Source organism: Podarcis liolepis (assembly GCF_965112155.1).
Source record: "Podarcis liolepis genome assembly, chromosome: W".
Lineage (NCBI taxonomy): Eukaryota > Metazoa > Chordata > Lepidosauria > Squamata > Lacertidae > Podarcis > Podarcis liolepis.
Window position 1 is genome coordinate 18,885,192 of NC_139568.1, and position 71,885 is coordinate 18,957,076.

The 71,885-nt window shown below is 44.7% G+C and overlaps 1 protein-coding gene across 1 annotated transcript; it reads left to right on the forward strand.

Moving 5' to 3' along the window:
- Nucleotides 1-3,693: 3,693 nt before the first annotated feature.
- Nucleotides 3,694-57,909, forward strand: LOC310697708 (U3 small nucleolar RNA-associated protein 14 homolog A-like). The gene is made up of 14 exons (XM_083484419.1): nucleotides 3,694-3,887; nucleotides 4,766-4,839; nucleotides 6,478-6,542; nucleotides 11,295-11,437; nucleotides 14,058-14,213; nucleotides 39,872-39,991; nucleotides 40,113-40,207; nucleotides 41,366-41,489; nucleotides 42,032-42,109; nucleotides 43,629-43,926; nucleotides 52,816-53,168; nucleotides 55,392-55,582; nucleotides 55,671-55,770; nucleotides 56,582-57,909. Exons 1-14 carry the CDS (start codon nucleotides 3,819-3,821, stop codon nucleotides 56,870-56,872), a joined length of 2,157 nt encoding a protein of 718 aa, XP_083340545.1. The 5' UTR covers nucleotides 3,694-3,818; the 3' UTR covers nucleotides 56,873-57,909.
- Nucleotides 57,910-71,885: the final 13,976 nt, after the last annotated feature.

Here is a 71,885-nt window from a genome sequence, read left to right on the forward strand (position 1 = left end):
CAGCTACACAACCCGCAAACATGAACTGTCGGCCCACAAGGGGTGCCTGTTATGGGGAAGCAGAGTCGTTCCGCAGCCCCTCCGCAAAAGGGTCCTCACAGCCCTACACGAGACACATCCAGGGGTAGTAAGAATGAAGGCCCTGGCCAGGAGTTATGTGTGGTGGCCGGGGATCGATGGAGAGATAGAGGCCTGGGTCAAACACTGCCAGGCCTGCCAAGAATCCCGCCCAGATCCCCCAAGGGCCCCAGTCCAGTCCTGGGAGTCCACCCGAGCACCATGGTCACGCCTGCATGTGGATTTCGCTGGCCCCTTCCAGGGGAAAACATTCTTCATAGTGGTGGACTCCTACACCAAATGGCTGGAAGTCGCACTGGTACCGTCCACTTCCACGTCCGCAGCCATCCGGGTACTACGCAGGCTGTTTGCAACCCACGGGCTCCCTGACACTCTTGTCTCAGACAACGGGACTGCGTTTACGTCAGGAGAATTCCAAACCTTCACAGCGCAGAACGCCATCTGCCACATCCGTTCGGCGCCGTTCCACCCTGCCACCAATGGCCAAGCAGAACGCATGGTGCGGACTACCAAGGAAACCCTTCGCCGCATGACGCAAGGGGACTGGGAGTACCGCCTTGCCACATTCCTTCTAGCACAGCACAGCACCCCCAGCTCAACGACTGGCCGGAGCCCCGCTGAACTACTAATGGGTCGGCGCCTTGCAATCAGATTGGACTGCCTTCACCCCGATAGAGCTCAGGATGAGGTAGTGGTGGGGGAAGGCAGGAACCCCCGCACTTCGAGGCCCAGGACCCAGTGTACGCAAAGAATTTTGGGGCAGGCCCAGCATGGGTACCCGCCACAGTCACCAGAGTCACTGGCCCCGTGTCGTACGAGGTGCTAACGGATGGGGGGCAATGCTGGCGCCGCCACTGCGACCAGATACGGCGACGATTCCCGGGAGAAAACCAGGAGGAGGAAAGGTCAGAGGAGTCCCAAGGGAACAGTGGGGCAGTGAGGCCCATAGAGCAGGAGGGGCCAGCAGGAGAGGCAGAATCAGTAAATACAGAGAGGACCCGTGAGGCCGAAAGGACACCGGAACCAGAACCACGACTGAGCGAGCCGGTTGCACCAGACCAAACAGCCCCATCACAGCCAGCATCCTTGGAACACGAGCCAGAACCTGGAGCCCGGACCAGGGAACACCCCAGGCCGCAACGCACACGTAGGCCGCCGGCGTACCTCGAGGATTATGAATGCGACCTCCCGGGCAGGACTGGAACTTAGAGGGGAGGGGTGTTATGTACTGAGTTCAATAGGATCCAAACTGCAGCAGGCTGATTGGTCCTAGAACAATAGGATCCAAAAGGCAGCAGTCTGATTGGTCCTAGAACAATAGGATTCAGAATGCAGCAGTCTGATTGGTCCTAGAACAATGCAGCAGTATGATTGGTTGGCAGGAACCACCCAATCCTGCTCCAGATAGAAGTGAATCCACAACCTGATTGGCTTACAGTAGAATGCCAATCATGGGCAGCCTATTGTGTAAATAATGTATATAAAGCAGATACTGTGAGGGGACATTCATTCATTCCTCCTCACCACTATGAGCTGAATAAAGAGCATGAAATCACTTCGCGACTCAAGATGAAACGGTGAAATCAGCTATGATAAAGTGGGCACAAGATATTGGTCATAACATTATGTTTGCTGACTGGGAACAGTTGTGGATCACCGGTATGAAATTTACGGCATGTAATGCCTTAAAGGAAAATATTATGAAAATGATTTATAGGTGGTACATGACCCCAGTCAAGCTTGCAAAAATTTACCACTTGCCTGATAATAAATGCTGGAAATGTAAAGAAACTGAAGGTACTTTTTTTCACCTTTGGTGGACGTGCCCAAAGATTAAGGCTTTCTGGGAAATGATATATAATGCAGTGAAAAAGGTACTTAAATGTACTTTCCTTAAGAAACCAGAAGCCTTTCTCTTGGGCATTGTCGGCCAATTGGTGCCAAAGAAAGATAGAACTTTTTTTATGTATGCTACAACAGCAGCAAGAATACTCATCGCAAAGTATTGGAAGACACAAGATCTACCGACTCTGGAAGAATGGCAGATGAAGGTGATTGACTACATGGGACTGGCTGAAATGACTGGCAGAATCCGAGATCAGGGGAAAGAGACGGCAGAAGAAGATTGGAAGAAATTTAAGATCTATTTTAAGAGACATTGTAAAATTGTAAAATCTGGCTCCTGTTGCGGCTATAGAAGTAAGCGGATTACAGCTGTAAAGATTAGGTTAAAGAAAAAGAAAGGATTATAATTAGATTAAAATTAAGGGTGAGGATTTGCGGAACTAAATATTTGAAATTGGAATGCAGAAAGGGGAGGTATGAGGAGGTCGGTGAAGTAAGTTTTAAGAGAATAAGGATTTGAAATTATATTTGTTTGTCTTTGTGTGTGTTTGTTTGTATTGTATGTGATTTTATAATTTGTGAAAACTTAATAAATATCTTTAAAAAAAAAAAGACTGATGGACATTTGTTGGGGATTGAAACCGGGAAAGGGGATGGGGTGGGGTTTGGCGATCCAAAGGGTGTATAATTATAATTTGTCCTTTTCCTTTTATTCTGTTTCGTTATCAGTATGAAAAGTGGGGAATTCGTGGAAGGGAATTTGGGTCGACTTTAGAAAAAAGGATTTAAGAATGAGTGCTGAGGTACAAATTTTGAGGTTTATAAGGTAAAATTGGTTTTTTTAAAATGAATTAAGTATAAAAAGGTTAAAAATTGGGGATAAGAACTTGTTGAATTTACAATTTGAATTGGAATATAAGAAGGGGAGGTGCGGGGAAGTCAGGGAAATATGTTATAGAAAATAAGGATTGCAAACTGTATATGTTTTTAATTTTTCTTTTTGTTTTTTCTTTTTGGTTTTTTAAAAATGGAAAATTCTCAATAAATTTTTATTAAAAAAAAAAGGATCCTGAGTGGGGGACAAGCACTGGTGCGCTTGGCTCAGAGGCCGCTTCCTAAGACCAAGAAAGCGGCATACCAGCAGCGGGGCGGCAGCTTGTTTACTTCAGGATCGTAGTAAAAAAGGGGAGGAGGTTCCCCCGCCTGCTGAGGAGAGGAACTAGGCTTTCCGTTGGGCATCTCGTTCTCAAGTACCGCCTGCTATCCCTGGTTCCGCATTTTCACTGGCCGAACCGCACGTCATTCAAAAAAAAACAAAAACAAGCCACGAGGGGGCCGGAACGGCCTGATGAGCAGGGATGAAGGGCAGGAGCCGACCAGAGTTTTTTTTGCGTCAATGGATCGAAGGAGTGGTTGCTGTTTCCGGCACGTCATTGGCACTTGCTAAGCCCCACCCTCTGGTCTTGTCCAGATTCCAAATGAGGCGTGGTCATGAGCTGGTCACGCCCCCTTATTAAAATAGCCAGTAGTCTCCGGGAATAAGCCTTTGTACCCTTCTTGCTCGCTTCCCTTTTAGATTGCAAGGTACGGGTGTCGTTGCACGTATTTGCATGTATTTTGAATAATTAATTGGCATATTTAAATAAGGGCGTGTCACGTGCGACATGTCCTTGCCCTCCCAGAGCAGCGCAATAGCGGCCCCTGTGGCCTCACCAGTGGGGGAGAGATGGGAAGTACTGCAAAAATTTAGGTTCACAGCCGGAAGTGCTGCTGTGTTTGACGGTGCGCAGGGTGCTATTTGTTCTCTGCCGGGGCTTGGCCATCCACGTGGTCAACCTCCCTTCCTGGACTGAAGAAAAAGGGAAGGGGATTATTGGGGTGTCTGAGCTCCCCCCATGGCGGCTGCAGAAGAGGAACATCCCTTGAGGAACGAGCTGGTCATGAGTGAGGACGAGGAGAAGGAGGTGAACTTTGAAGCCCAACCGTATTTATTTCCAAAGCTGTACTCTGTGTGATCCCATGTGTGTGGGAGGGGATGGTTTAGAGCCATCCGCGCGTGGGGGAAGTGCTCTGTAAGCTCGGGGGGTACCTTTGTTCCCTTCTCGGGGTGCTGCGGTATTCCTGTTGAGACGCTTTAATGCAATTAGCTTTATGGATTTCTTTGCCCCGTGAACGATGCCCAGGACAGCATGCTGTAGGCGTAGCCGAGGGTGAAGGGGGACAATCACGCCGGTTCTGCCGCCCCCAAACAAAAGTCCTGCTCCCCAACTACGTCCTGACCCACCCCCCGCAAAAATTCTAGCTACGCTCATGCAATAAGGAATGAATATATTAAAGTTCTGCGAGATTAAACAGCAGAACTGGATTGATGCCTCCTTGCAAAGGCTTGAATGGCTTTTGAAAACTCTACTCCTAATCCTGAGTTTTGATCCCTACATCTGTGTCTCCCCTTGTCCTTTTCTTTTTGCGTTTTTCCTTACAGCCACTCTTCAAAGCTATAAGCAGTGCTTTTTTCTATTAAAAGATGTGCTGGAACTCACCATGAACTGCTCCCTTGTAATGGCAATGGCAGCCACCTGAGAGGTGCAGGAACTTAGTTCCGGCAAGTTCCAACTGGGGAAAAAAGCCCTGGCTATTTAAGGCAGTAAGTGCAGTGAGCAGGTCAGTCTGATTAGCTGGCAGCTGCATCTCATCACAGGTTAGCACTGCCATGCTAGAGGCTAGGTATGCTCAGTGGTACCCTTTGAAGTTATTATTCATTTTGTTGCAAGGATGAGTCTGGGTTCAGCCCTCTGTGAGATGGTCCTTGGCCCTTATTCATTGGTAACCTTTTGTTCCCCAGGCAGACAATGAAGAAGCAACAATGAAGCACCATCAGCTTGTGGATTCACTCACTGCCTTGGCTGGAGCGAAGCGGTATGAAGGAAGGGAGATAATAATATAATAATAATTTATTATTTATACCCCGCCCATCTGGCTGACTTTCCCCAGCCACTCTGGGCGGCTCCCAATCGAGTGTTAAAAACAATACAGCATTAAGTATTACAAACTTCCCTAAACAGGGTTGCCTTCAGATGTCTTTTAAAGATAGGATAACTGCTTATTTCCTTCACATCTGAAGGGAGGGCGTTCCACAGGGTGGGCACCACTACCGAAAAGGCCCTCTGTCTGGTTCCCTGTAACCTTACTTCTCGCAATGAGGGAACCGCCAGAAGGCCCTCGGCACTAGATCTCAGTGTCCGGGCTGAACGATGGGGGTGGAGACGCTCCTTCAGGTATACAGGACCGAGGCCATTTAGGGCTTTAAAGGTCAGCACCAACACTTTGAATTGTGCTCGGAAACGTGCTGGGAGCCAATGCAGACCTCTCAGGACCGGTGTTATGTGGTCCCGGTGGCCACTTCCAGTCACCAGTCTAGCTGCCGCATTCTGGATTAATTGCAGTTTCCAGGTCACCTTCAAAGGTAGCCCCACGTAGAGAGCATTGCAGTAGTCTAAGCGGGAGATAACTAGAGCATGCACCACTCTGGCAAGACAGTCTGCAGGCAGGTAGGGTCTTAGCCTGTGTACCAGGTGGAGCTGGTAGACAGCCGCCCTGGACACAGAATTAACCTGCGCCTCCATGGACAGCTGTGAGTCCAAAATGACTCCCAGGCTGCGCACCTGGTCCTTCAGGGGCACAGTTACCCCATTCAGGACCAGGGAATCCCCCACACCTGCCCGCCCCCTGTCCCCCAAAAACAGTACTTCTGTCTTGTCAGGATTCAACTTCAATCTGTTAGTCGCCATCCATCCTCTAACCGCCTCCAGTCACTCACATAGGACCTTCACCGCCTTTACTGGTTCTGGTTTAAAAGAGAAGTAGAGCTGGGTGTCATCTGCATACTGATGAATACCCACCTCAAACCCCCTGATGATCTTTCCCAGCGGCTTCATATAGATATTAAAAAGCATGCGGGAGAGGACAGAACCCTGAGGTACCCCACAAGTGAGAGCCCAGGGGTCTGAACACTCACCCCCCAACACCACTTTCTGGACACGGCCCAGGAGAAAGGAGCGGAACCACCGTATAACAGTGCCCCCAGCTCCCAGCCCCTCTAGACGGTCCAGAAGGATGTTATGGTCGATGGTGTCAAAGGCCGCTGAGAGATCCAGCAGAACTAGGAAACAGCTCTCACCTTTGTCCCTAGCCCGCCGGAGATCATCAACCAGCGTGACCAAGGCAGTTTCAGTCCCATGGTGAGGCGTGAATCCCGATTGGAAGGGATCCAAATGGTCCGCATCCTCCAGGTGTGCTTGGAGTTGTTCAGCAACCACCCGCTCAATCACCTTTTGCCCAAGAATGGAAGATTTGAGACTGGGCGATAGTTGGCCATGTCGGCCGGGTTTAAAGATGTTTTTTTAAGAAGTGGTTTAATGACCGATGGAATTGGCTGGAGAGGGAGCGGTCTTCCCAAACACAAGCTGTTTCATGGCCCTGGTGATGGAGACAAAGAATGATTAGCTTGATTTTCCATTCCTAACTAGGTCAATGTCCTTTTTTTTTTTTTTGCAGATGGAGGACAGTTGAACGCACTGAGGCGAGCAGACAGATATCGGAATTTGATCTTTGTGGTGGAGGTGAGAGCTTTCCCCTCAAGCTCTCGCAGCATAGCAATCGCTGGCACAGATGAATCCTCTGTTACCGATGGGTCATGGCTAAGAGGGAGCATGTGACCAGATCCATGTACCATTTCTCAATCTCTAGCAGAGAGGCATGGCTATACAAGTTTGGCCTTCTAGATGTTACTGGACAACAACTCCCATGATCCCTAGAAGAAGAGTTTGGATTTGATATCCCGCTTTATCACTACCCGAAGGAATCTCAAAGTGGCTAACATTCTCCTTTCTCTTCCTCCCCCACAACAGACACTCTGTGAGGTGAGTGGGGCTGAGCGACTTCAAAGAAGTGTGACTAGCCCAAGGTCACCCAGCAGCTGCATGTGGAGGAGCGGAGACACGAACCTGGTTCCCCAGATTACGAGACTACCGCTCTTAACCACTACACCACACTAGCTATTGACCATGCTTGCGGGGCTGATGGGAGTTGTAGTTCAGCAACATCTGAAGATGCCAGAAGTTCTCCACACTTGCTATAGAACATGGGTAGGCAAACTAAGGCCCGGGGGCTGGATCTGGCCCAATCACCTTCTAAATCCAGGAATCAGCATGTTTTTACATGAGTAGAATGTGTCCTTTTATTTAAAATGCATCTCTGGGTTATTTGTGGGGCATAGGAATTCATTCATTCCCGCCCCCCCCCCAATATAGTCTGGTCCTCCACAAGGTCTGAGGGACAGTGGACCGGCCCCCTGCTAAAAAAGTTTGCTGACCCCTGCTATAGAACATATGCTTTGCATGCAGAAGAAAGTCCCTGGTTTGGTACCTCCAGGTTAAATGGTCACAAATCAGGTGATGGGGTAGGTCTCTGTCTGAGACTCTGAAGAGCTGCTGCTAATCAGAGTGATGATACTGGACAAGACGATGTTGATACCAAAACAAGGACAAGACCTGACGCTAATTAAAAACTATAGGCCCATATCACTGCTGAACAGTGATTACAAAATATTCGCTGACATTCTAGCCAACAGATTGAAAAAAATATTAAATGAAAGTATACACAAAGATCAAGCTGGCTTTCTGCCAGGTAGATACATACACAGCAGCATGAGGAATGTAATAGATTTACTAGAATACCTATAAGAAAGATAAGACAAAAAGGCTGCTTTAATATCAATAGATGCGGAAAAGACATTTGACCAGGTGTCGTGGGACTTCATGAAAAGGGTCATAAAGGAGATGAAACTGGGGGAAGATTATATTAAAGCTATAGAGGCAATACAGTGGTACCCCGCAAGACGAACGCCTCGCGAGACGAAAAACTCGCAAAACGAAAGGTTTTTTCGTTTTCGAGTTGCCTCGCAAGACGAATTTCCCTATGGGCTTGCTTCGCAAAACGAAGCTTGCCCCGGGGACAGTGGGTCTTCTCTTCGCGCTGCCCCCGGACCTCTTTTGAAGCAAGGGTTTGCGGGGAGATCGCTTCTCCCTGCAGCCCCTTGCTTCAAAAGAGGTCGGGGGCAGCGGGAAGCGCTTCGCGCTGCCCCCGGGCCTCCTTTGAAGCAAGGGTTTGCGGGGAGATCGCTTCTCCCTGCAGCCCCTTGCTTCAAAAGAGGTCCGGGGGCAGGGGGAAGCGCTTCCCGCTGCCCCCGGACCTCTTTTGAAGCAAGGGGCTGCGGGGAGATCGCTTCTCCCGGTGCTCCGAAGCGGGGCGGGGGGGCGGGAAAACCTTCCCCCACCACCCCGCTTCGGAACGGTGCTCCGAAGCGGGGCGGGGGGGTGGGAACACCTTCCCCCACCGCCCCGCTTCGGAACGGTGCTCCGAAGCGGGGCGGGGGGCGGGAACACCTTCTGAAGGCTGGCGGGGGGCAAAAGTCTTTGTCCCCCCTGCCTGCCTTCCCAGGGGCTTTTAAATCGCCCCGGACAGCGGAGAAGTCCTCCGCTGTCCGGGGCGATTTTAAAATGCCGCCCGCCAGCATTTTAAGATTGCCCGGACAGCGGAGAAGTCCTCCGCTGTCCCGGGGTTTTTTAAAATGCTGGGGGTGGGAAGAAAAGCCCTTATCCCCCCCCCCCAGCCTTCAGAAGAGGTCCGGGGACAGACTGTCCCCAGACCTGGTCTGAAGGCGGTTTCCCTAGGAATGCATTAATTGATTTTCAATGCATTCCTATGGGAAACCGTGCATCGCAAGACGAAAAACCCGCAAGACGAAGAGACTTGCGGAACGAATTAATTTCGTCTTGCGAGGCACCACTGTATATAGGAAACAAGCAGCCAAACTTATTCTTAATAATGAAATGACAGAAGAATTTTGTATAGAGAGGGGGACAAGACAAGGTTGCCCCTTGTCACCACTACTATTTATTATGGTACTGGAATTATTGATGAATGTCATAAGAAATGATAATAAAATAAAAGGTATCTCATTAGGGAAAAAGGAATATAAGATAAAAGCATTTGCAGATGACCTGATTCTGACTGTTGAAAACCCCAAAGAAAGTATAATACAGATACAGTGGTGCCTCGCAAGATGGAATTAATCCGTTCCGCGAGTCTCTTTGTCTTGCGGTTTATTCGTCTTGCGAAGCACGGCTATTAGCGGCTTAGCGGCTATTAACGGCTTAGCGGCTTTAAGAAAAAGGAAACAAGCTTGCAAGAACCCGCAAGACGTTTCGTCTTGCGAAGCAAGCCCATAGGGAAATTCGTCTTGCGGAACGACTCAAAAAACAGAAAACTCTTTCGTCTTGCGCATTTTTCGTCTTGTGAGGTACCACTGTAATTGAAAGAATATTAGAATTTTGGAAAGTAGCCGACTTTAAGTTAAACAAGAATAAAACTAACATGATAGTAAAAAATATGACCAAGCAAGAAAAGGAGGAACTACAGGAGATATTAGGATTAACAATAGTAAATAAGACCAAGTATTTAGGAATCTGGCTGACCAATAATAATAGTAATCTATTCAAAGATAATTACATAAAAACCTGGAAAGGAATCAAAAGAGATTTAGAAATCTGGAATAAGTTAAGATTATCGCTTGTTGACAGAATATCGGTGGTTAAAATGAATGTATTGCCGAAAATGATGTATCTATTCCAAATGATACCGATAATTGGAGGAATGGGAAGTCTTAGATTATGGCAAAAAGAGATATCCAAATTCATATGGCAGTATAAAAAACCAAGAATTAAACACAAGCTTCTAATAGATAAAAAACATAGAAGTGGACTGGCGCTACCTGACCTAAATTTATATTATGACGCTGTCTGTTTAAATTGGCTAAAAGAGTGCATTATATTAAAAAATAGTGATTTGTTAGATCTAGAAGGATATAACAATCGTTATGGTTGGCATGCGTATTTAGCTTATGAAAAAGGGAAAGTACACGGGGGATTTATGAACCATGTCATTAGGAAATCATTATATAAAACATGGACAAAATATAAGGATCTCCTAGAACTGAAAACACCATGGTGGGCATCACCTCTAGAAGCAATTACAATAAAAAAGAAAAATATGGAAGTAGAATGAGCAACATATAAAGATCTGATTAAGGAAAAAAATAATAAATTGGTAATTAAAGATTATGAGGAAATTAAACAACACCTTACGGGTTGGATCCAATACCATCAATTGCATGAAGTGTTCAGGACAGATAAGAAAAACAGTTTCTCAAACGAACCTTCATTATTAGAAAAAGTGTTATTACAAAACTAAGGTAATATAAAAAATGTATGATACATTATTGGAGTGGGAGGTCAAAGACTAACAGGTCAAGGAGGTAATGATCAAGTGGGCTTTAGATATTGGGAAAACCATTAACTTAACAGCATGGGAAGAATTATGGAGAAAGAACTAGAAATTTACAGCCTGTGATGTATTGAGGGAAAATCTAATCAAGATGTTTTATAGATGGTACTTAACACTTACCAAAATAGCTAAAATGTACAGTGGTACCTCGGGTTACATACGCTTCAGGTTACAGACTCCGCTAACCCAGAAATAGTACCTCGGGTTAAGAACTTTGCTTCAGGATGAGAACAGAAATCGTGCGCAGCGCTCCCTCTACCTGTTCTAGCTTCGCGTGAAGCCTCCGTAGGGCATGGGGAGCGTTCATCCCGCTGCCCTGCGGAGGCTTTGAGCGGCTATCCCTGGCTTTTGTGGGAGGTGGGGAAAGGGACAGAGCTGGCAGCTCTGTCCCTTCCCCCACCTCCCACAAAAGCCAGGGATAGCCATGCTCCCTTTAAAGAGCGCTCGGCTCTTGCAGGAGGTGGGGGAAGTGACAGAGCCACGCGCTCTGTCACTTCCCCCACCTCCCACAAAAGCCAGGGATAGCCGCGCTCCCTTTAAAGAGCCACCCGGAGTGTGTGTGCGGCTCTTGGGGAAAAGCCTGCAAGCGCTGCACACACGCTCCATGCGGCTCATGAAAGGGAATGCTGAGCAGAGCCTGGGATGCATACAGGCTCTGATCAGCGCTCCCTTTAAAGAATAATTTTTTTTCTTGCATTCCCCCTCTAAAAACTAGGTGCGCCTTATGGTCAGGTGTGTCTTATGGAGTGAAAAATACGGTAAGTAAGGAGGCCAGTAGTACAGGATAAAGGAAGTCTTTTATTTGGTTGTTTGTATTGTTTTATGTTATGTTTATTGTATTTCTGGGGTGGGGTGGGGGGGTTTATGTTATGTTGTAAATAAAATTTCCAATAAAAAGTTTTTTAGAAAAAGACAATGCGCCCAGATCTGGCCTATCATCCAGTGTTACCATGTGTTGTGCATTGCAGGTGCTAGAGAAAAAGTTCTCCTCTCAGAACTGTTGCAATCAGCTTCCAGCTCACCAGCTCTGGGTTCCATTCAAAAGCAGCTGAAGAAAGCCCAGCACAAAAAAACCATCCAGCTCCCACTGAGCAAGGAGGAGAATGAGCGGGTGATTTCAGTGGGCTGTTTTGGGGGCAGCTGTGCTTGGGGTGGTGGCAGGGAGGAAGATGTTGGCATTGGAGGTAGAAATGTGAAGGAAAGGACACTGGAGGGAGAAACCAAAAGGAGAGGAACAGAGGAAAAGTGTGTGTGTGTTGGCACAAGTAGGATAGACTGGCAAATGTACCTTTTCCTGTGGTACAGGTGATTCTCAACTTAAACGGTTACGTTCCGCGGTCACAGCATAAAGCCAAAATCACATATAGTCACAGCACGTTGGGTACAGTGATGAGTGGGATTGCCATTTTCCCCCAGATGCACCCTGCCTCTTTCAAATTTTTACAAAATTTGTTCGCCAAGCACGTGAAGCTGAGTGCACGCAGGTTCAATGTGTGTATGTTGCAAGTTACCTGTACATCTCTTAATTTTTGTTGTGAAATTCATTTTCTCAAGGTTTGCTCCTAGGCTTATCCTTTTTAAAAAATAAATAAAGGGTCCTATAAATTAATGAGGAATAGGTCCATCAGGGGTTATCAGCTGTAACAGAACAATTCAGAGGCAGTATGCAAGACGGAGCATAAACAGGAAAAAGCCATCACCATTGTCCTGTGCTGTTGAACGTGGAATGTAGGACTAAATGTTTTTGTCTTGTGTGATAAAGCAAGGTATTTTTTTCTGCCTTGCGAAGAGGAGGGGTTCATGGACATGAATTTAACTTGGGTGTGCTGTGTTAATGGTTTCAAATCAAATAGATGGAGCAGAATTGATACCTGGCTACACTGAGATTCCAGCAATGGGATTGCATCATATCCTGGGTGAAGTAATGCCTTCCTAAAGCAGTGTTTCCCAACCACTGTTCCGTGGCACACTAGTGTGCCGCGAGATGTTGCCTGGTGTGCCGCGGGAAAAATTAAAAAATTCAATTTATTTTTTTTAAGTCAAATTTTCGATTGGGGCGCCGTCACTAGATGACCCCTGGGGTTCCCTCCCTCCCTCCCGCTCTGCGCCTCCCCCCTCCTCCTCCTCCGGGGAGGCCCTTCCTGGCTCTCGGCCAAGGCTTGGCGGCTGCCACTCACTCGCTCGCTCGCCCACCCGTCCCTCCATCCCTGCACCCGGCCTCTCCCCCTCCGTCCCCGGCGCGGGGGCTGCCGGGATCCGTAGTCCCCTCGCCCTTGGGCTCCGCGCCCGCGCGGAGTGCGCGAACTACGTTTCCCAGCGTGGCCTGGCGGGCCGGGCGTTTTGTTTGAAGCGCTCTTCTCCCGGCCATGGAATGAGCGCAGCGGCGGCGACCGGGCGGGCAGGGGCTCTTCCGCGCAGACCCCACGCAGCCTGCCTGCGCCCCCGTGGAGATCGGGCGGCAGGATGGAGCCCGGGGATCCCCGCGGAGGCGGAGCGGCGGAGGCTGCCCCCCAGGTAGGGCTGCGTCGGGGTTTTTTTATTTTTGCAATGCTGCATCCGCGCCGGAGGGGACGCATCGGACCGCGGGGAGACCCCTTGGCGTGCGTGCAAGGCAATGCATGCGTGCAGGCGTTGCATGGAGTGCAGTGCAATGCAATGGCAACGCGGCGCCCTGCATGCATGCATGCAACTTCCACCGGCGCTCCGGACTTGGCAGGTGAGGGGGGTCCCCAGTGGGCGGCAGAGAGAGCCGGGAGGGCGAAGGGGAGCCGGGGGGGAGCAGCGCTGCTCCCCGAGCCGAGCCCGGGGGGAAACTTTGGCATCGTTGCGCCGGGTGTTGGAAGCGGAGGCTGGCGGGGGCCCCTTACCTGCAAAACCTGATCGCCTCTCATATATTTCGTGCATTGCATTCATCGCCCGATTTCTCCTCCAAGGAGCTCCCGGGGGCGCGCTTGGTTCTCCCCGTGTTATCCTCGCAACAACAGCCCTGCGAGGTGGGTCAGGCGAGTGGCCCAAGGGAGCACCCAGGGATTGTCCTGGCCAGGTGGGGTGATTTGAACCCTGCTCTCTGCCCGGTCTTCGTCCTCATTTAGCCCCCACATGTGCATGACTGTGCATGACTGAGGTTTTCCCCCCTCGTCTTGGCTATGGTGTGAGTCTGTGCTGTTAATTAATGGGGTTCTGCCTTCGGAGAAGATGAGCCAGCCCTCAAGGAGGTGATTATGTAATTTGCTAGCAATTCATGTCCCTCCCGGCGTGACGCTGCGCGCTGATGTCACGGGGCTGTAATGGTGGTGTGCCTCGAGATTTTTTTCATGAAACAAGTGTGCCTTTGCCCAAAAAAGGTTGGGAAACACTGTCCTAAAGATTTTATACTGAGGCTTATGGGCATCTTTATAGTGGGTGCTCTAAAATATGCCTCTGGGAAAGCTCGCTGTAGCTGGTCCACCATATATATATTTATACATATCCATACATGCATATATATGTATTTCTCTCTCTCTCTCTCTCTCTCTCTCTCTCTCTCTCTCTCTCTCTGTGTGTGTGTGTGTGTGTGTGTGTGTGTGTATGTTTCAGACTAGTCAGAGCCAACAGAGGGTGACACTTTTATAGTATGTTCTGCCAAAAGTGGGTTCTGGCTTGACAACTCCCACGTCTCCTTAAAGAAATACCTGTGTGTCACTGGGATCTTCCTGCTGAAGGTTGTGCTTGTCTTATCTGTCTTCCTGCAGGTGGTGAGGGAAGCTGCCTACACTCAGACATCTCAAGCCCTGGCTAAGTGGCATCCAGTGGTGCAGCAAAACAGACGTGCTGAGCAGCTAGTCTTCCCATTGCAACAAGAGAGTGTGAATGTCACGGCCATTGAAGAAGTGATAAATGGATGGCAGGTGGGTGTTGGTTGACCTCAGCAAGAAGTGAGAATTAGTCTTGAGCTGGACCCAGCTGTTGCACAGTGCTCTTGCCTCATGTTCAAGCCAAGCAATGCCCCTAGGAGTGTAGGAAGCTGCTCTTTTACTGTGTTCCATCTAACTTAATATTTTCTACATTGACTGCCAGCAGCTCTCCAGGGTTTCAGGCACAGTTCTCTCCCAGCCCTACCTGGAGGTGTGTGGGTGTGCCAATCATCTACTGTGGCTTTTGTAGCTTGTGGTCTGGTAGACGGAATTCTGACTTAGCTACCGTATTTTTCGCTCTATAACACGCACCTGACCATAACACGCACATCGTTTTTAGAGGAGGAAAACAAGGAAAAAAATTCTGAATGAAACAGTGGATGTATCATTTTTGTGCTTCATGCTGTGGCCACAGACATGTGATCTGATGGTGAATTTGGGGTAGCTCAATGCAAAGATCCTGAGGATCCATGTGGATCCATGCTTTTTAACCACATTTTTGCACCATTGCAGCCCCAGGCAACAGTGGGTGTGTGATTTTTGGGGGGCAGGCTGCTATGTGATCTGATGGTGAATTTGGGGTAGCTCAATGCAAAGATCCTGAGGATCCATGTGGATCCATGCTTTTTAACCACGTTTTTGCACCATTGCAGCCCCAGGCAACAGTGGGTGTGTGATTTTTGGGGGGCAGGCTGCTATGTGATCTGATGGTGAATTTGGGGTAGCTCAATGCAAAGATCCTGAGGATCCATGTGGATCCATGCTTTTTAACCACATTTTTGCACCATTGCAGCCCCAGGCAACAGTGGGTGTGTGATTTTTGGGGGGCAGGCTGCTATGTGATCTGATGGTGAATTTGGGGTAGCTCAATGCAAAGATCCTGAGGATCCATGTGGATCCATGCTTTTTAACCACATTTTTGCACCATTGCAGCCCCAGGCAACAGTGGGTGTGTGATTTTTGGGGGGCAGGCTGCTATGTGATCTGATGGTGAATTTGGGGTGGCCCAATGCAAAGATCCTGAGGATCCATGTGGATCCATGCTTTTTAACCACGTTTTTGCACCATTGCAGCCCCAGGCAACAGTGGGTGTGTGATTTTGGGGGGGCAGGCTGCTATGTGATCTGATGGTGAATTTGGGGTGGCCCAATGCAAAGATCCTGAGGATCCATATGGATCCATGCTTTGTAACTACATTTTAAGTGGGGAGTGAAGGAAAAACACAGAAGGGACAAGAGAGCGTTGTGCAGAGAAGCAGCTGGCTAAGAAAGCAGGAGAGGGATTTTACGGGAGGGAGGAAAGAAAGGCAAAAGTTTCCACAAACCGAAGCCAGCTTTCTCTCTCCTCCTGCATGTTTTCTGGCTGCCTGCGAGGAGCACAGAGAGGAATTACTAGAAGGAAAGACCTCTGCTTTCCCCTCTGCTTGCCTGGAGGGGAGGGGATTTGCCTGCTCTTTGTTCCGTTTGAGCAAACACAGCAACGAAAAAGAGGAGGGTGGGCAGTAAGACCCTGAGGCAGAATGCAGGAAAGCTGCAACTTCCTCTTTTCAGGTTTCCCTCTCGGACACAACGCACGATTGATTTTTGCTGATTTTTGTTCCTGCGCTCCCCTAATCGGCTCCAGGGACCCCCCACATTCGCTCCATAACACGCACAGACATTTCCCCTTCCTTTTTAGAAGAAAAAATCTGCGTGTAATAGAGAGAAAAATACGGTATTCAACTTCTTAGCTCTGATCTCCTATTTGAGCAGAACTTACCAAGTGGCTGCATATAAGTGACCCTCTCTATCTCAGTTCCTCATCTGAAAAAAAAGAAAAAAAGAGAGACACTTACCTGTTTTATTGTGCAGATTAATACCATATAAGTTGTTAGGCAATCCAACGTTACTATGCAGTTACAGACCCATTCAAAAACAAAGGAAACCCCAAAACCATATAACTTCTAGCATAAAATTTAATATGGTTCATACGTGTATATGAAACAGGGAAAAGAAAAACAGCCCAAACAACACTTAACTGTCAGAATATTTTCATGAAGGTTTTGTTGTGGGAAATGAATATCTATGAACTGTTTCTGTTATTGTTTTATTCATATTAGCCAATAAGCAAGCTAAATAACACTCAAAAGACCTTCCTGGATATTTTAGTCAGACAGGAATAAATCTGCTTTGCTCATCTCTTTAAAAAATACAAAAATAATACCTATTATGATTTCTATCGCTCCATCCCCATGGAGGGCAGAATTGTTCATTGTAAGAAAACCCCAATAGGCAGTTAAAGCAATTAAATTTGGACCTAGAGAAGATGAGCCAATATTTGGGAACAGTCACATTATCCATATATTTGGAACAACCCTTGAAGCAGTCAGTGGACAAATCAAGATAAATTGGGGAGCAGGTTTTATAAGCAGCAGTCATTGAGAAATTTGCATCATTATCTTTAACCTGAAGTTTAAGAATACATTTTGCCCAGTAGTGGTACTGAGTAGGAAAAAAATCAACAAAAGTCTGATAACTGTAATTTATTGATACAAGCTTTGGAATTTTCTTCTTTTTTGTTGTTGCTAGAAATAATATATGGCAATTATGTGGTAACGCTATCTTATATGGGTTATCCAGTTCCAGCTGATCTTTATCCATACCTCTGAGTTACTTTTAAAAGACAGCTGAAGAAAAATCTAGAGAATTTAGCCACAGGTGCATTTTTCTGGAAGAAAAGTACCCTTCTGAAAGTTATATATATATATATATATATATATATATATATATATATATATATATATATATACACACACACACACACACACATATATATATATTTATTAATTTTCACCAAAAGAAAAATAGATAAACATTTCCACTTTACAAATTTTCTCATTTTTTGGACTTCCATCAGCCATTCTGACAATCATCCAAGTTAAACTTTTTAGTTACACATTTCCTATTGCCTTTTAACAAACCTATCCACACCTGTTTTTCTTTCTTACAATATTTCTTAAGTTTTTACAGAGCTTCTTTAAATGCTGCAAATGTTATTTCATTATCACTTAAACCTCCCCAATACTCGACTAGTTTTCCCCAGTCCTCGATAAACTTTTGATCTCGTTGGTGTCTGATCTTCCCTGTCATTTTATCAAGTTCTGCATAGTCCATCAGCTTCATTCTCCATTCCTCCAAAGTAGGTACTTGTTCCTGTTTCCATCTCTGGGCCAATAATATTCTTGCCGCTGTTACTGCATACTGGAAAAGTTTACAGTCCTTTCTGTTTATTTCATTTCCTATGATTCCTAAAAGGAAAGCCTCTGGTTTTTTTAGGAAATGTATATTTCAACATTTTTTTCAATTCTTTATATATCAATTCCCAGAAGCTCTTCACTTTCTTACATTCCCACCACATATGGTAAAAAGTGCCATCCTTTTCTTTACATTTCCAACATTTCTTACATGTTTTATACATTTTTGCAAGTTTTACCGGTGTAATATACCATCTATAAATCATTTTCATAACATTTTCCTTTAACGCAGTACATGCGGTGAATTTAATGTTTTCACTCCATAGTTTAATCCAATCTTTAAATTGTATATTATACCCAAAATCTCTGGCCCATTGTATCATATCAGATTTGACTTCTTCATCTTTTGTATACCATTCCAACAATATCTTACACATTTTAGATAAAATCTTACAGTCATTATTTATTACTTCTATTTGAAATTTTGAATCTTTCTCTGTATAGCCATTTTCTTTAAGATCCTTTTTAAACATTTCATTTATTTGAAAATAATGCAACTGTCAGGGAACTGCCATCGGAGGGACAGGTGGGGAGAGGGCTCATGGAGGCTGGGAGGGAATCAGCAGCGAAAGCAGGGACCAGCAGGGGGAGAGATGGGTCTCTGGAGGAAGGTCTCATGAATGCGGAGAGAGACGCAGCAGCTAAAGCAGGAACTAGCAGGGAAGAGGGAGGGCTCAGGGACACGTCCAGCGAGAACAGCGGGGAGGTGTCAGAAGCTCCCATAGGGAGACCCATTCCTCGCCGAAAGCTGTCACGTCGTGAGTCCAGAAGACGTCTTTCTGTTAAGGAGCTTCTTTGCTGGAAGCGCTTCCGAAAACAACCACTGTCGGAATCTGCAAGTGACTAGGGCAGACATGTCTGAGGAGCTCTGTCACACACAGAGGTTTGTGGAGTTGCACAAACTCTGAGGGATCACGATTTTACGCACAAGCAGCTAATCATCCCATCACAGCATTCCGACAGTCTTTGTAAGCTGCCTGTGCAGGAGAAGGCATCATGAGCGACCCAGCCGGAACCGGAGAGGCAGGAGTTGGAGCGGGTCCAAGCTTGGAAGAAAGGTACCGAGCGTTGGAAATCCAACTGGCGCTGCAGACGGCGAGGCTTGAGGAGAGAAGGGCTCAGGATGCAGACAAGAAGGGGAGAGCCACCCAGTTCAACAGAAAGGTACCAGGATTGGTGCAGAAGTTTGGGGGGGACCCCAAGGACTACCATGCCTTTAGGACAGAGATGCAATATGCCCTCAATGTGCAGTTTGATGAATTCCCTGATGAGGAATCGCGAGTGGCTTTCGTGATTGGGCATCTTGAGAGGGGGGCGAGGGACTGGGTTCGACCCCTGATGGCAACACACAATGACGTCCTAAAGGACACCATGAAGTTCTTTCGTGCAATGGATCTCATGTTTTCCAGCGATATTGAGGAGGGAGTGGTGCGCAGACAGCTAATGGCTTGCAAGCAGGGAAGCCGATCTGTCCGTGAGTACTGGACTGAGTTCACCATGCTGGTTCACAGATTGGGGTGGGATTTATCGGCGGCACCCATTCAAATGCTTTTTGAAGAAGGCCTTGCTTCGGCTGTGAAAGACGAACTTTCCCGGGGTCCTAGGGCGGATTCTATGGATCAGCTGACTAAATCTGCGCTGACCATAGGAGCGCGCCAGGAGGCGAGAACTTTGGAGAGGCGGGAAGGGAAGGGGGAACGCTGGAAGGAGTTCCGCATTCCTGACATTCCAGAGACAACTTTCCCGCCGGCAGAGCCGATGGAAATCGGAACAGCGCGCGCGCGCGCAGTTTCAAAACCCAGTGAGGGCAGGCGGAAAGAGCCAAAAACCAACGGGCAGGCGGAAAGAGCCAATGGCATCCTCCAGCAATATTTGAGGTGTTATGTGAATGACAGAGAGAATGATTGGGTGGAGAAGCTGCCGTTAGCAGAATTTGCCTACAACAATGCGGAGAACGTGTCCACGGGGATGAGCCCCTTTTTGGCTAATTACGGGTGCCATCCCCGAGCTTTCCCAGGGGGGGGAAGGGGAGAACTGGAGCGTTCCAGCTGCCGAACAGTTCGTAGAAGAAATGGAAGCGATCCATCGCTAGCTCCAACTTAACTTAGACAGGGCCAAGGAGGAATATAAGAGGCAGGCAGACAAAAACAGAAGAGAAGGTGAAACCATTAGGGTGGGGGACCAGGTGTGGCTGTCAACCCAAGGGTTACCATTCAAAGGGGGTTGTAAGAAGTTAAGACCCAAAAGACTGGGCCCATTTGAAGTCACGCAACAGGTCAACCCAGTGGCTTTCAGACTCCGGTTACCTAACCACATGAAGATGCATCCAGTTTTCCACAGGTCGTTGCTGTCACCGTATAAAGGGGACAGAGAAGGGAGGGTCACTCGGGGACCAGCAATGGAGGAGAGGGAACACAGCTACCATGTAGCGGAGATTCTCGATTCCAGGTGGAAGGGAGATCAAGTAGAGTATTTGGTAACGTGGGAAGGAGAACCGGAGTCGGAAAACACCTGGGTCATGGCAGAGGAAGTCAATGACGAGGTTTTAATAGAAACGTTTCATCAGAGGTTCCCACGTAAACCTCAGCCTGTAGCGAGGTTCCGGAGGGAATACTTTGCCACCACCGACGAAGAAGAAGAGTTGGAGGGGTTCACTGATTCCGAGGAGGAGGAGGATTCAGCGAGCCGGAACGGAGACCGATGGAGGGAAATGTTCGAGACGTCTGAAGATGAAGAGGATTCTTTTCGGGGTTTTACCTCCTCACCGCCCAGAGGAGAGGGAATGGGCGGGGGTGAAGGGGGTCCTGGAGGGGAGGTGGATGTCAGGGAACTGCCATCGGAGGGACAGGTGGGGAGAGGGCTCACGGAGGCTGGGAGGGAATCAGCAGCGAAAGCAGGGACCAGCAGGGGGAGAGATGGGTCTCTGGAGGAAGGTCTCATGAATGCGGAGAGAGACGCAGCAGCTAAAGCAGGAACTAGCAGGGAAGAGGGAGGGCTCAGGGACACGTCCAGCGAGAACAGCGGGGAGGTGTCAGAAGCTCCCATAGGGAGACCCATTCCTCGCCGGAAACTGTCACGTCGTGAGTCCAGAAGACGTCTTTCCGTTAAGGAGCTTCTTTGCTGGAAGCGCTTCCGAAAACAACCACTGTCGGAATCTGCAAGTGACTAGGGCAGACATGTCTGAGGAGCTCTGTCACACACAGAGGTTTGTGGAGTTGCACAAACTCTGAGGGATCACGATTTTACGCACAAGCAGCTAATCATCCCATCACAGCAACCAATCGTATACATACTCTTTTACTTCTTCATAGGGTTTCATTTTCCATTTCCCCCCTTCCTTTACAATCAGATTTCCATATGTAATCCAATTCCTTCTCATGTTGATTTTTTTAACACTCATAACCTCTAATGGAGATAGCCAGTGTGGAGTTTTTGGTTCGAGTAGGTTTTTATACCTATCCCATATTTCAATCAACGATCTTCGGAAAATGTGGTTCTCGAAACCTTTATGGATTTTCTTTTTTTCAAACCATAAATAGGCGTGCCACCCAAATCTATTATCAAATCCTTCTAAATCTAGCAACTCTGTATTTTCTAATTTTACCCATTCCTTTAACCAACAGAGATATGAAGCTTCATAATACAATTTCAAGTCTGGCAGGGCGAAGCCTCCTCTTTCTTTGGCATCTGTTAATAACTTACCATATTTTTCGCTCTATAGGACACACTTTTTCCCCTCCAAAAATGAAGGGGAAATGTGTGTGCGTCCTATGGAGCGAATGCAGGATCCTCGGCTTCGCCGCGAGGCGCCTGACCTGGAAGCCGGAGGAGGAACAGAAGGGACTCCTTCTGTTCCTTCTCCCGTTTCGCAGCGACGTGCCTTTCCAGCGAAGCCGGAGGAGGAACAGAAGGGTCTCCTTCTGTTCCTTCTCCCTCTCTGCGCAGCACCTCTCCTGTGAAGGAGAGGCGCTGTGCAGAGAGAGAAGGCTCAGCGCCCCTTGATCGGCGCGCCTGTCATGCGAAGCCGGAGGAGGAACAAAAGGGTCTCCTTCTGTTCCTTCACCAGCTTCGCTGAAGGGCGCTGCGCCTTCTCCCTCTCTGCGCAGAGAGAGAAGGCGCAGCGTCTGTCCTGGCTTCTGCTTTAGCCCTGCGCAGCCTCTTCGGGCAGGGGGAGCCTTCATCCCGCTGCCCTGAAGAGGCTTGGCGCGGTTATCCCAGAAGCCAGAACAGCCACACGGTATCCCAGAAGCCAGATCCCTCTTGCTGTTCTGGCTTCTGGGGTTCAGAATAAGTTTTTCTTGTTTTCCGCCTCCCAAAACTAGTTGCGCCCTATGGTCCGGTGCGCCCTATGGAGCGAAAAATACGGTAAATTGAATTATTGGCTTCTTACCCTGCCATATATACCTTGAAATTGCTCTTTGCCACTCTTTAAAAATCACAGTCCCTTTGATTATTGGAATTGTCTGAAACAAAAATAACAATTTTGGCAGCACGCACATCTTTATAGATGAGATCCTTCCCCACAACGATAACTTCATTCGTCCCCACACCTCCAGATCTTTCTTTATTCCATTCCACACTGGTAAGTAATTATTCTGATACAAATCAATATTCTTTTGGGTTATCCAAATGCCCAAATATTTCACCTTCTTTACCACTTCTGTACCCGTTTGTTGTTGCACTATTCCTATCGTTTCCTGATCCATATTTGTGATGGGATGATGAGCTGCTTGTGCGTAAAATCGTAGTCCCTCAGAGTTTGTTCAAGCCCACAAACCTCTGTCTGTGACAGAGCCCCTCAGACATGGCTGCTCTAGTCACTTGCAGATTCCGACAGTGGTTGCTTTCGGAATCGTTTCCAGCATAAAAGCTCCTTAACGGAAACACGTCTTCTGGACTCGTGGCGTGACAGTTTCCGGCGAGGAGTGGGTCTCCCTATGGGAGCTTCAGATACCTCCCCACTGTTCTCGCTGGACGTGTCCCTGAGCCCTCCCTCTTGCTCGCTTTCCCTCAGAGATCCACCTCTCCCCCTGCTGGTTCCTGCTTCAGCTGCTGAGTCTCTACCAGCCTCCGTGAGCCCTTCCACCAGAGACCCACCTCTCCCCCTGCTGGTTCCTGCTTCAGCTGCTGAGTCTCTCCCAGCCTCCGTGAGCCCTTCCACCACCTGTTCCTCCGATGGCAGTTCCCTGACATCCACCTCCCCTCCAGGGCCCCCTTCACCCCCTCCCGTTCCCTCTCCTCTGGGCGGTGAGGAGGTAAAACCCCGAAAAGAATCCTCTTCATCTTCAGACGTCTCGAACATTTCCCTCCATCGGTCACCGTTCCGGCTCGCTGAATCCTCCTCCTCCTCGGAATCTGTGAACCCCTCCAACTCCTCTTCTTCGTCGGTGGTGGCAAAGTATTCCCTCCGGAACCTCGCTACAGGCTGAGGTTTATGTGGGAACCTCTGATGAAAAGTTTCTATTAAAACCTCGTCATTGACATCCTCTGCCATGACCCAGGTGTTTTCCGACTCCGGTTCCCCTTCCCACATTACCAAATACTCTACTTGATCTCCCTTCCACCGGGAATCGAGGATCTCCGCTACATGGTAGCTGTGTTCCCTTTCCTCCATTGCTGGTCCCCGAGTGACCCTCCCTTCTCTGTCCCCTTTATACGGTGACAGCAACGACCTGTGGAAAACTGGGTGCAGCTTCATGTGGTTCGGTAACCGGAGTCTGAAAGCCACTGGGTTGACCTGTTGCGTGACTTCAAAGGGACCCAATCTTTTGGGTCTTAACTTCTTACAACCCCCTTTGAATGGTAACCCTTGGGTTGACAGCCACACCTGGTCCCCCACCCTAATGGTTTCACCTTCTCTTCTGTTTTTGTCTGCCTGCCTCTTATATTCCTCCTTGGCCCTGTCTAAGTTAAGTTGGAGCTGGCGATGGATCGCCTCCATTTCTTCTACGAACTGTTCGGCAGCCGGGACGCTCCATCTCTCCCCTTCCCCCCCCCGGGAAAGCCCTGGGATGGCACCCGTAATTAGCCAAAAAGGGGCTCATCCCCGTGGACACGTTCTCCGCATTGTTGTAGGCAAATTCCGCCAACGCCAGCTTCACCCAATCATTCTCTCTGTCATTGACATAATACCTCAAATATTGCTGGAGGATGCCATTGGCTCTTTCCGCCTGCCCGTTGGTTTCAGGATGCCGGGCAGTCGAAAAATTGACCTCTACATGCAGTAAGCTCATGAGCTTCCTCCAGAACCTGGAAGTAAATTGTTTCCCTCGGTCTGAAACCACCCTCAAGGGGGCGCCATGCAACCTAAACACATTTTCTACAAACAATTTAGCGGTTTCTTCTGCCGTGACAGCATGTGAGCAGGCTATAAAGTGGGCCATTTTGGTTAACAGGTCTACCACAACCATGATGGCTGTTTTCCCTCTGGACCTTGGCAGATCAGTCATGAAATCTATTGCCACTGCTTCCCATGGTCTTTCAGGTGTGGGTAGCGGTTCTAATAACCCTGCCGGTGCCCGCCTCTCCCCTTTGGCTCGCTGGCATTGGTCACACCCTCTCACATACTCCCGCACATCTTCCCTGACCTTGGGCCACCAAAATTCCCTGGTAACCAGCCACATGGTTTTGTGTTGCCCAAAATGCCCTGCTGTGGGGCTATCGTGCAGCTGCTTCCCCCTCAAATCTCCTTCAGGTATATATAACGCTCCCTTGTAATACAACGCCCCGTTTCTCTCCTCAAAACCTCCGGGTTTATCTCCCTCCCTCCTGAGACCCCTGAGTTTGTCCTGGGCGTATTCATCATTCTCCGTTCCCTCTACCAGTTCTCTTTGCCCCACCAATGCCGCCCCACACACCCAGCGGTCCTCTGGAATGACATGTCTTTCTTCGGGTGCTCCCTCCCCCTCCAAATATTCAGGTTTGCGTGAGAGAGCGTCCGCCCTAACGTTCTCTGGGCCTGGCACGTAACAAATCTCAAAGTTAAATTTGGAGAACTCCTGGGCCCATCTCAACTGCCGTTGGTTGAGCACTCGTGCCGTTCTCCAATACTCTAGGTTCTTGTGATCAGTGCACACTTGCACCTTATGTTGTGCGCCAATTAACAGGTGCCTCCATCTCCGGAAAGCCTCATGAATAGCAAGAAGTTCTCGGTCATACACCGTGTAGTTCCTCTCGGATTTGTTCAGTTTTCGCGAAAAAAAGGCACACGGTCTCCACTCTGACTCCTCCTTCCCTGGCTGCAGAAGAAGCACCGCCCCTATGGCTCTGTCTGATGCGTCTGTTTCGACTCTCATCTTTTTTTGTAAATCCACATGCAGAAGTTGTTCTTCAGAGGCGAAGGCCCTTTTCGGTTCCTCAAAAGCTCGCTCTGCCTCCTCAGTCCAAACGAATTTCTTCTTACTGCTGAGACAGTCTGTAATGGGCGCCGTCAGGTGAGCAAAGTTTCGGATGAACTTACGATAAAAGTTCCCAAACCCCAGGAACCTCTGCACATCCTTCTTTGTTTTGGGTGTTTTCCATTCCAGCACTGCCTGGACCTTGCCGGGATCCATGGCCAATCCCTTGTCTGACAGGCGGTACCACAGGAACTCCACCTCCTTGGTATGAAACTGACACTTCTCCAGTTTCACCCACAGCCGGTTGGCTTGCAGCCTGCTCAACACTTCTCTGACGTCTCTCACATGCTGCTCCTCATTCTCAGAATACACCAACACGTCATCTAGGAAGGCCACACAATTCTTGTAAAGCAAAGGCCCCAGTACGTGGTTCATAAACGATTGGAAACAGGCCGAGCCTGCTTGTAAGCCAAATGGCATAACTAAATATTCAAATGCCCCCAAAGGGGTGAACATGGTGGTTTTCCATTCATCCCCTTTCCTTATACGTATCAGGTTGTACGCCCCCCTTAGGTCCAGCTTTGTAAAAATCTTTCCCTTCCGCACCCTGGTCAAAATGTCGTCAATCCTGGGCATAGGGAAGGCCAATGGTTCTGACACTGCGTTTAACGCCCTGAAGTCACACACAAGTCTCGGCTTGTCCGTGTTTTTTTTATCCACAAAAAACACTGGGCTACCTCCCACCGCTCTGGACTCTCTGATGAAACCTCTCTTCAGGTTCTTGTCAATGAACTCTCTTAGCTCCTGCATTTCTCTGTCTGACATGGCGTACAACTTGCCTACAGGAAGCTGTGCCCCAGGGAGTAAATTGATTTGACAGTCAAAGGGTCTATGCGGGGGTAGTTGGTCAGCTTCCCTTTCGCTGAACACGTCGCTGAGATCTGCGTATTGTCGTGGTACCTTCACTTTCTCCGTTACGTCCGTCCCTGCTAGGGTGGCTTGGGCCCCTGCTGAACCCTTTCCCCCTTTGCAGTGTTCTAAGCAATGTGCTGAACCAAAGGAAACCACTCTCTGATGCCAGCCCACCAGCGGATCATGTAACGCTAGCCAGCTCATCCCCAAAATAATAGGAGCTCCTCCCAAGGTGGCCACATTAAACGCTATCAGTTCGGTGTGCCTTGCCACCTTCATTATCATTGGGACGGTCTGCAAGCTGACTTCTCCTCCCAACAACTCCCTGCCATCGATCGTGGTCACCTGCAGGGGGTTGCTTAAAGGGATCGTCTGTATCTGGTGTTCACCTGCAAACTCTTTGCTCATGAAATTGCAGGAGCTGCCTGAGTCCAACAGTGCCTTTATCTTTAGGGGGTGTCCGTTTTGCAGCTCTAGCGACACTTCTATCACTAGGGCAGGTTTAGGAGGTTCTGGCGTGGGCACTTTCACTGCTCTTTGGCCTGGCTGCTGTGCCCCGACGGTGGCAACCAGGCGTTGGCTTTTACTTGCTCCGGTTTTTCCTCCTCTCTTCCCTCAACAGCTCCCACCATCCCTTGCCATTCCTTCTTCTGGGGGCAGACTCTGGCAAAGTGACCTGGCTGTTGGCAGAGATAGCATTTCCGGGCGCCTTTTCCCTCCTTCTTTCCCCCCTCACTGGGCTTTGAAACTGCGTGCACGCGCGCTGTTCCGATTTCCATCGGCTCTGCCGGCGGGAAAGTTGTCTCTGGAATGTCTGGAATGCGGAACTCCTTCCAACGTTCCCCCTTCCCTTCCCGCCTCTCCAAAGCTCTCGCCTCCTGGCGCGCTCCTATGGTCAGCGCAGATTTGGTCAGCTGATCCATAGAATCCGCCCTGGGATCCCGGGAAAGTTCGTCTTTCACAGCCGAAGCAAGACCTTCTTCAAATAGCATTTGAATGGGTTCCGCCGATAAGTCCCACCCCAATCTGTGAACCAGCATGGTGAACTCAGTCCAGTACTCACGGACAGACCGGCTCCCCTGTTTGCAAGCCATTAGCTGTCTGCGCACCACTCCCTGCTCAATATCGCTGGAAAACATCAGATCCATGGCACGAAAGAACCTCATTGTGTCCTTTAGGACGTCATTATTTGTTGCCATCAGGGGTCTCACCCAGTCTCTCGGCCCCCTTTCAAGATGCCCAATCACGAAAGCCACTCGCGATTCCTCATCAGGGAATTCATCAAACTGCACATTGAGGGCATATTGCATCTCTGTCCTAAAGGCATGGTAGTCCTTGGGGTCCCCCCCAAACTTCTGCACCAATCCTGGTACCTTTCTGGGGAACTGGGTGGCTTTTCCCCTTTTGTCTGCATCCTGAGCCCTTCTCTCCTCAAGCCTCGCCGTCTGCAGCGCTAGCTGGATCTCCAACGCCCGGTACCTTTCCTCCAGGCTTGGCCCTGCTCCAACTCCTGCTTCTCCGGTTCCGGCTGGGTCGCTCATGATGCCTTCTCCTACACAAACAACTTACAAAGACTGTCGGAATGCTGTGATGGGATGATGAGCTGCTTGTGCGTAAAATCGTAGTCCCTCAGAGTTTGTTCAAGCCCACAAACCTCTGTCTGTGACAGAGCCCCTCAGACATGGCTGCTCTAGTCACTTGCAGATTCCGACAGTGGTTGCTTTCGGAATCGTTTCCAGCATAAAAGCTCCTTAACGGAAACACGTCTTCTGGACTCGCGGCGTGACAGTTTCCGGCGAGGAGTGGGTCTCCCTATGGGAGCTTCAGATACCTCCCCACTGTTCTCGCTGGACGTGTCCCTGAGCCCTCCCTCTTGCTCGCTTTCCCTCAGAGATCCACCTCTCCCCCTGCTGGTTCCTGCTTCAGCTGCTGAGTCTCTACCAGCCTCCGTGAGCCCTTCCACCAGAGACCCACCTCTCCCCCTGCTGGTTCCTGCTTCAGCTGCTGAGTCTCTCCCAGCCTCCGTGAGCCCTTCCACCACCTGTTCCTCCGATGGCAGTTCCCTGACAATATTCTTAGCAATTATTTTAGTCTTTTTCTTATTCAATGTAAATCCTGCCACTTGACCAAATCTTTCCACCTCTATAAGTATGTTTTTAACACTTTCCAAAGGTTCTTCCACCGTTAGGACCAGATCGTCGACAAAGACTTTAACCTTATATTCATTTTGGCCTACTGCCACCCCTTTTATTGCCTCATTTTCCCATATAACTTTTAGAAAGACTTCCAGGACAATGATAAATAACAGTGGTGAAAGTGGACACCCTTGTCTTGTACCCTTGATTATCCCTATTTCTTCCGTAATCACATTGTTAACAATCAATTTAGCTTTCTGTTCAGTATATATTGCCTTTATTCCATTGAGGAATTCCTTCCCCACCTCCATATGCTCTAATTTTTTTATCATAAAAGCCCAAGATATGTTATCAAAGGCCTTTTGTGCATCAACAAATATTAACATAGCTTGTTTCTCGTTCCTGGCAGTCAGATATTCCAAAATATTAATTATATTCCTTACATTATCTTTCATCTGTCTGCCAGGTAGGAAACCCACTTGATCTTTGTGAATAACTTCTTGTAATATTTTCTTAATCCTCCTCGCTAAAATGCTTGCAAAAATTTTGTAATCTGTATTTAATAATGAAATAGGCCTATAGTTTTTAACTTGTGTCAAATCAGAGTCTTGTTTTGGAATAAAGGTAATAAACGCTTCTTTCCATGTTTCTGGGATTTCTCTTTCCTTGAGAATGTTATCAATTACTTTTTTCAAGGCTATTGATAGGATGTTTTTCATTTCCTTGTAGTAACTTGCTGTAAATCCATCTGGTCCTGGGGCTTTCCCCTTTTTAAGTTCTTTTATAGTCTCTTTTATTTCCTCAATTTCTATTGGGGCATTCAGCCTATCTCTTTTTTCTGTCGGGATCTTCTGCACCTTCTTTTCATTTAAATATCTTTCTACCTTTCTCATGTTGTTCTTTTCCGTTCTTTTATATAGATGTCTGTAAAAGTCCAAGAATCCTTTTCTGATACCTTTTGGGCTATCGATTTCTTCTCCCTCCATGATAATTTTGTTGATTGTATTCTGTTCTTTCCTTTTTTTAATTTGCCATGCCAGCCATTTACCTGATTTATTAGCAGATTCAAAATTCCTTTGTCTCATTCTTTTTATATTCCATTCTACTTCTCTGTTGATTATCAACGCAAATTGGGTTTGCAGCGCCTTTATATTCTGTTTTACTTTTTCGTTGTTCGGTTTCTTAACTAATTTTTATTTATTGTCCATTATTTGTCTTAAAATTTCCTTCTTTACTTTTTCTCTACTTTTGTTTTTAATTGAATTCTGCTGGATAAAAAATCCTCTCATAACCGCCTTGCTGGCATCCCAAACTATATTCGTTTTCGTACCTTTATTAGAATTGTTTACAAAGTAGTCCATCAAATTCTTTTGAGCTTTCTCAACAATTTTTTGGTCATCTAGGAGATAATCGTTCATTCTCCATCTAAACGTTCTTTCTTCATATCCTTGTAGTTCAAATTTTATAGGATTATGATCTGAAATTACTCTCGGTTGAATTTCTATTTGCCTGATTCTTGGAGTTAATTCATTTGAGACCCATATTTGATCGATTCTTGACATTGACTGATTTGGGTCTGAATAAAATGTAAATTGTTTTTCCAGCGGGTGTCTCAATCTCCATATATCAACTAAGTTGCAGTTTTTTATCATCGAAAAGAATGTCTTTGGTAACTTCCCTTCTTTACTGAACCCTGCTGCTCTTAATCTATCCATTTCCATTGACACCACACCATTCATATCTCCCATTATTATAATCTTTTGATCCATATATTCGAACAGCTTTTCTTCCAAATTTTTGAAAAAGTCACTTTTGTTTCCATTAGGTGCATAGATCCCGACAATTATTATTTTTTCCCCTTGCCATTTGATCTGGACTGCTATGATTCTTCCTTCTTCATCTTTGAAAATTTGTTGAGCTTCAATTTTGTTCTTTACATATAAAACAACCCCTCTCTTTTTACTTTTATCCGAAGATATGAATTCATTTCCTAATCTTTTATTAATCAAAACTTTTCTATGTTTTCTTGCCACGTGCGTTTCTTGTAGACAAATTATATCCAAATTTTTCCTTTTTAAACATTGTTCAATTTTATTCCTTTTTTCCTGTCATTCATTCCATTAATATTCCAATTCCAAATTTTTAATGCCATTGTAGCCTCTTAATTAAATAGTGGCTTTGTTTGTTTATAATCCCTTTGCTCTCGCTTCTTCTTCCTCTTCCTCTTCTTCTTCCTCCTCCTCTTCTGTCACCTTTCCTTCCTCTTCTTCATCATCATCCTTTGGACCTGCTCCACCTCCTCCTGCTCCTCCTACAGCTCCTTTTTCTTCATCTTCTTCTGCTCTTAGTTCTTTATATTTTCTCAGGAACTTGCTTGTTTCTTCTGGGCTTATCAGTCTATGTTTCTTACTCTTGTAGGAGAACGATATTCCTTCAGGGAATTCCCATCTGAATTCAATATTGTTACTCTTCAAAATTTGAACAAAGGCTTTATATGAGTCTCTTCGTTTCAGTAGTCTTATTGGAATGTCTTTAAAAATGATAATAAAATTTCCATCAATGTTCAGTCTTTTTGAATTGAATTGAAATCAAACCTTTATTAGGCATTATGCAAATAAAAACCGTAAAAGGGAAAATAACATGTAAAAGCCTTGAAATATATATAAAAAGGCAGCAGTTGGCTACAAACATATATATATATATACATATAGAATCAGTGGTTTTCCTTGTTAACCTGCTCCTTGGAGGACTGCTACCAAAAACTCGGCTACCCCCGCCGTTACCCTTTGGTCAACGTCGGATAGGCAGAATCCCGCACATTCACCTTGCTGGGGTTCCAGACCACCCAAAAGAGGGGACAGCACGCATTGACGGAGCGTACTGTACAATGGGCAATGAAAGAGAATATGCTCTACAGTGTCCGGGACATTCATAGAGCATCTGCAGAATCTCTTGTTTCTAGGGATGTTTTGATATCTTCCCCAGACAAATGCTGAGGGAAAAACATTCAACCGGGCCAGCATAAAAGCCCTACGTTGGGCTGGGATTATTAATTTAGTGACGTAATTGACTCTGCTATCTAAGATATTTAAATCATAGAATATGGGGGAGCAAATTTTGTTTACAGCTGCCATAATATTTTGTCTCTCGACATCCTTTAGTCTAGTTAGGATATTATGGAAAATGTATTGCTCATTAGAATTGTACAGGGGCTCCAGCTCGATGCCTAAAGATTCAATCTTTTTTTTCGAGGTACTGATACCATCTTGATTTATAGGAGTCTTTGAGCAAATCAGCGAGCAGGCTTGATGGAGAGCAGCGAAAATGGCAGCGTAACCAGTACTTTATTGAGGTGGACCAGGCCCAGTATTCCATTGTGTGTATGCCTATTTCTGCACACATTGTTTCATATTTGATCACAGCTGGGAGTCCAAGAATACGTCTCAGAAAGCTGGAGTGAATCTTTTTTAAATCACTGTTATATGCTTGGACCCATAGCGGGATTCCATAGAATATCTGGGCTTGCACTTTTGTTTGAAATATCTGATTGGCCGCAGGAATAAATTGATTACCTTTCTGATAATAAAAACGGGCAACTGCTGATGAGGTGCACTTTGCCTGTTTTATGGCATTTGTGCGATGATTTGCCCACCCTAAATTGCTCTGGAATAAGATTCCCAGATACCTATAGATTTTTACTTGTTGGATTTCTTGCCCTCTTATTTTCCATTTCTCTAGTTTCCAACCATTCGAGAAGACCAAAATTTTTGTCTTCTCATAATTTATAGAGAGTTTATTACATTCGCAGTAAAGGATCAGAGAAGATATAAGACGTTTCAGACCCAAGCTCGTTAATGATAGTAGGACTGCATCGTCTGCGTATAATAAGAGAGGAACTGGTTTCTGATTAAGTTTAGGGGCATGTGATTCTATTTTTTGAAGGTGATCTGGCAAGTCTGATAAAAATAAGTTAAATAGAAAGGGGGCAAGAATACACCCTTGTTTTACCCCTTTCGAGTTTGGGATGTCTGATGAAAGGTGACCTATGGTGTTAAGTTTGACTTGACAGACATTGGAAGAGTATAGATTTTGTATTAGAATCAATAAGCGCTGATCAATTTTTAATTCTGCGAGTTTCCTCCACAGCTTTGGGCGGTCAATTGAGTCGAATGCACCACGAAAATCTACAAAAGCAGCATATATCTTAGATTGCCTTTGGGATCTATATTTTTCAACCAAATGCATAAGTATAAGGCAGTGGTCTAATGTAGAGCAACCTTTGGAGAAACCTATTTGTTCTTTCCCTGGTAAATTTAGATTTTTCATCCAGGTAAGGAGTTTAGATAGAAGGTGCTTAGCGTAGATTTTCCCTATCACTGATAGTAAGCTTATCGGTCTATAATTCCTTGGTTCTTTTGGGTCGCCATTTTTAAAGATTGGGATAATTATTGATCTTAACCATATCTCAGGTATGATCCCATCTTTGTATATGACAGTAAACAATTGAGCTAAGGGTTCTGCCCACCAATCTATATAGGTCTTGAATAATTCTATTGGTAGACCGTCTGGCCCAGGAGATTTTCCCGATTTGAAATTTTTAACTATCTCTCTAATTTCCACTTCTTCTACCCTTGGCCACTCCTGGAGTTTATTGATTTTATTTTTAGTGGTCTCATTTCCTTTAAGTTCACTGTGTAGATTGTTAAATACAGATGTAAAGTATTGGGACCATTTGGATTCTGCAATTGGTGGTTGGGTTAGTTGATTTTCGGCTTTCAATCCTCCGTACACTAGGTTCCAGAACGCTTTGTTGTTTTTACTCTGAATTGAGTCGAATAATTGTAGCCATTTTTGGGTTGCATATTTCTGTTTCTTTTCGGCCAGAATGTAATGATATTTTCTTTTTTCATCAAGATAAGAGGGCTCTAGTTTAGTGCGATTATTTTTAAATGTTTGACGCAGTTTTCTTTTTAGCTGGAAACATTCATCGTCAAACCAGGGGCTAGCGCTATGTTTAAGTATCCAAACTTTAAGTGGAGTACTAAGCTCTACAAACATTTGGAAGATTTCATTATAAATTTTCGGAATATCACTGTAGGGATTAGTGGTCTTTAAATTGGATAATACCTGTTTTCTCAGGTTGGCTGTAAGTTTTTGCCCCACTGCTGCACTCATTTCCTGGGACCATTTTAATTGAGTCATTTGTTTGTATTGAGAAGGTTCTATGATATTGTACTTGGTTATTTTGGTTTCGTCCTTTAAGTTAATAGACAACGATAATGGCTGATGGTCGCTTTCAGTACGCGTTCCAATTTTGAGGTCCATGATCGAATTTATAATATTATAAGGGACAAGAATATAGTCGATGACACTGCATCCTCGGGGGGAGAAGTATGTAAACTCCCCGCTTCTATCGCCTTTTGTTGAACCGTTCACAATCTGCAAATTAAAGTTGTTACATAATTCAAGTAGGCGTAAGCCTTCGTTGTTTACAACCCTATCTCTGGAGAAACGTCCTATTTTCAGGGCATGTGCGATATCATTATCAGTATTCCAATTTAGTTTGCTACATAGTTGTTCATTGTTGGTTCCCACTCTAGCATTAAAATCACCTGCTATTATCAGTGAAGCATTTGGGTATTTATCGGTCAAATTTTCTATATAGAAGGTTAGTTGTGACCAATTTTCACTGCTGCTGTTGTTTTTGGTTGGGGGGATATAGACATTTACAAGTAGCAAAGTATCGTCTTTTTGTGTTAAAAGTAGAGCTTGTGCAAGTGGTAAGCATTTTTCTAGCTGCTTGATTTCAAACCCTAAGTTGTCTTTGATCATACAACAGAACCCTGCTTTCGGCCGGCCCTTCGTGTTTGTTTTCAATGCGGGTTTCGTATAGGAGGTGAATCCATTAATTTTAATATCTCTAGTTGACCATGTTTCTTGTAGAAGTATTAATTCAAAATCTTTAAAGAAGTTCATTAGGTCTGGGTCTCCGCCTTTGTTTCCCCACCCTGCAATATTCCAGGACAGTAAGCGTAGAATCCGTTTTTGAGTTGGTGGCTGGTTGACAGCATTTAGTCATTCTAGTTCTGTTATTGAGTCCAGCGAGGAATTTTGTCTTGTGCAAATACAGCCATTTGTCGCTGCTTTCGGTGGGGAGGGTAATGGTGGGTCTTTTAGATTCTTTTTTAAAGTGCGGGGAATTAAAATTTCCTCCCTTTCTTGATTTTCTTCCTTAACTGTTCCTTGTTCCTGAGAGATTTCTGTGGTTGGTGGACTGTTATGGACAGTAGGACTGTTTTCAGTCTCTACTTCCATTTCTTTGGCCTCATTTGGTGTTGAGCTCAGTGTGCCAGGTCTGTTGGAGGTCATCTTTTGTTCGGCAATGTTAGAGTCCTTTGTAGTACTTAAATAAAGGGTACCTATTTCGTTTGGAGCTAGTATTTGATATCTCAGCCAGGAATTTGTGGTCTCTTTACTGGAGTTTTTCCTTGCCATTTCATATTTTAAAGGAGGCTGGATTTGAAGCTCTGCATCTATACATTTGAAAGTTCCATTAGTAGCTCTCTTTTTGACTATGCATTTTGGGGAGAAGGCTGGTAAGTGTAAAGTTTGATTGTGTATTGTTTCTACTGCATTTTGTTGATCTTGTTGGTGAATTTCGGTCAATCTGGCCTGTAGTTTCGTCAATTTACTGAGTATGTTTATTTGTTCTTTATCTGGTAGCTTGGTAAAATTACTCAGCAGATCTTCTTCTTCTGGGACTGTCCAGTCTATTGTGTCAAAAGCGAGGCTGTTATTTGATGCTACAGTCGCTTGGTTTGGGAGCTTGGATTTTTCTTGCGTGATTTCCCGGGTAGCTGGCTGCGGTTTCTCCCATCTACTGAGTTCTTCCACGGGAGTAGGGCAGATGTCGGCTTCTGGTGGAATGGCCTTGTTCATCTTATTTTGTCTTTTAGATGCGATCAATGGACTGAGTGATATATCTTCGAAGTGTCGACGCGGAATAATTCCTTTCTGGACTAAATGAGCCTTTTCCCTTAAGATTTTGGTTGGAATTCTATGACTACCAAATCTTAGTAGTACTTTTTTGGAGTATCCATCGTTAGTGAGCCTCTTGACTGCTTTTAAGTCAATACTTCCACCCTCAAGGCCTAGGAGCAGATTTAGATGATGTCTGGCCCAGAAGGATGACTCCCAGTAAGGTAGGGGCCCTCTATATGGAAAAATGTGGAGAACAATCTCACATGGCCTCAATATCAGGTTGAATGAGTGAGGGGGGCTTCCTCTGGCTTTTGGCTGGTTTAGAGGTATAAATTTGTATTTGTTCTGTTTACCTCCAGGGCTTGTTAAGGATGGCAAAAAGGGAGTGAGTTGCCTCCTTTCATCTGGGTTATCCAGCTTCTTGGAGATGTTTTGTAGTTGTTCAAAGATTTTTTGAACTGTTTGAGCAGTCAATAGGCAGCATTCCTCCAGCAGCTCCACCTTTCTACCAATTAGTACTTGTGCCTCGATTATGGGAGTAGTAGCCTTGTCCTCATTTATCCCTGAGGATATCTCTTCAACTGTCTTTCCATGTAAAGAGTTGGGGAAAGTTTTGGGAGGGAATATGTGCTGTTTTTGAGGTAGCAGGTAATTATCTAGATTACTCTGTTTGAAGCCAGAGGGCTCTGCGTCAGTTTCTATATCAGGACACCTGAGTCTTTTGGCTCTTCTCATTGCTAGATTCTTCTTAAATCAATGAGATCAGACTTCTAAATAGAGTGATAAAGTGCTAAAGTTTTCAGGTCGCAATCTCATTCAATTCTCATTCAGTCCTGGCTGGGCTGCTGCGAGGAGTTTTAAAACTGGGTCCAATTAGAGCACTCCTTTAAGGTATCCCCCCCCCTTCATCTCAGTTTGTTAAAACAACTGGGATGTTTGGGGGTCCACGAAGTTTGAGGTGGTGGGAAAAATTTGTGGTTTTATGAATTTGTAGTTTTTAGGGTTAAAAGCCCACTAGAAGTCCTTAAAGATCCTTGGAGTAAGTTTGTCACGAAGAGTCAACTAGAAACTGGGAGGGAGTGCCTTAATGGCCGGGAGGGAATGACTGAGAGCCTTCGTTAAGACTTCATTAACTTCATTAAGTCCCGGCACCGAGGAGGATAAAATAAGATGTTCAAAAGCACAGCGAGGTAATGAAAGGAAATAAAATCCAAGGGAAGGAGGAGAGCCAGCAACAAAGGCATTTAGTTAAAAGAATTCTTTGAGCTCCGATAAGAGCGTCTTACCTCGGCGCCATCTTTTTCCTTTTTCCGTTCAGTCTTTTTTCTCTGTTCTTTTGTAATATCAGATTTCTCATATCTCTGTCTCTAAATGTTATTAGGCAGTCTCCTGGGACTCTCCTTGCTTTGGCTGATCTTACTCTCATTCTGAATGCACTTTGAACAGTTTTTGCAACCTCTTCTGGATCCATCTCTAACCATTGAGCCAACTCTTTTATCAACTTCTCCTTGATGTTCTCTCCCTGTGTCTCCGGTATGGCTCTCAGCCTCAGATTACCTTCTCTCTGTCTCAATTCATTCATTGCAATTGCATCCAAAACTTCTTCCTGGGTTTTATTCATCTCTGACATACCTGTTTTCATCTTCTCTTCCTCTTTTTTCATCTCCCTCATTTCAATTTTCGTTCTCTTCCACCCTTCCTCTAATTTTTGTGTTCTTTTAGATACATCTTTTATTTGACCTTTAAGTTCATTAACTGTTTTGTCTATTTTTTTTTAATCCATTTTACCAATTCTATTATCCACCTGTTCTAATTTAGTTTCTAAATTCTTTTCACTTTGTTTAATTTCTGCAAACATTCTCAAAATTTCCGCTTTAAATTCCGACTCCTGTTTTGACCCTTTCCTGTCCGCTGGTGTCCCTTCACTCGTTTTTTTCATTTTATCCATAGTCTCAGTTTATAGCAGACAATAGATTTCAAATTATACAAATCAACTTTTTCAGAATATCAATCACAACAATTTGCCAAAATGAATCAATTCTCTCTGAGAGTCGGAAGAATAGAATAAAGTCTACATACACAACCAAAGATAATTAATGGAACATAAAAGATGGAAGTTGTTGAGTTAACTCTAATTCCAAAGAAAATGTTTTTAATTCCAATAAAGGGTGTTAATAAAAAAGGTTGGTATGACTCATATAGCTTCTTGCCACCAATTAGGCTAATCCTTAATAATATCTTCCGCCACCAATTAGGCTAATTCCAATTGAATGAGGATGTCAAAAAAAAAGAGGAGGAATGCGTCCCAGGTCCACAAAAATCAAAGACAACTATGTCTCTCCAATTATAATAACTGAGTTTAATCAATATCTCCCAAAGACTCCCCACCAAAATTAGACCAAAAATGTGGAAATTAATCCAAAAAATATTCCAAATTATTCCCAAGGTACAGAATAGGTTTCCCAAGCCTGAGGTAGGAGCAGGTCAAACTTGAAAATTGAGATGAAAAGGCACTATTCCATTTAGCATAATAAAGAAGAAAGAAGAATAAAAAAATAAACAAAAATGTACAAGAGAGGAAAAAAGAAAAAATTCCAGGTCTCAACAAATTCCAAATTCAGGTGGAATTGTTTTTAAGTCCAAATAAAACAAAAACTTTAGGCAGTTCCTAAGTTTGAAAAAAAGGAAAAAAGTAATCCATAAATTTCAAAAATCCAAAATTTCAATTTAGATATGCTGCACTGAGTTATTTATTATATTTATTTATATTCACTCAGCTCCCATAAAGTCATTTGCCAGTACTGTAGTTCCCAAACAAAAGAAAGTTACCAAAAGTCAGCAAGAAAAAAAACAAGTTGTATTTCCTTATTTGACCACAGGGTTCCAAATATCAAATGCTCTCTTTTATTAAAAAGTCTTTGGTAACTTTATAACTTTGATCAGAAATAGTACTCCAAATTGTCTAATTGCAGTTCTTTCAAAAATAAGTAAAGAAAAGAACCAAATAAAAGTCCAGCCGGAATAACAAAAATATTGCCTTCTTCTCTTTAACTTCCAAACAAGAACACTACTCTAAAAATAGTAACAATGGAGTCTGGAGTCTGAAGCTCCGTTGCGCAGATATTTCAAAAGTGAAACCTAAATAATTCACAGACCCCTTCTGATTCAATGCTTTGTATCTTCGTGGACTTCAAAATTCCAACCCTCTTCCCCCTTTATATTTTATAATTTTCCGTCACTGCTTCTCACAGAGTTGTTTTTAAAAGTCTCCAAAAAGGGGGGGAAGAGATCGAAGCCACTAGCGGCAACTCACGTCTCGTTTCCAGCTCTGCTAGCAGTCCTGTGTCTGAGCTGAATCCAGAAAACGGCTGACCTCCGTAATTTAACTTTTTTAGTCCGAATCCTTCCTTAGGCCAAATCAATCTTGTTTTATTGGAGATAGGTCCGGATTTCATATACTTTGAGAACTGAGCGCTTTCCCTGCAAGCTCGGGGCTTCGCTTTCCGAAGGCAGCAATGGCTTCCCCTCAGCCCGCTTCCCCGCCCGCCGTTCTCTTCGCTCCAAAAGGAGTTACCTGACGGCCAGACGATCCGCGTTTCGGCCTCAGCAGGAACCAGAACTCCTGGACATCCACCAGCAAGTTTTCTGGGGGCTACTGCGCCCTGTAGCACCCCCTTTTCCTTCGGAAAGCCCGGGATTCTCCAGACGGAAAAATCCTCGCTTGCGCTGAGAACGGGCTCAACCGGAAGTCTTCTGAAAGTTTTATAAGTGTTTACATTTTACTTAAGATGATGTGGCACTTTGAAAACTGGAAAGTGCAACAGAAAAGGAAAAGGTAGCAACCAACCACTTCCCTCTGTTTCTGTGCCCATTCACACTCTGTTGCTTTAACTGCTCTTCCTGCCTCTATCATGCTATTTGGTCTCCATGAGCCTGTTCTTTTATACAGCTTTGCCATTTCAGCCAAGGCAGCCCTCCCTCTCAACATGTTTGGAGAGCACTCATTCTTAAAACTTCCTGTCTGTATTGGAACTAAAACCTATCCTTACTAAAGACTCTGAAAGGTGTGGAATTCTCCCTCTCTTGAAAGGAGGGTCCTGTAGAAATTATTCATGAATTGTTCTTCAGTAGGGGTGCAGTATAAGTGTAACAAATGAATAATAATAAAACATTTTATCTATCTATCTAGCTAGTTATCTGCCTGCTATGGTTTTTGCTCAGCCAATAACTAACATTCTCTTGGTACGATAAAAGCAGTGAAACAATAAAATAGGAAATAAGTTCTAAAAAGTAGTATTACAACAGTATTCATAGGGACAGAGAAAAGCTAAAACCATAACAACAGCATCTAATCACAAACTAAAACATTTCAGGGGTAAAATAAACAGAGTTTGAATGCCGGGGGGGGGGGGTGTTCCTCCCTTTTAAAGGCTTTGCCTGGTTCTAAAACAACATTAGAGTTCAAGCAATCCTCTCTTGTGGAGGGTCTCATGCAAGTCGGGGCCACTGCAGAGAAGGCCCTTTTACCTGGTGGTCTTCTCACCATAACTTTGCTGGCGTAGGTTTTGCAGAAAAGGCCCTCCAATGATAATCTCAGGGCACTTGTGGGTACACAGTGAGATGAAGCAGTCCTTCAGATACTGCAGCCCTAACCCATGAAGGGCTTGAAATGTCAAAACCAGTCGAGCCTTGGAACTAACTTGGAGCCAGTGAATATGGGAAAGCACCTGTGTAACATGCTCATAACTTCGTTAGTTCCTATGTTGCCTCAAGTTTCCAGATAGTCTCCAGAGGCAGCAATGACAAGCATAGTCTGCGAAGGAGAGGTAGCATCCCTTCACCTAATATCAGACTGGCAAATAAAGTGTTGTGAGGTCGGGGGGTGGGGTCCCCTGTTTTGTTAGTGACCTTTTGCAACCTTGTTGGACTAGTCTTTAGAGTAAGCTGAAACTTACCTCTCTGTGTCCATCCTTCCCTCTTCTCACCCGCTCTAAGGCACAAACACCCCTGGAGCAAGAAATCTTTAATATTCTACACAAAGGAAAGCAGCCAATGAAGGACCCACTCCTGACACCACAGGAGAAGTCCTCACTGCAGGCCATGAGTCTGGAGGAGGTGAGTCTAGATCTAGCTGTTTCTTTCCCATTCTCCATCTCTCCCTCCCTCCTGGATCCCACACTGCCTTGCTCTGTAAGCTTTTACAGTCAGCCCTTCCCCCCGTTTTTGCACATTTCAGGCACAGTTGCGACGTATGCAGCACCAGAGGGCTCGAGTCCTGCAGTCCTACTACAAGGCTAAGGCACAACGTCAGCGGAAGATCAAGAGCAAAAGGTAAGCAATTGTTGTAGAGCAGCAGCTGGGAACCTACAGTCCCATTAGTTCTGATAACCAACCACAAAACTTTTCCCCAACCCCCCACAAGCACAGTTACCTGCTCCATACTTGATATTAAATTTTACATTGGGTAAAGACATGGCTGTGGAAGAACAATTGGGAAGCTGCATAGTATGCTCCCAGTTGTTCCTGTTCCAATAAAGGCTTGCTGTTAGTGCTGATCAGATGATTGGTCACGACAGCAAGGCTTGCAGGGATTGGTTGCACTACAAAGTTCTTGAAGAACTCCTTAGTTCAACTGATCCTTGCCCAAAGCAGGCATTGCTGTAAGTGCTGATCAGCTGACTTAAGTTGGAGAAAATTTGTGAACAGCCATCCAACCCACCTTCAACCTTTTAAGTTGGCTGCCGAAAAGAAATGAGGGTAGGTGGAAAAAGTCCTCTTCTCACTTTTGTGGATGAGCCCTGTTCAGTTCCTGCATAGTTCCTTGCAGCCCAGGAAGGACTAGGCATCTTGCGACTTGCTACACTGGGCTCCTTTGGGAGGGAAGGGCAAGACATAAATGGAATTTTAAAAAAAATATTAAATAATAAATAACAGATGTGGGCTCTGTCTGTTTATTTTTTACACTTTTCTTCCAATGATCTCTCGAGAAGATGGTGCACATTGCTCTCCCTCTCTCTCTCAACGTCCCCATGCCCATTTTATCTTTATCCTGTGAGGTGGGTAAGGCAGAGACAGTGACTCAGTCAGGGTAACCTATTGAGCTAGACAGCTAGCAGGGGTTTGAAACTGAGACTTTCTGGCATTAGGCTGATACTCCAAACAAGGGGTGGGGGAACTAGTAGTCCTCAATAAGTTGTTGGATTCCAACCCCTATCATCCCTGGCCATTGGTTGTACTGGCTGAAGTTGAGGGGAGGGCAGCAACATTTAGAGTCACAGTTTTCTTGTCCCTTCTCTAACCACTTCACTGACTCTGCTGCAGGCTCTGGCCCTCCAGATGTTGCTGAACTACAATTCCCATCAACCTCAACAAGCATTGCCAATGGCCAGGGCAAACAGCTCTATTTCAGTGGTGTCAGTTAGCTGTGTGTCCTTTCCCTCTGGCCTGGCTGTTCAAACCTCTGACATTGCTATCTTTCTCTTCCTGAAGGTATCACAGAATGCTTAGGAAGATCAGGAAACGCAAGGTGCTGAAAGAATTCGAAATGTTGCAGAAAAGTAACCCTGAGGCAGCTCTAGAAGAGCTAGCTAAAATTGAGAAAGTGCGTATTGAGGTGGGTGCAGCCCTCTTCCTGTGGTACTGTCACGGGGCTGCCAGGGAACGCCCCGGAACTGAGGGAGGGGGAGAAACAGGAGCCTGTAGAAGACACAGGAGAAGCAGAGGAGGAAAAGCAAGGGGGAGGGCCTCAAGCGGCGAGAATGTTTCCTGATGCTGAAGAGCAGCAACACCACTCTACCAGTTCAGGGACAGAGGGAGAGGTGGTGCCCATTCTTTCAGCACAGGACAGGAGGGGGTTAAAGCGTAGGGAACAGAGGTGGCACTTGGGACTTCCCAGGCTCCTCTGCTGGAAGAGGAGCCAAAAGCCCCCACTTCCTGGATCTGCTACCGAGGACTCGGACGCATGAAGCATGTTCTGTACCTTGTAAATACTATGTGAATAAAGAATGTAAATATATCTCTGAGTGAGCAGAGGTATTCCTTGCCAAAGGCTTCTAAAACCATCACAGGTACCGAGATGAGGCCCCTCTGCCTAGTGGAGGGCGCTCTCTTACTGTACTCCATCATAGTGACATTTTGCCTTACTTCTCTGTGCAGGAGAGGATGAGCCTGAAACACCAGAACAAGGGCAAGTGGGCCAAATCTACAGTCCTCATGGCAAAGTACAACCTAGAGGTAAGAGATGTGTGGAGGGAGGAGGCTTTATCAGCCAAAACCCACTCTTAACATGTAATTAAACCAAGGCAGGTGCTTGAGAGATTTGATCGAGCTGAAATGTAGCTTCCAGAAAAGGGTTGGCTGAAAACATCAGGCTATTCCTATAGAAGTGCTTTTTAGAGCACCTTTAACAACATTTGCAAGTGGGTGATAAAAGACCTTTCTTTTGTCCGCTTGCCTTCCCGCCATTGGGTGGATTTACATCCAAAGCCAAAAACAGATGGCAAATCATTTTCTGGCCAGTTGCAATTCATACCCTTTCTCCTGGGAAATTGACTTTCTCTGGAGAGTATTGTTTAAAATTCTTACTTGGGAGGGGGAGGAAATAGTAGTGAATTATTGTAAGTTGGGCTGTTAAACATTTTACTTGCTTCCTGGGGGGTTATTACAGGGGTGTATGCTTTGCTGGTCCTCTTGTGGCTGAAAATACGGGATACTGTAAGTCAGGGGAGGGCCAATGATAGATCTACAATCTATTGGTAGATTGTTGGACAATTTGCAGTAGATCAGCAAGCGTTTCTGACTTCTGATTGTTTAACAACAGCTATGTCAAAAAGAATCCTCCAGCACCAGATTGTTCAAGCTCTTATCTGAAATACAGTGGTGCCCCGCAAGACGAATGCCTCGCAAGACGGAAAACTCGCTAGACGAAAGAGTTTTCCGTTTTGGAGGTGCTTCGCAAAACGAATCTCCTATGAGCTTGCTTCGCAAGACGAAGATGTCTTGCGAGTTCCTGCGGGTTTTTTTCCCCTTTCCCCCCCTTTTTCTAAGCCGCTAAGCCGCTTATCAGCTGATCCGATAAGCTGATAAGCCGCTAAAAGCCGCTAATAGTGCTAATCCGCTAATCTGTCAATGGGCTTGCTTCGCAAGACGAAAAAACCGCTAGACGAAGAGAGTCACAGAACGGATTCTTTTCGTCTTGCGAGGCACCACTGTAATACAGAAACAGGTTTGTCCATGCAAACCATCCCAGTATCTATGTTGGCTTTTGGGGTGCAGCAGATAACTGTCTCCTCCCCCTAAGCCTCCATTTTGCATATGGCGACACCTTCAAAGGTAGAGTTGTCATATTTCAAAAAGTGAAAATCCGGACACAAAAGTTGTTGAGATTTTGGGCGGTTGTTAATTTGCCAGAGTTGTTGAGCTGTGTATGTATGTGTATGTGTATGTGTGTGACAGACTTTTTAAAGCTATTTTATGGAAAATAGGCAAAAACGACACTATTGACATGAGTTACCGTACGTCCAGATTTTTCTGGGCATGTTGCTGATTTCCACCTGGACACGGCTTCCAACTGCAGTATTCCAGATATGTCCAGGAAATTCCAGATGTATGGCAACCCTATTCAAAGGCTCTACTCTTTGCACCTGGCTTTGGGGGTTGGATGGACCTGGGGTGGTTCTAGTGAAGAAGCAAATAATAGATTTTGTAAGCCTAAGGTCTGCAAGTAAAGGCTATTGCCTACCTGCATTTCTAGGCTAGGCAAGCCATGCAGGAGCAGCTGGCCCAGAACAAAGAACTGACCCAGAAAGTACGCCCGGCATCTGATAGTGAGGAAGGTGGCAACGACACTGACGCAGAGGGGGATCTCATGCCAAGTGTTGTCAATGAGAGGCCTGCTGGGCTGGATCCAGACAACCCCTGGATGTTAGGATGGCCCCACACAGAGCCCAAGGAGGACCTTCCAGCTGCACCAGAAGACAGTGAAGAGAGTGACGAAGAGAAGGGGCCACCTGCAACCAAGGAGGAGACTTTGCTGCAAGGCTTCGTTGCAGGTCAGCAGGGCCAGGGCCATAAAACAATGCATGGTGTGGGGGAAATGAACAGATAAAGTGCTTTTATTCCTTGTATAATACAAGGGCAGGGTCATCCAGTGAAAATGATAGGCTGTATATTCAGGATTTTTTATTTTATTATTATTATTAATTTTCATTTCTCATAACAATTATTCAATATTGTTAGGGAACTGCCATCAGCTCAGAGGCGAGAGGTGGAAGGGCAGTTGAGTTACAGGGAGCCTCCGAAGATCAGATCGTGAGAAGCAGCACTTCCTCCGCGGAGGAGGAAAGCCACGCCTCCAGTGGGGAAGGGGTGCAGGGCTCGGAGGATGCAAGGGAGAGACACAGCACCGAGCATGAACAAAGCGGGGGGGGGGGGAGGCAGGTCCCCCTCTGCCCACGCCCTCTGCGCAGTCAGTTTATGCGCAGAGAGGGGAGGCGTAGGATGGGGGTCAAAAGACTGCTATGCTGGGGAAAGTTTAAGGACCGCCCACTCCCAGATTCTGCTAGCGACTGAGCAGACATGGAATTGAGACGCTCTGCACTGTAAATGCTTTGCACAGATAATAAAGCCTTGAAAAGACCGGTGGGAGTCTTGCCTGTTTTCTCTCGAGCAACCACGCTGGCATACATAACAAATATCATCATTTAACATCCGTTTTCTAGTTTTCCCCCTCCCTGTTGACTTCCCCCAACTTCTATTTCTGGTTTGTTACACCAAATGTTACATTCTGTTCATACATAATGTTCTGTTATCACTAATTCTATTTCTTGTTCTCTGTAAATAAAGTTGTGAATGTTTATTTAAATCCTGCCAACGAGTCCATTTTTTGTTTTGTTTCTGCAAGTATGTTGTAAAGGGTTCCCATTCTCTTCCAAAGTCACTATTGTCCTTTTCACGCAGTTTGTCCGGTAATTTTGCCAGTTCTGCATAGTTCACCAATTTTTCTTGCCATTGTTCTTTAGATGGTATTTCTCCAGTCTTTTTTTTTAATCTAAGCATGGATGGGTTTTTTAACTTTTATTTAATCATTTTTTCAATACAAACAACAATCGCAAAAGACACAAAAAACAAAAACCATAATAACACTAATAATACAATTTGACAATTCAGATTTGAATACACTGATATACCTATAACTACACCTTTTTAACAATATTTTCCCACCTCTCTCTCCTCCCCCCACTTCCCACCACTATCCGCCTTATCGCTTAAATATTCCTTCCAGATTTCTTCATATTTATCCATTTTTAATTTGCTTTGACATGCAATTTGTTCATATGTAGCTAGTCTGTCCATATTTTCAATCCATGTGCTCAATGGAATCTTTTTCCGGCTCTTCCAATTCATCAAAACAAGTTTTTTCGCTTCTAATATAGCACGGTACACCCATTTTTTTGACCCCTTGTATTTTCCCACATTTCCGGAATATAATTTAGAATTAAATTTAATTCCACTAAATAACAATTTCTTTTTATTACTTTTGCTATAAATATCCTCAACTCACACCAAAATGATCTTATCATCGGGCAGTTAATCATCATATGTACTAAGTTCAAATTTTTACTTCCACATCTCCAGCAGTTGCCTGCACTTGTTATTTTCATCTGGTGTAGTTTTGCTGGAGTCCAGTAGACTCTAAATATTATTTTCTGTTGAATAAGTCTTAGTCTTAGATCCATAGAGGCTATTTCTGTTGATTTTATACTTGACTCCCATATATCATTTGTTATCTGTACCCCTAACTCTTCACTCCATTTTTGTCTATAATATTCTAAATCATATTTCTTCCTGTTGAGTAGGGTTTTATATAGTGCAAGTGTAGAGTTTTTTGTTTTTGTTGCAGAGATTAAATCTTGTAGCAGCATGGGTGTTTCCGATGCTGCTAGAGCGTCAGCCAAATTGCCTTTCCAACATATGTTTCAATTGGATGTACTTCCATTGTGTTTCACTGGTTAATCCATACTTTACTTGCAAATTCCACAAATTTTTAATTTTCATCAATTAATTGATTCTATGTCAAAATACCTTTTTTAATCCAATTTTGCCAAATTATTACTTGATTTCCAATTTTTAATTTTGGGTTGGCCCAAATTTTTAGTTTCTCATGCTGATAGGGGTCATCCTTATTATTTTTATTTTTATTCATCCAAATTTTTATAGGTGCTTTAATAGTCTCCATGATAATAGGATATTTCATAAAATTGGAGCCCAGTTTAGTCCACCCTACAAGAGGTTCAAAAAAACTATATTCGAGAGTATCCCAATTGGGATTCCTGCTAGCTCTCCAATCATTAGTCTTACTCAGCAGGTAGGCCTGGTGATATAGTTCCAGATTTGGGAGACCAAAGCCACCTTCCTTAGTTGCATTTTATGTAGTGATATTTTTGGTGAGGTAGTGATATTTTTGGTGGCTTTGTACCCCACAGGCACGATCTAAATAGTTGATTTATTTTTTGGAAGTAAAATTTGGGAATATGTATTGGTAATCCTCTAAGAATGTATAAAAACTTTGCAACAACATTCATTTTGAGGACATTAACTTTTCCCCAAAGGGAGAGGTTTAGAGGTCCCCACCTTTCAATATCAAAAGAAATATCATTTATAATTTGATTCAAAGTAAACTTTATAATTTGGTCTATATCTGATGAAATCATTATACCCAACTATTTAATAAAGTCTTTGCACATCCTAAATTGATGGTTTCTATACAATGTAGCCCTTGGCCCAATTGGTAAAATATCTGATTTTGTCCAATTTATAGAATATCCCTATATTCTGCCAAAGGTTTTTATTTTCTCCATAATTTTTGGAATTGTATCTTCTGGTTTTGTAATAAATAAAAGGATACCATCCGAAAATTATACAATTTTGCAATTATCTTTGTTGTGCTTTACACCCTTGATATGCTCATCCTGAATTATTGTTCTTGTTAATGGTTCCAGGCACAGATTAAATAATAACGGAGAAAGAGGACATCCTTGTCTCGTTCCTCGATTTAAACTAATCAAATTCAAAATTCTTCCATTTGTAACAATCCGGGACGTTGGGTTTTTATAAATCATTTAGATCCAATTACAGTATTCTATAGGGAAACCAAATTTACGTAACACAAACCATATGAATTCTTTATATATTCTGTCAAAAGCCTTTTTTGCATCTAATGACAATATCATAAACTCTTCATCTTTGTTTAAATTTATCAAATCTATTGTTAATCTGATGTTATCTGTAGCTTGTCTTGTTTTTATAAAACCTGTTTGATTATTAGGTATCGAGTCTTGAATAACTTTTTGTAATTTTGCCGCCAATATTGCATTCAAAATCTTTGCATCAACATTCGTTAACGATATTGGTCTATAATTTGCACATTTAGTAGGGTCTTTGTTAGGTTTTGGTATACTTATTATTAAAGCTTTATTGAATGTTGTAGAAGATATACTTTTATGAGCTATTTCCTCATAGACCTCTAGTCTGGGGACTAGTATATTTTTGAATATTTTATACCATTCTATAGGAAAACAGTCTGGTCCAGGTGATTTCCCATTCCCCATTGTTTCTATTACATTCTTAATATCTAATATATTTAGGGGTGCTGACAGCATATCTTTTTTATCTTCTTCAATGCTTGGTATTTTGATATTTTGAAAGAAGTTATCCATCTCATCCTCTGATATATTTTCTGGCCCTTCATATAATTTTTTGTAGAATTAAAAAAAAAATCATTATTGATATCTATTGATGAGGTCGCTGCAATGTTATTCTCATTTCTTATTAAGGGTATTATTTGGTTCGCTTTCTTTTGTTTTAGACAATTAGCTAGAATTTTTGTTGGTCTTTCTCCCTATTCCCAATATATTTGTCTTAGACTTAGGCTGAACTAAATTTTTTTAGCTAGTGTATTATTCAGTTCTAATGTTAGTTGTTGTAGTCTTTCACATGTAACATTAGATGGGTTATTTGCCATATTGCCCCATAGTGTTTTTAAAGAAATTTTTAGATTATTTTCTTTTAATCTTTGCAGCTTGGCTTTGTTGGCAGAGAAGAATATTATCTTCCCTCTGATGTAAGCTTTATATCCTTCCCATTCCATCAGTCTTGATGTTGAAGCTTTGGAGTTATTTTTAAAATATATTTCTCCAGTCTTCCAGTTTTCGGCTATTAGGATTCTTGCTGCCATAGGTAGCGTACATGAATAATGTCCGATTTTTCTCCGGCATTTCTTGTCCTAGAATACCTAACGAAAAGGCTTCTGGTTTTTCCACAAAGGTTATTTTAAACATTTTTTTTCAATTCATTATATATCATTGCCCAATTTTTAAAAATAATCTTACAATCCCACCACATGTGATAAAATGTACCTTCCCCTTCTTTACATCTCCAACAGTTCTTTTCTTCTGTTTTGTACATTTTGGCCAGTTTTAATGGTGTAATGGACCACCTGTACATCATTTTCATATAATTGTCTTTCAACAATATACAATCCGTAAATTTCAAGTTCACTTTCCAAAGCCTTATCCAATCCTCAAATTGTATGTTATGACCTATGTCCTGTGCCCACTTGATCATTACTGCTTTAATTTCCTCAGCTTTAGTTTCCCATTCCAACAGAATATTGTACGCCTTCTTTAACAATTTAGAATGATCATCTATGATATCCTTTTCGAATTTTGAAACTGTAAGTGAATCCTCTCTTGTTATCTTCCGTGAAGATTTCATTTAATTGCCTATAATGCAACCAACTCTGAAGGTGTTCCTTTATCTCATCGTAATCTTTCAATTTCCACTTTGCTTCTTGTTCTACTGATAAATCTCTATATGTTGGCCATATTCCTTTCATTGTTAACGTTTTAAGTGATAATGCTTCAGTAGGTGACAACCACCACTGAGTTTTGGATTCCAGTAATTCTTTGTATTTTTCCCATACCCTTATCAGGGACTTTCTAATTATGTGATTGTGGAATCCTTTGTGTACCTTTGCTTTTCCATACCACAGGTATGAATGCCAACTGAATCTGTTGTCGTGTCGTTCTAAGTCTATTGCCTCATTTTTTCCAATTTAATCCAATCCCAAATCCAAGTAAGGCATGCTGCTTCGTTGTAAATTTTAAAATCTGGAAGAGAAAAGCCTCCTCACTGTTTTAAGTCTGTAAGTATTTTGTGCTTTATTCTTGGCCTTTTCCCATTCCAGATAAATTTTGAAATATCTTGCTGCCATTTTTTGAAGCAAGCATTATTACTTATCGGTATTGTCTGAAAAAGGAATAGCATTTTTGGCAATACATTCATTTTTATTGCAGCAATTCGTCCTAAGAAAGAGAGGTTCATACTATTCCATATTTCCAAATTCCTTTTTATTTCATTCTAATTTTTTTTCATAATTGTCTTTGTAAATATTAAGATTCTTTATCGTCAGCCATATTCCTAAATACTTTACCTTCTTGTGGATTTCTGTATAGATTCTGATAGTTCTTTCTTTTCTGATTCTTTAAGATTTTTAACTAACAGTTTGGTTTTGTTTTTATTAAGTTTAAAACCTGCCACTTGTCCAAACTTTTGAAATTTTTCTATTACTCTAGGGAGAGAACTACAGTAATAACCAAATTGTCCGTGAAGGCTTTCAATTTGTGTTCATTTTTCTTTATTCTTATTCCTGCTACTTCTTTATCCATTCTAATATTCCTTGCCAGAACCTCCAGGACCAGAATGAACAAAAGTGATGATAACTATAAACATAAATGCTGCTTGTTTTTCATTTTGCACTTCCAGGTATTCAATTACGTTTAAAACGTTTCTGATAATATCTTTCATTTGTCTACCTGGAAAAAATCCTGCTTAGTCTTGGTGTATATGTTCCTCCAAAGAACTTTTCATTCTGTTAGCAAGGATATATGCAAACAGTTTGTAATTATTGTTTAATAGTTAGATGGGCCTATAGTATTTTACTAGTGTTATATCTGAATCTTGTTTTGGTATTAATGTTATATAGGCCTCTTTCCATGTTTCTGGGACTTCCCTTGTTTTTAAAATCTCATTCATCATATCTTTTAAGGGAATCACAAGCTGTTCATTTGATTTTTTATAATACTTTGCTGAAATTCCATCTGGTCATGGGGATTTGCCTGTCTTTGCTTGATTTATTTCATCTAATATTTCCTGCAATGTTATTTCAGCATTTAATAATAACCGTTTTTCATCTTTTATTTTTGGGAGATTGCTGCTTTTTATATATTCTTCCATCAGTGTCTTCTTTACAATTCTTTTTTTATAAAAATCTGTAAAGTACTTTCTAATTGTGTAACAATTTGTGAATTTCCAATTGATCGTCCATAAGTTTTCCCATTGGGCCATGGTTATTGAATGGCCAAAATCTTGTGACCACCTCACCATTGCCACTGTTACCTCCTCCTCCTTGACTGTCCAGTCAAGAAGGAGTCGATAAGTTTTGGAAAGAGTTTTTCTTTTAGAATTTACAAGATCAGATTCGAATCGGGAAATTTCTGTTGAGAACCCCTTTTGTTTGTCAGATTTAAATTTTTCAAATAACTGATGGTATTGGAACCAGTCTGAGATGTGTTCTCTTATTTCCTCAAAGTTTTTAAATTTTATTTGGTTATCTTCATTTTTTAGAAGTGTTTTATATGTTGGCCAGCTTTCCTAAGTATTTTTCCGTTTTACTGCTATGGCTTCTATTGGAGAAGTCCACCAGGGGACTTTAGGCTCCATCAGGTCTTTATATTTTCCCCATACAGCAAAGAGTGACTTTCTTATTACATGGTTGGTAAATTTTTTATGAATTTTCGCTTTTCCATATATCAGGTAGGCGTGCCATCCCCAACGGCTGTCAAAACCTTCCAGATCCAGGAGGTCCAGATCCTGCAATGTGCACCAATCTTTTAGCCAGGTGAAACAGGCTGCCTCGTAGTAAAGTTTTAGATCGGATAGAGAAAAGCCTCCTCTCTCTTTTATGTCTATTAAGATCAGGTGTTTAATCCTAGGTTTCTTCCCTTCCCACAGGAATTTGGAAATTTCTCTTTGTCATATCTTGAGACAACCTGCTTCGCCCAGTATTGGAATCATTTGAAATAAAAAGATTAATTTTGGAAGCACATTCATCTTTATAATGGAAATCCTACCCAGAAATGTTAATTTTAATTTACTCCAGGTTTCAAAGTTTTTTCTAATCTCTAACCAAGTTTTGGTGTAATTATCCTGAAATAAGTTTATGTTCTTGGGGGTGATCCCAATACCCAGGTATTTCGCTTTTGAGGAGATTTTCAGGCCCAATATTTTTTCTAAGCCGTCCTTTTCTTTCGTGGTTACATTTTTAACAAGCATTTTTGTTTTTGTTATGTTCAGCTTAAAGCCTGCCACTTCTCTGTAAAGTACTTAATGAAGGCTTCCCATATTTCCTTTGGTTTGTCAGTGATCTTACCATTATGTTTTATCTTATTTATATAATTTTTTTGCTCACTTTTCCTCATTTGCCATGCCAGTAATTTCCCTGGCTTGTTGGCATGTTCAAAATACTTTTGTTTCATCATTTTAATTTTCCAGCTTATTTCCTCATTAATCAACATCGAGTATTGAATTTCTAATAGTTTAATTGCCTGTTTAACTGTGTCTTTACTGGGGTTTTTTATTAATTATTTTTCTTTCTCTGAAATTTCATCTAAAATTTCTTTCTTTTTCTTTTCTCTTGCCTTTTTCTTAATTGAGTTTTGTTGTATAAACAGTCCCCTCATGACTGCCTTGCTAGCGTCCCATACTGTTTGCAGCCTGGTTCTATTATTAAGATTTAATTCAAAGTAATCTCCCAGAACCTTTTTTGCCTTTTCTAACAAGATTTTATCATCTAATAGATCTTCATTCTATCTCCATCTAAAGGTGTATTGCCTTTCTTTCAGAATTTCCATTATTATAGGACTATGATCTGACAATGCTCTGGGATCTATTTCAATTTTTTAAACTTTTGATTCTAATTCTTTTGAAAGCCAAACTGCATCCAGTCTGGCACTACTGCCATGTACATGTGAAAAAAGGTTAACTGTTTATCAAGCACATGTTTTACTCTCCAGATATCTATTAAATTCAATGTCTCTGTCATATCAAAAAAAGTTTTGGGTAGCCTACCTTCTTTGCTGTGTTTTTTCCTAATTGTTCTGTCCATCTTTAATGATGGTACCCCATTCAGATCTGCCATTAGTATTACCTTCTCATCTGCAATCTCCAAAAGATCTGTTTCAAATTTTTGAAAGAATTTTGATTTATTTTCATTTGGTGCATATATTCCCACCAATACTATCTTTTCTCCTTGGACTTTGATTTGTACCATTAGAATCCTCCCTTTATCGTCTTTTTGGATTAGCTTGGGTTCAAGTGCAGGTTTAATGTAAAATACTACACCACGTCTTTTAGCATTGTCTGCTGAAATAAAATCCATCCCTAATTCTTTTATTAATCAGAATTCTTTTGTGTTTGTTTGCTACGTGTGTTTCCTTCAGGGGGAAAAAGCATATTTTGACTGCTGTAAGAAGCAATCATTTTATTTAGCTAGTTGACAAATGTTTGCATTTATTTTAAAACTCAAAATAATTAGAAAAAAATGGATGTATTAAAATGATATGCCTGGGTAGGCTTGCTGGGGGGGGGTGTATTCAAAAAAGTTGATTAGTGAAATGTTTGGGTCTGTTGATATTAACCATGATGGCAATATGGAGCATCCACATTCCAAGGCAATGTACCCTTGAGTACCAGTTGCTGAAGAGCAGCAACGGAGAGAGAGCCTTGGTTTTCCTACCCTGCAGGATGCTGGGCTAGAGTGATGTCTGATCCAGCAGTGCCCTTCAGATGCTATGATAATTTGTGTCGTGTTCTTGCTTCAGGTCTTAACGGTGAGGAAGCAATGCCCAAGATGGCGGACGTGCTTTTACCAGCACCTCCAAGTCATGTGCCAGAGGGGCCACTCCTGAGTGAGAAGCTGGAACGGCTTCGTACCTTAGAGGATATGGAGGCCATGGAGCCAGAGGAAGTCCCATGGGAAAACAGAATGCCGGAAGTCAACGGTGCTGAACTTCAGCAGCCTCTGGAAGCTGAGTCATCGCTACAGCCCAAGGATAGCAAGACCCAGACCTCCAATAAGACAGCCAAGCACAAGGCTCTGATTGATCTGAAGGCAGTGCTGGCTCAACCACTTCGTCCCATGCAGTGTCCATTTTTGCCTTCTGTACAGGATGAGGTGAGCACCATTAGGAGGGGTTAATCGGGTTCCATGGATCCGGAAGAGCTAAGTGCTAACGCTTTACTTGCACTGTGTCCCTTCAGGCTAACGACATGGGAAATGTTCATCTTTGAAAGCTCCCCAATGGGAGAAAGCTAGTGTGTCAGGGAGAAGGTTTAATCTCCTTGGCGTGTTTGTTTTCCAGCTGCAGGGAACCTTATCCCAATGCATCAGGGAAGAGACCAATGGTAGAGAGTATGCTTTACATTAGGGATGGGGCGGGGCTGTGGCCCTCCAGATGTCATTAGTCAACACCCATCAGCTCCAGTTAGCATAGCCAACTATGCTAAAGGTAGTTGTAGTCCAATAACATCAGGAGGTCCACAGGTTCCCCTTGCATCACATGTAGAAGAGCTTTGGTTATTCCTTGTTTTGTTTCTCGTTAAAAACTGATTTTGGGTAGCAGAGTTGGAAGCAGTATTTGCCTAGAGTTATTGGAGAGCCAGCACTGAGCTAAAAGGACCAACTGTCTCACTGTATGAGAAAGCCAATCATTGCCTTCACAGATTAGCTTTTTCAGAGCAGGCTAGCCCAGTTCAGAAATGAATGGCAAACTAGGGTTTGTTGTTAGAAGAAGAAACCTGAGGCTCATGCACTCCTCCACATGTATGAAAGGAGGATGAAAGCTTCTACTTTACCTCTTTAAAAAAATGTTTTTATTTGAATGCACACACATTGTGTGTGTGTGTGTGTGTGCGCGCGCGCACGTACACACATACATACATACATACATACATACTAATAGAGTATTAAGAATGAATGATGAAAGCTGGTGAAAGCACCTAAACTTCAACAACAGCAATTACAAAAAAACAAAAACTAGGCTATTAACATTAGTACGATTTATATGCCTAGAGAAACTTAGACATTAAAATAGGAGTAACTAATAATACAATGGTACCTCGGTTCTCAGACAAAATCCGTTCGCTTTTTCAAAAACCGAGGCACGGCTTCCCATTGGTTTCAAGAGCTTCTTCCACTCAGCGGAAGCCATGTTGTGTACGTTCAGGTTCCGAAAAGCGTTCGAAAACGGAAGCATTTACTTCCGGATTTTCGGTGTTCAAGAACCGAAACGTACAACAACGGAGGTGTTCGGGAACCGAGGTTCCACTGCATAACCAAAGGGACATTATTATGCTTTCACTTTTGAATTAATCACAGTTCCCCGTTAAGTCCAAACTTGAGGAACTGTGGTTAGATGTCTTCAATATGCTAGTTTATTTTTTAACGAGCAGCAGATAAAACAAATTTCTGTTCCACAAGTTCAGACATAACAGGGCTTACAAGCAGGTAATTTCAACCTGCTTTCACATAAAGAAGGGGAGAGAGGAAGGGACAGCAGCAGCACACTGACGATAATAGAATCGTAGAAAGGAACCATGGAAGGAACCGTGAAGGTAATCTAGTCCAACCCCCTGCAATGCAGGACTCTTGCCCAACATGGGGCTCGAACCCACAACCCTGAGATTAAGAGTCTCTTGTTATGCAAGTGTATTGTTATCTGATCAGCCTTCCAGGTGGTGTTTGACTATGGCTCCCATTATCTGTAAGCATTGGGTTTGCTAACGGGGATGATGGGATTTGGAGTCCATCAGTATTGTGGGGGGGGGGCACATTGGGGTAGGCTGCAATGTGACAAAGCATGCTTTGTCATTTAGTTTGAATCATGCCAGCATGTCTCAAGCAGACAGCTTGTGTACTACAGGAAAGTATTTGAGGACCAAACTGCTCCAGAGAATTCTTGCAAGCAAGCTGAGTCACATGCTGCTGGGAAAGGGAAGGAGGTGTTTTAAAATCCAAACACCAGAGCTCCTGGACAGTCCTCTGGGCAGAGAAATTCCTTCCTGCTCCAAATCCCTGCACTGACTCAGACTCTCTGAACAGAAGCAATTCAGCAATCTCCTTGAATGAGCTTTCATTGGATGCAGTTCCTTGTTGGTTAAGGATGCAAAGTGGGGAGGAGACTCATTTGTCTGTTCTCTTTGTTCATTGTACACCTGTCTTTTGGCTCCAGCAGGGCCTTCAAAAAAGCTTAACAGCACTTTCCGTAAAACAATTACATTTCCAATTGAGCATCAAGATCACTGTTAGATTATACTCTTCCTGTGTTAGTTACCTATTGTCTGGAAATCCTGTGAGACTCCTTGTCCACCTGCCTGCTGATCTTTTTCTCCCTTACAGCTAGAGATGGGCAAAGATCAGCGACAGGTGATCCGGGAGGCCTTTGCAAGTGACAACGTTGTTGCCAACTTTATGAAAGAAAAGCGTCGGGCAGAGCAAAACAGCAAACCGAAAGTTATCAATCTGGTGCTTCCAGGATGGGGCGAGTGGGGAGGTGCAGGACTACGGCCGAGTAAGATGAAGAAGAGACGGTATGTTCAGGGTGGAAGCTTAATGGTCTGTCACTGCCAACTGTTACCTGCTTCACCTCCCTTCTTCCTTTTCTTTTTTGCCTTCTAGGTTCCTTATCAAACCAGCAGCTGGGTCCCCAAGGAAAAACAGGCACCTGCCCAATGTTATCCTGAGTGAACAGCGCAATATTTTAGCAGGGGTGCATCAGGTGAGTTTATCACTCTGGCCTAGGAGGCTGCTGTTCACGCTTTCAGCTGCAGAAACAATGTGGGGAAAAGAAGATACAGTATAAATGTTCTTAGACTCATAGAATTCTAAGATGTTAGAATTGACTTCTTCTTAATTATATAGTTGGAAGGGACCTCAAGGGTCGTCTAGTCTAACACCCTGCAGTGCAGGAATGTAATTAAACTCTGTGAATTTAACTGAGGAAAGACCATAGCTCAATCAGGAGAGCATCTGCTCTGCATGCAGAAAGTCCCAGCTTCCATCCCCTGCCTCGCCAGTTTAAAAGGATGAAGTGATGGGAAAGGTGTGTGCGTGGATTGCTGAGAAGTAGACAGTTCTGGGACAGATGGATAAATAGTCCAACCTGTTATAAGGCAAATTCCTATGTACTTGATTGGGTATGTACAGGCAACACCCTGTTTGCATGGGGTTGTGTTCTGGGTTATTGCACGCGTCAGCAGTTGCGCATAAGCCCGTTCTGCCCTTTTCTGGGGCCAAAAGCAGCACGCATGTTGGTGGCCAGACGACAGTCAGATGTGCAGAAAATGGTCACTGCCTGTACTGTGTACCTGGTACCAATTCTTTTCTTTTGGTATTTTTTTATAAGGATTGTTTTATCTGCCTGAAGGTTGCTAGAGCAGGTTGGAACTACAAAATAATAAAATGCAAGCAGCTCACCAAGACTTTGTGCACATGCCCCCTCACTCCCAGGAACTGCCTGCTTAGCTGTGTGTTGTTCCTAGCCTTCCACTTTCAGGGTGCCATTAAACTACTTCTTTGCTACACTGCAGGTGAACCAGCTGCCCTTCCCCTTTGAGAACAGCAAGCAATTTGAACGCAGCATCCAAGCACCCATGGGCCCCACTTGGAACACCCAGCGTGCTTTTCAGCGTCTGACAGCTCCTCACATTGTCACCCAGCCTGGCCACATCATCCGGCCCATCAGTGCTGAGGACAGTGAGCTGCTCTGCAAAGTGGAAAAGGCAAAAGCCATGGGAAGGGAGCTGGATTTGGCACTATCATTGTCACCCCACAACCATCACCCACACCATGCCTCAAAGAGGAAGGCTCGGCGGAGCTAAGTCCTACAGGGGCTCTGCCATACAGGCCAGACTCCTTGGGCTAACTGGCACTGTTGTCTTCTTATTTTCTTCAGTCAATTTTATTGATTTTCAGTATATAACACAGAAACACATACAACAAATGTCTTCGTTTCCCATCCCTCGCTCCCTCCCTCCATTTATTCCCACGGAACAAATCAGTTTATTAAATTCTGCCAGAGTCCATTGAGTGAATCAGGTGGATGCCAGTCATCAGGGTTATCATTTTGAAAACCCAATGAAAGGATGACAAGTTTCAGTAAAGTCATCTATGTCTTCTGTGCTGTTCAGTGCTTGTACTCTCCTTGTTCATTTTTCCAGTAAGGCAAATTGTCTGTGCATCTTGCTTCCACACAGAATTCTGTAAATGATCCAGTCTCTTCCATTTCTGTGCCACCAAGTGGAAAGTGAATCAATTAACTATTTGTATAAAATCATGGAACAGTAGAGTTTGAAGGGATCTCCGAGGGTGACCTAGTCTAACCCCCTGCAACGTAGGAATCTCAACACGCTGTCCCTTGTCCAATTTGAAACCATACCAGACCCTGCTCAGCTTTACAAATATGTTAGTAGTTTTGTTGCTGCAATTGAAATTAAGCTTTTCTTCCCTGGAAATGGTTAACAGGCCTAAACTTGATGTGCATTCTGCATGTTGCCCCTTGATGTTGCTTCCCCCTACCCCCACCCCACCCTGTGAACAACTTTTGCCAAAAAGGATGTACATAAGTCACATGTGGAACATTGTACCAATTGTATTGCAAGCTTACAAACACAAGTATGATAATGATTTATTAATATAGCTGCATGTTAGTGGTGTCAGATGCCATTTATGTAACAGCTTAAATGTAATCACTCATATGAGTTGAGACCAATGCTAAGGGTTTTTTGGCTCATGAATTATACCAATCCATGTCTTCACTTTCTATGCTAAATACGTTTTGTTAAAGTTTGTGGGTCGTAAATCCTTTGACTCACGGAGTTTGCTGCAACGGCACTGCAATAAATCTGATTTATTGGCACTCTGACAAACTTTTTTTAAAAAAAATAAATTTTATTTTCAATGCAAAATTATAACAAAAATTACAAACATTGAATCCAAACTAATACTATACAAACAAGGAAAAAAACTGAACGCAAAAAAGAAAAGAAAAAACAAAAGAAAAAGCACACAAATAAAACCATATATTCAGTCTAATCTAGTCATTACATACATATACACATATTGACTTCCTTCCTTTGTTCTAAGACCTCAAAATTTTTGCTCTTACTAAATTGTTGTGTCTAATGTAGATTACTTCTATCTTTATACTTTTTTACAACCATTTTTCTTTTTCTTTAAGCCTGTAAAGCATCATTCATTATATATGCTTTCTCTAGAACAATGCTTTTTCATATACTCTTTAGCACATCCCCATACTTTTAATAATTTCTGGTCCTATTGTCCCCTTATGAATGCTGTGAGTCTTGCCAGATTTATATATTCACAAAAATTAATTTGCCATTCTTTCATTGACGGAATTTTTCTCCTTTTCCATTTTTTTGCTATAAGCATCCTGGCAGCTGTTGTTGCATAAAGGAATACTTTCCTTTGATTGTCAGGAATATCGTTTGTGATTATGCCTAAAGGGAATGCCTCCGGTTTTTTACTGAAAGATATTTTAAACATCTTTTTGATTTCTTCATATATTTCATTCCAAAATTGTTTAATAGGTCGGCATTCCCACCACATATGAAACATTGTTCCTATTTCTTTCTTGCATCCCCAACAGGTATTTGATTTTAATTTGTAAATTTTTGCCAATTTTACCGGAGTTAAGTACCATTGGTACACCATTTTCATCAAATTTTCTCTGATTGTGTAACATGCCGTAAATTTAATATCACATTTCCATAATTTCTCCCACTGGTCCAGCCGAATTGTGTAACCTATATCGCATGCCCATTTAGTCATAACTTCTTTTACTTCTTCATCCTTTAACTCCCATTCTAATAATAAATTATACATTTTGGATATACTCTTTTTCGAGTTTTGTAATAATACTTTTTGTAATTTTGATTCTTCTTTTTCAAATCCTATTGCTTTATCCTGATTAAATATTTGGGCAATTACAGTATTTTTCGCCCTATAGGACGCACTTTTTCCCCTCCAAAAATGAAGGGGAAATGTGTGTGCGTCCTATGGGGCGAATGCAGGCTTTCCCGGGCTTCTTGCAGCTCCGCGCCACCCTCCCGATCCCGGCGCGAAGCTGCGCGGAGCTCCAGAGGGTGGCGCGGAGGTGCCTGTGCTCCAGGGCTTCTTGCAGCTCCGCGCCACCCTCCCGATCCTGGCGCGAAGCTGCGCGGGGCTCTGGAGGGTGGCGCGGAGCTGCAAGAAGCCCTGGAGCACAGGCACCTCCGCGCCACCCTCCCGATCCCGGCGCAAAGCTGCGCGGGGCTCTGGAGGGTGGCGCGGAGCTGCAAGAAGCCCTGGAGCACAGGCACCTCCGCGCCACCCTCCCGATCCTGGCGCGAAGCTGCGCGGGGCTCTGGAGGGTGGCGCAGAGCTACCTGCGCTCCAGGGCTTCTTGTAGCTCCGCGCCACCCTCCGGATCCCGGCGCGAAGCTGCGCGGGGCTCTGGAGGGTGGCGCAGAGCTGCCTGCGCTCCAGGGCTTCTTGTAGCTCCGCGCCACCCTCCGGATCCCGGCGCGAAGCTGCGCGGGGCTCCGGAGGGTGGCGCGGAGCTGCAAGAAGCCCTGGAGCACAGGCACCTCCGCGCCACCCTCCCGATCCCGGCGCGAAGCTGCGCGGGGCTTCGGAGGGTGGCGCGGAGCTGCCTGCGCTCCAGGGCTTCCTGCAGCTCCGTGCCACCCCCCGGATCCCGGCGCGAGGTCCTGCGGGGTCGCAAGGCTTGCAGGCAGCAGCCTGCAGCCCATAAGCTCGGGGGATAGCAGGGAGGCGCAGCGCCGCCACCCCGCTATTCCCTGACCTGATCTGAAGGCTTGGGGGGGAGCAAGCTTGCTTCCCCCCCACCAGCCCCACAAGCTCGGGGGATAGCGGGGAGGCAGAGCGCCGCCACCCCGCTATTCCCGGACCTGATCTGGAGGCTGGCGGGGGGAGAAGCAAGCTTGCTTCTCCCCATCGCCAGCCCCATAAGCTCGGGGGACAGCGGGGCAAGCCGCTGCCCCACGGAGGCTAGAGATGCTGTCCCTGAAGGCAGAAGAGGGAGATGGAGCGCTCTGTCTCTCTCTTCTAGCTTGGGGATGGCTGCGCAAACCTGGGGGGGGAAATAAATTTTTTCCCCTTGATTTCCCCCCCAAAAAACTAGGTGCGTCCTATGGGCCGGTGCGTCCTATAGGGCGAAAAATACGGTAGATGATACTGTTGTTGGGGTACTGCCAGGGAGACGGAGGCATCAGGCAGGCCTCCAGTTGTCTCCGGACGATCACCGGTCTCCCGTGGAACAGCATCAGTCAATTAGCGACACGAGCCTCAGAGACATTCCAAGGCCCGTGCACACCCTTTCAGCAGTCTCCACAACGAAAGATGTAGACAGGAGAGCATATTTACAGCTTTATTCAACGTAGTTCAGAACAAAGGAAAAACATGACTGCTTGCCTCCGTGTCCAGGAAAACAGCCGGAACAAAAGCTATATATAAAATGGAAGTTCCCAGCAGACAGTTCTGGGAGTAAACAGGCATGTGATACACAACAATCATGCCTGACCCTTTAAGGTGGAACGGAACTATATCCTAATATCCTCCCCCTTTCCGTGTAACCTGTAGTACCTGTGGTTCAACCCAATTGCAACCTCTGTACGTAAACCTTAAGTTGTTCTCTGTTAACAACCTTAGACAACAGATCAGCAGGAATTTCGTTTCCTGGCATGTAGGACACCTGAATGAGTCCTTTCTGAATACACTCTCTTGCACAATGTAACTTAATCTGCAAGTACTTGGTTCTTTGCAACTCTCTGAGTTCAGCAAAGCCAAACAGGATCTATTGTCTTGATACACCTGTATAGGACATTTCACAGAAACTCTGATGTCCTGAAACAGTTGCATCAACAGGGCATTGAGTTCTGCTTCACAGGAACTTAGGCTTACTGTCGTCTGCTTTTTGCACAGCCAGTCAAACAGACAGTGGTTGTACATGTAGCATACTCCAGAAGTGCTTGTACCATTCGTGGTGTCACTTCCAAAACTAGCATCTGCAAAAATTTCAAGACCTCCAGTCTTCTGACTGGTGAACCTCAGCCTGTAGTGCAAAATCCCCTTCAAATAGCAGGCTGTGCGCTTCAGAGCTTTCCAATCCTGAAAAGTAGGATTGTTGGCATGTCTGCTAAGCAGATTAGTGCTTACAGCTATGTCAGGTCTTGAACATCTAGCGATGAAATTCAACTTGCCTAGAATGCATCTGTACAGTGTAGTGTCAGAAAACGCTTCAGCAGTACTATCTACCTGGTAACCTGTCACCATCGGTGTGTCTGCTGGGTTTGCATCAACCAAATTCAACCTGGTTAATACATCAGCAATTTTCTGTGTTTGGTGTACCAGAAAATTACCTGCTTGGTCCTTCCCCACCTGCAGAGAAAGATAGTTGGAAACCTCACCAAGATCCTTCATGTCAAAGTGCTCCTTCAGCTGAGTGAGGGTGCTTTGGTACAAAGCCTGTACAAAACAGAAGAAGATAATCAACAAAACATAAACAATACAGTTTGTTTTGTCCCTCCTCCTTGACAAACACACATGGATCAGCTTTGCCTTGGTGAAAACCTAGAGAAAGCAATGTCTCAGTGAGTTTTGTGTTCCAACACCTGGCACTCTGCTTGAAGAAGAAGAAGAAGAGGAGTTTGGATTTGATATCCCGCCTTTCACTCCCCTTCAGGAGTCTCAAAGCGGCTAACATTCTCCTTTCCCTTCCTCCCCCACAACAAACACTCTGTGAGGTGAGTGGGGCTGAGAGACTTCAAAGAAGTGTGACTGGCCCAAGGTCACCCAGCAGCTGTATGTGGAGGAGAGGAGACGCGAACCCGGTTACCCAGATTACGTGACTACCGCTCTTAACCACTACACCACACTGGCTCTCAGCTTGAGACCATATAAGGATTTCCGTAGTTTACAGACCATTCCTTTCTGTGTCTGCATTCCATCAGGTGGAAGCATATACAGCTCCTCCCCCAAAATCCCATACAAAAAAGCTGTGTTTACATTATGATGAGAAATATGCAGATTCTCCTCTGCAGCAATCTTGAGCATCAGCCGAATGCTCTCATACTTGACGGTGGATGAGTAGATCTCATGGTAATCCTGTCCTGGTACCTGTGAAAAACCTCTGGCAACCAATCTGGCTTTGTGCCTGAAAACCTTGCCAGTCTGGTCTGTCTGGGCCTTGAAGACCCATTTGCTGCCAACCAGTCTCATTCCTGAGACTACTGGGACTAGCTCCCAGGTTTGGTTCCTATCCAAGGAATCAACTTCAGCCTTCATGGCATTAAGCCATGGCTCAGCATCTTTAGAGGTTAACTCCTGAACCTCTTTGAAGCTTGAAGGTTCCCACACCACCTCTGAGCTACTAAGAACAGCAGTTGCTGTCTTAGCAAACTCATCAGCAAATCTCTTTGGAGGTTTGCCTTTTGTGGCCCTTTCAGATCTGCGTACTAGACGCAACTCTTCTTCACTCACCTCTTTCTTAGGAGAAAAGTGGCCAATGGTGAACAGTGGTTCTTCCAGTTCAGTGTCAGACGCATCAGATGGTCTGATTGAGGCCTTTGTGCTCTTGTAGTCTGCTGTGTCATCACTGTCACTGACAACAGCAACAGCATTGCTCACTGAGCTGGAATCCGAACTCTGATCATCATCCTCAGCTTCCCCGTCTGTCTTATCATCATCATCTTCTTCCTAATAATAATAATAATAATAATAATACAGTGGTGCCCCGCAAGACGAAATTAATTCGTTCCGCAATTTTTGCCGTCTAGCGAATTTTTCTTCTTGCGAAGCACGGTTTAAACGGTTTAACAAAGTCGCAAGACGTTTTCGTCTTGCGAAGCAAGCCCATAGGGGAATTCGTCTTGCGAGGCAAATCGCGAATGAAAAAACCTTTCGTCTAGCGAGTTTTTTGTCTTGCGAGGCATTCGTCTTGCGGGGCACCACTGTAATAATAATAATTTATTTATACCCCGCCCATCTGGCTGACTTTCCCCAGCCACTCTGGGCGGCCCCCAATCAAGTGTTAAAAACAGTACAGCGTTAAATATTAAAAACTTCCCTGAACAGGGCTGCCTTCAGATGTCTTTTAAAGTTAGGATAGCTGCTTATTTCCTTCACATCTGAAGGGAGGGTGTTCCACTGGGTGGGCGCCACTACCGAGAAGGCCCTCTGTCTGGTTCCCTGTAACCTCACTTCTCGCAATGAGGGAACCGCCAGAAGGCCCTCGGCGCTGGATCTCAGTGTCCGGGCTGAACGATGGGGGTGAAGACGCTCCTTCAGGTATACAGGACCGAGGCCGTTTAGGGCTTTAAAGGTCAGCACCAACACTTTGAACTGTGCTCGGAAACGTACTGGGAGCCAATGCAGATCTCTCAGAACCGGTGTTATGTGGTCCCAGTGGCCACTCCCAGTCACCAGTCTAGATGCCGCATTCTGGATTAATTGCAGTTTCCGGGTCACCTTCAAAGGTAGCCCCACATAGAGCACATTGCAGTAGTCCAAGCGGGAGATAACTAGAGCATGCACCACTCTGGCGAGACAGTCTGCGGGCCGGTAGGGTCTTAGCCTGCGTACCAGGTGGAGCTGGTAGACAGCTGCCCTGTGCCTCCATGGACAGCTGTGAGTCCAAAATGACTCCCAGGCTGCGCACCTGGTCTTTCAGGGGCACAGTTACCCCATTCAGGACCAGGGAGTCCTCCACACCAGGCCACCCCCTGTCCCCCCAAAATAGTACTTCTGTCTCGTCAGGATTCAACCTCAAACTGTTAGCTGTCATCCATCCTCTAACCGCCTCCAGGCACTCACACAGGACCTTCACTGCCTTCACTGGTTCTGATTTAAAGGAGAGGTAGAGCTGGGTGTCATCTGCATACTGATGAACACCCAGCCCAAACCCCCTGATGATCTTTCCCAGCGGCTTCATATAGATATTAAAAAGCATGTTGGCCAAATTGGCCGGGTCTAAAGATGTTTTTTTAAGAAGCGGTTTAATGACTACCTCTTTCAGTGGGTCTGGGAAGGCTCCCTCACAGAGGGAAGCATTCACCACCCAACAGAGCCCATCACCCAGCCCTTCCAGGCTCGCTTTTATCAGCCAGGATGGGCAAGGATCAAGGAGACAGGTGGTCGGTTTCACTTGTCCAAGCAGCCTGTCCACATCCTTGGAGGTAACAGTTTGGAATTGATCCCATGTAACAGCACTAGACAGAACTCTAGCACTCTCCTGCCCTGGCCCTGCTCCCACGGTGGAGTCTACCTCCTTCTGAATCTGAGCAACTTTATTTGAAAAAACCTTTATAAAAGCACTGCAGGAGATCTACCAGGCCCCGGTGGTGCAGGTGGTTCCGATAGATTGCGAACCACCTGAAAAAGTCTCCTGCTGCTGTTTCTGCAGATGCAATGGAGGCGGTGAAGAAGGTCCTCTTCGCCGTCGCCATTGCCACTTGGTAGGCTCGACGTTGAGCTCTAGCCCGTGTCCGGTCTGATTCAGAATGAGTTTTCCGCCACCGGCGCTCTAGCCATCTCAACGATTGTTTCATCACCCTCAGCTCCGGGGAAAACCACGGGGTTGTCCGGGCTCCATGGAATCGGAGAGGGCGCTTCGGAGCCAGACAGCCAATAGCCCTGGTAAACTCCACATTCCAGCGGGCCACCAGGGAATCAGCTGAAAGGCCATCAACTTGGGATAAAACATCCCCTACCACTCTCTGGAAGCCCATTGGATCCATTAAGTGGTGGGGGCGGACCATCCGAATCGGTCCCACCTCCCTGCAGAGGGGAAGGGTCGCATAGAAGTCCAGTTGCACCAGGAAGTGATCTGACCATGGCACTTCTTTTGTTTCACTTTTACTTAGTGTCAGATCACCCACGTCACTAGAGGTGAACACCAGGTCTAAGGCATGTCCGTGACTATGAGTTGGGCCAAACTTATTCAGGGACAGCCCCATGGAGGCCATGCTTTCCACGAAGTCCCAAGCGGCCCCTTGTAAGGTCGTGTCAGCATGGATGTTAAAATCCCCCAGGACAACCAAGCTAGGTGTCTCCAGGAGCATATCCGCCACGACCTGAAGCAGCTCGGGCAGGGAATCCTTGGTGCAGCGGGGAGGTCGGTAAACCAATAGGAATCCTGTACTGCCCCTATTGCCCAACTTCCAGAACATGCACTCAGAAAACTGGGTCTTCCCAATAGGACACCTGGTGCAGACTAATGACTTCCTAAAAATCACTGCAACCCCCCCTCCATGCCCACATGACCTGGGTTGCTGTGCGTAAGAGAAACCTGGTGGGCAAGCACAGGCCCATCTGCTTCATTCAACCAGGTCTCTGTCACACATGCCAGGTCAAATCCTCCATCCACAATCAGGTCGTGGATGGCAGTGGTTTTATTCATCCTTGACCTGGCATTGCACAGCAACACTTTCAGGTCATGTGGGTTTCCCTTGCTGATTTCAGTATCCTTCCAGTCAGGACCAGACCCGGAGGCAGGAATAGTCCTCAAATGACGACTAAACCTGCCTCCTTGGTAATGATATGGTCTGGTCTTAGTATAACTCCTCCTCCTGCCCATGATCACTGAGATCGGGTGTCCCAATACATCCCCCCCCCCCCCGTGGAACCTGCCCCAGCCATTCTATTGGCTGAGGCCCACCCTCAGGCAGCCCTGACCCTTCCCCTTAACAAGCAAAATACAAACTATATAATAACTTAACAGAATAATAAAAATAAAAACAAAGCAAGAAACAATAGTGCTCAAATTAAACTACTCCCCACCCTGACTAAATACGTATCCCACCCCAAGCAGAAATAAAATAATAAAATAATATAAAAAACAACAACCACCATTTAAGGTGCAGCAAATTAAAAGCACTTAAAACATTTTAAACCATTTTTGTCCCTTGCTGCAGGTAGTTGCTCAGGCCTCTAAACTGTAGTGGTGAGTGCAGGCCCCGCCCCCTAGGCCCGATGGGGTTGGCAGGAGAGGGAGCGGTCCTCCCAGCACTCATGAGAGCAACAGCAGCAGCAATGTCCTGGAGGCCTCTCTCAGCCCTCTTAAGCTGTGGGGGTGAGTGCAGGCCCTGCCCCCTAGGCCAGATGGAGTTGGCAGGAGAGGGAGCGGTCTTCCCAGCACTCATGAGAGCAGCAGCAGCAATGTCCCGGAGGCCTTGATGGAGACCCTCAAGCTGTGGTGGTGAGTGCAGGCCCCACTCCCTAGGCCAGATGGAGTTGGCAGGAGAGGGAGTGGTCCTCCCAGCACTCACGAGAGCAGCAGCAATCATCTTCATCCTCCTCTGAGTGGCTCTGGAAAATGCCCACATTTTCCCCTCACTTAGAATTGTACTCAACACTCTTTGTGAACCTAATGGACTGAGTCAGTCATGAATACCCTGTATGCACCTTTTTCATACCCCATGAACAAACCATGTGCCCCACGCTTCCCAAGCTTGCTACTCTGTGGGGTGTGGACCCACATGTCAGAATCAAAGATTCTCATGTGTTTGACGTAAGGTTTCTTACCAAACATCTTCTCATAGGGAGTACAGCCAATAGGTGAAGACAATCTCCTGTTATACATGTAAACAAAATTAGAGGGTGACTCTGCCCAATATTGCTCAGGAAGATTGGCATCATGCAACAAGGTTTTTAGGTCTTGCTGCAGAGTTTGATCGCCCTTTCACAAAGTCCGTTCTCCCAGGAAGACCTAGGACTTGAGAGGTCATTCTACATTCTCAGTCAGAAAAGCTTCAAACTGCTGAGAAGTGAATTCACCACCTTGATCAGAAAATAAACAGCCAATGCGTTTATTGTGAGCATTCTCCAACCAAGCACAGAACGCCTTGAACCTAGGAAACACTTCTGACTTCTGCTGGAGCATAAACACATGAATGTACCTGGAAAAAGAATCAATTAAAACCATGAAGTACCTTGCTCCACCCAAAGAGGCAAGTGGACCAACCAGGTCTGCGTGGGCTAGTTGATAGGGTTTGAAAGTTATCAAGAACAAGCCATCTATAAACTTCACATGCAAAATGTCCTCTTTGCCCTTCCTGATGACACAGATGCTCTTCTTGAAGGAAATCTCAAAGCCTCGCCCAGTCAGCTGTGGGATGCTGAGCAAATTGTCTGCAGAATCTGGGGGGGAAAAGTACTTCGCTGATGGTTGTGTGCAGATTTGCCAGTTTCACTGTCCTGCCTGACACTTTAAGGTGGAACGGAACTATATCCTAACAGTTGTAAACATGTGGTGCAGTATTGGGTCACCTCTTCGTATGGTCTTAATTTTAATTGGCCCTGTTCCTCCCTCAGGAGCTGCTGGTATGTCGCCAATCTTCCTATTGTATTTTCCTTTTTAACCGATATTACTTCTACAGTGGTACCCCGCAAGACGAACGCCTCGCAAGACGGAAAACCCGCTAGACGAAAGGGTTTTCTGTTTTGGAGGCGCTTCGCAAAACGAATTTCCCTATGGGCTTGCTTCGCAAGACGACAGCCCATAGGGAAATCTCTGGGACAGCGGGGAAGCGCAGCGCGTCTTCCCCACTGTCCTCGGACCTCCTCCGAAGCCTGGCGGCGGGGCGGGGACACCTCCTCCCGCCGCCGCCGGGCTTCGGAAGGCTCCTCCGAAGCCGGGCGGTGGGGCGGGAACACCTCTCGCCGCCGCCCGGCTTCGGAACGATGCTCCGAAGCCGGGGGCGGGGAGGGAACACCTCCTCTCGCTGCCCGGCTTCGGAACGATGCTCCGAAGCCGGGCGGCGGGGCCGCGAAGCCTGGGCGCGCTGATCTCAGCGCGCGCAGGCTTCGGCATGCTGGCAACTCTCCGCAAGCAGCGGGAGAGGTCCGCGAAGCCTGTCCAGGACAGCTTTTGAAGGCAGGGGGGGAGCAAAGACTTTCGCCCCCCGCCCGCCTTCAGAAGAGGTCCTGGACCTCTTCTGAAGGCTGGTGGGGGGCAAAAGTCTTTGTCCCCCCTGCCTGCCTTCCCAGGGGCTTTTAAATTGCCCCGGACAGCGGAGAAGTCCTCCGCTGTCCCGGGGCAATTTTAAAATGCCGCCCGCCAGCATTTTAAGATCGCCCTGGACAGCGGAGAAGTCCTCCGCTGTCCCGGGGTTTTTTTAAATGCTGGGGGTGGGAAGAAAAGCCCTTGTCCCCCCCCCAGCCTTCAGAAGAGGTCGGGGGCAGACTGTCCCCGGACCTGGTCTGAAGGCGGTTTCCATAGGAACGCATTAATTGATTTTCAATGCATTCCTATGGGAAACCGTGCATCGCAAGACGAAAAACTCGCAAGACAAAGAGACTTGCAGAACGAATTAATTTCGTCTTGCGAGGCACCACTGTAATGGTGAAACCCACCATGGGGTTTTCGGTTCTAACAACCTTCTATGTCTCACCCAGACCTTATATAATGATTTTCTAATTACATGACTTAGAAATTCTTTATGCACCGCCACTTTGTTGTAAATTAGATAGGCATGCCAACCGTATCTGTTGTTCCATCCCTCCAAGTCTAAAATGTCATTATTATCTAATGTAATCCAGTCTCTGATCCAACTAAAGCATGCCGCATCATAGTATATTCTCAGGTCTGGGAGCCATTAACGTGTTACTTCCTCCCATAACCTGTTAAAGTTTGTGGCTCGTAAATCCTTTGCCCATGGAGTCTGCTGCAAAGACACTGCAATAAATCTGATTTACTGGCACTCTGACAAACTTCAATGGCACCCACACGCTTCCACTCGTGCGCTGCCACTCTTCTCAGTTGTCGGACGATAGCAGAGTTCACATGCAGCGTAAAATGGCTTTGTCTGTGTCAACGTGGTGTCTTCAATAACTCAGCTCAACATCAGTGCTTCTATTCTATCATTCTTTATTCAGAAGCATATAAACAGAAAGGAAAAATCTACAGAATCTAGCTGCATGTTCGCAGCTTTCTGTCTCTAACAAAAATGAAACTACCTTGCTCACATTCTCAGACAGACTGCTCTCCAGAGAGAGCTCAGCCCCCACAGAGCACAGATCAAAGGAAAATGCCCAGGTCATGTGGGCAGTGCACCCAGTGAATCAGAACACTTCCTGGGGTGTTAACTCTTGACTGTCCAGAACCACAACAAGTTTCCCACAGCCATTTTACAGGATCATGTTATCCAATTGTTAATTGGCTGAGTATTTTGAAGAGCATAGGTTTTTATTGCATATTATCGTTCTAATTGCATTTTGTAGATGAACCGCATCATTATACTTCTGGAAGTGTTGGTAAATCACTGTCAGTCTTAGGTCTTTTGCCTTGATGGACAAACCTTACCAATAATTTTAAGAGTTTCGGACTTCCGGGGTGGCGCCACCGGCAATGGCGGACTCCCTCTGAACTGGAGGGACTGGCTCCGCGGTAAACAGGGTCTTCTCCGCTACGGCGAAGCGGGGACCCTTTTAAAATCACAGGCGGATGAAGCCTGTGACCGTGGGACTCGGCGGGCACCTCTAGCGCCCCCCCAATCCGCTAAGGAACCCACTAACGGGCTCCGAAGTGAGGAGGGGGAAGCGGCACGGTGCTGTGAGTCAAACACTATTTCCGTGGAGTGAAGCCGCATAGCTGTTGCCAGAGAGCGCTGCCTTTTTCCTGGGATAATTTGGACTCTAAAATATTATTTTTTAAAAAAAGATATTTATTGAAAGTTTTTAAAATATAGCAAAAAATGAAAAAATAAACATACAAAATAACATACAAAATAAAAAAACAATTAAAAACACACATTAATTTTCAATAACATAACTTCCATACACTTATTTCCTCAGACCTCCTCACACCTCCCCTCCCTGTATTCCAATTCAATTTGTTAGTTCAGCAAATCCTTACCATTAAACTTTTACCCATTTGTGAATCTTTTTTTCATGTCTCCTAAAGCATTACAGCTGGAAACCACTTAGTTTCTATCCAACATCCTTCTAACATTCATTAATTTTACAATATTTCTTTAAATAGTCTTTAAATTTCTTCCAGTCTTCTTTCACCGACTCTTCTCCCTGGTCTCGGATTCTGCCAGTCATTTCAGCCAATTCCATGTAGTCGATCACCTTCATCTGCCATTCTTCCAGAGTGGGTAGATCTTGTGTCTTCCAATACTTAGCGATGAGTATTCTTGCTGCTGTAGTAGCATACATAAAGTTCTGTCCCTCTTTGGCACCAATTGGCCGACAATGCCCAGCAGAAAGGCCTCTGGTTTCTTCAGGAAGGTATACTTAAATACTTAAATACCTTTTTCAGTTCATTATATATCATTTCCCAGAAAGCCTTAATCCTTGGGCACGTCCACCAAAGGTGAAAGAATGTACCTTCAATTTCTTTACATTTCCAACATTTATTATCGGGCAAATGATAGATTTTTGCAAGCTTGACTGGGGTCATGTACCACCTGTATATCATTTTCATAATATTCTCTCTTAGGGCATTACATGCCGTAAACTTCATACCTGTGGTCCATAACTGTTCCCAGTCAGCAAACATAATATTATGTCCAACATCCTGTGCCCATTTAATCATGACAGATTTCACCGTTTCATCCTGAGTATTCCATTTCTACAGCAAGTTATACATTCTTGACAAGTTCTTAGTTTTAGGTTCTAGCAGTTCTGTTTCTAATTTTGACTTTTCCACCTGGAAGCCAATTTTCTTATCTAAGTTATATGTCTCCATTATCTGGACTCTAAAATAAGCACCTGTGAGTACCTAGAGTTTGAACAATTGGATATCAAACAAGGATTTGCGAGTAGGGCAGAATCGGACTTTAAAAAAATTTAACTTGAATTTGGTACGGAACGGAAAGGGCTAAACAGGAAGTCACCCTTCCGTTCTTTTGTAAACAGAACAAAGCAAAGGCAATTTAAACTAGAGCTTAGAAAATCGTATTTAAAAGATTGGATTTCAACATTTTAAATTGTGAACCTTTTTTTTTTGGACTGTTTGAAGTGATTTTAAAGGGAAGTAATTTTCCTCCGTCCTGACCCTGGAGCGGGGTGTCAGGACTGACGTGGAAGTTCATTGACCAAAGACAACTGCTTTTTGACAGATAGTTAAAAGAAGAGAAATTTTGCGATTCCACTGCTCCCTTTCGCATTTTTAAATGATTATATATGGACAAAGTATCTCAAAAAAGGAAATTCTGTAGCAAGAATAAACATAAGTCTTCCCCCTAGGGGAAGCTTGTGAAATTGTAACTAACTCCAGGGAACCGACAGCTGTTACAGAATAACCGTGGGAACAAGTACGTGACCTTGTAGGACAATGCATTCAGAAGCCTTGTTGTGTGCTTTTTACAAAACAAATGCTCTACTGGAAGAATTACATGAAAAGGTGAACTGGATGGTGACTTCGACTAGAAATCTTCAACAGGCAGTGGAACATTTTGACCAGACAGTGGGAAAACATGTGGAGCCCACTCAGGATTTAAACCAGGAGTGTGTTTTGACAGAACAGACCCAACAGGAGTATGATCCTTTGGATTGGACAAATGAATTTGGAAAAAGCCAGATCTGGAAAGGAAAAGCTTGGTGTGGTTTGGAAATGGGCTGGATTGACCCCCCTATGTTGGGATGTCTGGACTTTTTAAATATGGCAATGGGCTGCAAAATGTTTGGGACTACGGGGGCTCTCAATTTTGGTTTTTTTAATAAAATATTTATTAAGAATTTAAACAATAAAACACCATTCACATACACATCCCAAAAAAGAGAAAACACCATCACCGTCAATCAATAAAGAAAAAAAGAAAGAAAAAAGATACGAAAAAAGATATACAAAAAAAGACAAAGGACAAAAAA

What these genes read in the sequence shown, in the direction of transcription:
- LOC310697708 (XM_083484419.1), top strand. Translation starts at nt 3,819, where the DNA reads ATGGCGGCTGCAGAAGAGGAACATCCCTTGAGGAACGAGCTGGTCATG. An exon ending in TTGAGAAAGTGCGTATTGAG is followed by an intron (nt 41,490 to 42,031) that starts GTGGGTGCAGCC and finishes TTCTCTGTGCAG; the next exon opens with GAGAGGATGAGCCTGAAACA. An exon ending in TGCCTTCTGTACAGGATGAG is followed by an intron (nt 53,169 to 55,391) that starts GTGAGCACCATT and finishes TCTCCCTTACAG; the next exon opens with CTAGAGATGGGCAAAGATCA.